The sequence below is a fragment of the Pseudophryne corroboree genome, chromosome 7 (assembly GCF_028390025.1).
Source record: "Pseudophryne corroboree isolate aPseCor3 chromosome 7, aPseCor3.hap2, whole genome shotgun sequence".
Taxonomy (NCBI): domain Eukaryota; kingdom Metazoa; phylum Chordata; class Amphibia; order Anura; family Myobatrachidae; genus Pseudophryne; species Pseudophryne corroboree.
In genome coordinates this window covers 176848284-176920372 of record NC_086450.1, presented here as the reverse complement: position 1 = coordinate 176920372, position 72089 = coordinate 176848284, and the positions used below count along the sequence as shown (strand labels likewise).

At 46.6% G+C, this 72089-nt stretch overlaps 1 protein-coding gene across 2 annotated transcripts; it reads right to left on the bottom strand.

Annotated features, from left to right (window-relative positions):
* Positions 1-27346: 27346 nt before the first annotated feature.
* Positions 27347-40931, bottom strand: LOC134943488 (uncharacterized). 2 transcript variants are annotated; one of them, XM_063932308.1, is made up of 2 exons: positions 39661-40931; positions 27347-28885 (listed from the first exon to the last, which is right to left on the bottom strand). In XM_063932308.1, the coding sequence occupies exons 1-2, from the start codon at positions 40666-40668 to the stop codon at positions 28871-28873; spliced, it is 1023 nt and encodes a 340-aa protein (XP_063788378.1). In that variant the 5' UTR covers positions 40669-40931; the 3' UTR covers positions 27347-28870. The 2 variants fall into 2 exon arrangements, with proteins under 2 accessions (XP_063788378.1, XP_063788377.1); XM_063932307.1 differs by having other exon boundaries at positions 27347-28824.
* Between the last annotated feature and the right edge of the window lie 31158 nt (positions 40932-72089).

Genomic DNA, 72089 nt, shown 5'->3' with positions numbered 1-72089 from the left:
ACACATTACGGCAGACAGCGTCACCTTTTTACACATTACGGCAGTCAGCATCCTCTTTTTACACATTACGGCAGACAGCGTCCCCCTTTTTACACATTACGGCAGACAGCGTCACCCTTTTTACACATTACGGCAGACAGCGTCCCCCTTTTTACACATTACGGCAGACAGCTTCCCCCTTTTTACACATTACGACAGACAGCGTCCCTTTTTACACATTATGGCAGACAGCGTCCCCTTTTTACACATTACGGCAGACAGAATAGATTATACTTTACCATTTCTCCGCTGGCTCAGTCAGTCAGGCTCCTCGGTGCTGGCAGCTCCGGGGGCAGGGGAGAAGGAAGAGAAGGGAGGGGTAGAGCCCCTTTTACACATTACGGCAGACAGCGTCCTCTTTTTACACATTACGGCAGACAGCGTCCCCTTTTTACACATTACGGCAGACAGCATCCCCCTTTTTACACATTACGGCAGACAGTGTCCCCCTTTTTACACATTACGGCCAGCCATTAATGAACGAGAACTAGTTCATATCGTTCAGTATGTAGGCACCAGCGATGAACGATGTGCGTCCCTGATCTCGTTCATCATTGGTGCCGGGTTATGCCGCTTATGCATGCAGGCCAATATGGACAATCTCGTCCATATTAGCATGCACTGCTATGGAGCCGGATGACGTTATACCACACAGTATGAGCCGAAATTCACATTATAGCACACAGAATGAGCCGAAATTCACATTATAGCACACAGAATGAGCCAAAAATCACATTATAGCACACGGTATGAGCCGAAATTCACATTATAGCACACAGAATGAGCCGAAATTCACATTATAGCACACAGAATGAACCAAAATTCACATTATAGCACTCGGTATGAGCAGAAATTCACATTATAGCACTCGGTATGAGCAGAAATTCACATTATAGCACACAGAATGAGCCAAAATTAACATTATAGCACACAGAATGAGCCGAAATTCACATTATAGCACACAGAATGAACCAAAATTCACATTATAGCACTCGGTATGAGCAGAAATTCACATTATAGCACTCGGTATGAGCAGAAATTCACATTATAGCACACAGAATGAGCCAAAATTAACATTATAGCACACAGAATGAGCCGAAATTCACTTTACGCAACATAGATGAAGACAAAATTCATATATGCCACACAGTATGATCCACAATTCAGGGCCAGGGAGATTGACAGCAGGGACAGTGACAGTGAGAGGGACAGGGACATAGGGAAGCAGGGTAAGAGTACCTGAGCAGTGGAAGGGGGTGTAGTCAGCGGCGGTGCGGAGTTGAAGGCCCTGGGCAGCGGAGGACGTGGGCAGCGGCAGTGTGCAGAATGTGGCTGGCGGGGGTGAGGAGAATAGCAAGCCGCAAGAGCATCCTCACACTTCTCCCTCCTAGAGTCCCGGTGGTGTGATGACGTTCAGACCCGGCTGCGGTGGAGTCTTCCTCTTCCAGCAGGGGGGAAGGAGGAGAGGGAGGAGGGAGGGAGGGGATCAAAACTGTGCCGTGGCGGAGTCTTCTTGTTGCAGGCGGGGGTATATGATTTTGAGTTGGCGGGGGTGCGATCGTAAAGCAAATAGAGAACTGCAGTTATGATCGCACCCTCGCCGACTCAAAATCATATACCCCCGCCTGCAACAAGAAGACTCCGCCGCGGCACAGTTTTGATCACATCCCCCCCACCCGAGCAGGTGCGAGTGCGGCTCTTGTTTGGTGTCACCCTATTGATGGGTGACACCCAGGTGCGGGCCGCACCCCCTGCACCCGCCTCATGACGCCACTGCTCTGCAGCAGAGGTTACTCTTGGTCTTCCTTTCCTGGGGCGGTTCTCATGAGAGCCAGTTTCATCATAGCATTTGATGGTTTTTGCAACTGCACTTGAGGATACATTCAAAGTTCTTGAAATTTTCCGTATCGACTGACCTTCATGTCTTAAAGTAATGATGGACTGTCGTTTCTCTTTGCTGAGTTGAGTGGTTCGTGCCATAATATGGATTACAACAGTAGTCAAATAGGGGTGTCCACTGTGTACTAACCCTACCTCTGCACAACACAACTGATGGTCGTTTACAACATAATTCCATATGTGTTCTTTCATAGTTTTGATGTCTTCAGTATTAATATACAATGTTGAAAAATAATGTAGAAAAGTTTTATTCTATTGAAGTAGAATGAGGTAGTAGTGTAACACTTTGGGATAATTCTCAGATCAGTAGTAACATTTTAGTGCCATTTACTTATTTGCCCTAAATCGTAATAATGGATCCACAATACCTGTTGAGGCACCACTACCCTGAAGCACAACGTAACAGCCCCACTGAAACTGACCTACTGTTTAGTGGTAGTCAACACAACATAAACATCACATGGTATGAGTATCACACAATAGAAACATCACAAAATATAAGCATCACACAACACATAAATATCAAGTAAAAAGTAACCTTCAGGTACTCAAGTATTATTATTGTGACACTTAAACAGGTTCTGTAACTCGGGCTGTGCACAGGGTTTTGACTAGAGATGAGCGCCTGAAATTTTTCGGGTTTTGTGTTTTGGTTTTGGGTTCGGTTCCGCGGCCGTGTTTTGGGTTCGAACGCGTTTTGGCAAAACCTCACCGAATTTTTTTTGTCGGATTCGGGTGTGTTTTGGATTCGGGTGTTTTTTTCAAAAAACACTAAAAAACAGCTTAAATCATAGAATTTGGGGGTCATTTTGATCCCAAAGTATTATTAACCTCAAAAACCATAATTTACACTCATTTTCAGTCTATTCTGAATACCTCACACCTCACAATATTATTTTTAGTCCTAAAATTTGCACCGAGGTCGCTGTGTGAGTAAGATAAGCGACCCTAGTGGCCGACACAAACACCGGGCCCATCTAGGAGTGGCACTGCAGTGTCACGCAGGATGTCCCTTCCAAAAAACCCTCCCCAAACAGCACATGACGCAAAGAAAAAAAGAGGCGCAATGAGGTAGCTGTGTGAGTAAGATTAGCGACCCTAGTGGCCGACACAAACACCGGGCCCATCTAGGAGTGGCACTGCAGTGTCACGCAGGATGGCCCTTCCAAAAAACCCTCCCCAAACAGCACATGACGCAAAGAAAAAAAGAGGCGCAATGAGGTAGCTGACTGTGTGAGTAAGATTAGCGACCCTAGTGGCCGACACAAACACCGGGCACATCTAGGAGTGGCACTGCAGTGTCACGCAGGATGTCCCTTCCAAAAAACCCTCCCCAAACAGCACATGACGCAAAGAAAAAAAGAGGCGCAATGAGGTAGCTGTGTGAGTAAGATTAGCGACCCTAGTGGCCGACACAAACACCGGGCCCATCTAGGAGTGGCACTGCAGTGTCACGCAGGGTGTCCCTTCCAAAAAACCCACCCCAATCAGCACATGATGCAAAGAAAAAGAAAAGAAAAAAGAGGTGCAAGATGGAATTATCCTTGGGCCCTCCCACCCACCCTTATGTTGTATAAACAAAACAGGACATGCACACTTTAACCAACCCATCATTTCAGTGACAGGGTCTGCCACACGACTGTGACTGATATGACGGGTTGGTTTGGACCCCCCCCAAAAAAGAAGCAATTAATCTCTCCTTGCACAAACTGGCTCTACAGAGGCAAGATGTCCACCTCATCTTCACCCTCCGATATATCACCGTGTACATCCCCCTCCTCACAGATTATCAATTCGTCCCCACTGGAATCCACCATCTCAGCTCCCTGTGTACTTTGTGGAGGCAATTGCTGCTGGTCAATGTCTCCGCGGAGGAATTGATTATAATTCATTTTAATGAACATCATCTTCTCCACATTTTCTGGATGTAACCTCGTACGCCGATTGCTGACAAGGTGAGCGGCGGCACTAAACACTCTTTCGGAGTACACACTTGTGGGAGGGCAACTTAGGTAGAATAAAGCCAGTTTGTGCAAGGGCCTCCAAATTGCCTCTTTTTCCTGCCAGTATAAGTACGGACTGTGTGACGTGCCTACTTGGATGCGGTCACTCATATAATCCTCCACCATTCTATCAATGTTGAGAGAATCATATGCAGTGACAGTAGACGACATGTCCGTAATCGTTGTCAGGTCCTTCAGTCCGGACCAGATGTCAGCATCAGCAGTCGCTCCAGACTGCCCTGCATCACCGCCAGCGGGTGGGCTCGGAATTCTGAGCCTTTTCCTCGCACCCCCAGTTGCGGGAGAATGTGAAGGAGGAGATGTTGACAGGTCGCGTTCCGCTTGACTTGACAATTTTGTCACCAGCAGGTCTTTCAACCCCAGCAGACCTGTGTCTGCCGGAAAGAGAGATCCAAGGTAGGCTTTAAATCTAGGATCGAGCACGGTGGCCAAAATGTAGTGCTCTGATTTCAACAGATTGACCACCCGTGAATCCTTGTTAAGCGAATTAAGGGCTGCATCCACAAGTCCCACATGCCTAGCGGAATCGCTCCGTGTTAGCTCCTCCTTCAATGCCTCCAGCTTCTTCTGCAAAAGCCTGATGAGGGGAATGACCTGACTCAGGCTGGCAGTGTCTGAACTGACTTCACGTGTGGCAAGTTCAAAGGGCATCAGAACCTTGCACAACGTTGAAATCATTCTCCACTGCACTTGAGACAGGTGCATTCCACCTACTATATCGTGCTCAATTGTATAGGCTTGAATGGCCTTTTGCTGCTCCTCCAACCTCTGAAGCATATAGAGGGTTGAATTCCACCTCGTTACCACTTCTTGCTTCAGATGATGGCAGGGCAGGTTCAGTAGTTTTTGGTGGTGCTCCAGTTTTCTGTACGTGGTGCCTGTACGCCGAAAGTGTCCCGCAATTCTTCTGGCCACCGACAGCATCTCTTGCACGGCCCTGTCGTTTTTAAAAAAATTCTGCACCACCAAATTCAAGGTATGTGCAAAACATGGGACGTGCTGGAATTGGCCCAGATTTAATGCACACACAATATTGCTGGCGTTGTCCGATGCCACAAATCCACAGGAGAGTCCAATTGGGGTAAGCCATTCCGCGATGATCTTCCTCAGTTGCCGTAAGAGGTTTTCAGCTGTGTGCGTATTCTGGAAAGCGGTGATACAAAGCGTAGCCTGCCTAGGAAAGAGTTGGCGTTTGCGAGATGCTGCTACTGGTGCCGCCGCTGCTGTTCTTGCGGCGGGAGTCCATACATCTACCCAGTGGGCTGTCACAGTCATATAGTCCTGACCCTGCCCTGCTCCACTTGTCCACATGTCCGTGGTTAAGTGGACATTGGGTACAGCTGCATTTTTTAGGACACTGGTGACTCTTTTTCTGAGGTCTGTGTACATTTTCGGTATCGCCTGCCTAGAGAAATGGAACCTAGATGGTATTTGGTACCGGGGACACAGTACCTCCAACAAGTCTCTAGTTGGCTCTGCAGTAATGATGGATACCGGAACCACGTTTCTCACCACCCAGGATGCCAAGGCCTCAGTTATCCGCTTTGCAGTAGGATGACTGCTGTGATATTTCATCTTCCTCGCAAAGGACTGTTGAACAGTCAATTGCTTACTGGAAGTAGTACAAGTGGGCTTACGACTTCCCCTCTGGGATGACCATCGACTCCCAGCGGCAACAACAGCAGCGCCAGCAGCAGTAGGCGTTACACGCAAGGATGCATCGGAGGAATCCCAGGCAGGAGAGGACTCGTCAGACTTGCCAGTGACATGGCCTGCAGGACTATTGGCATTCCTGGGGAAGGAGGAAATTGACACTGAGGGAGTTGGTGGGGTGGTTTGCGTGAGCTTGGTTACAAGAGGAAGGGATTTACTGGTCAGTGGACTGCTTCCGCTGTCACCCAAAGTTTTTGAACTTGTCACTGACTTATTATGAATGCGCTGCAGGTGACGTATAAGGGAGGATGTTCCGAGGTGGTTAACGTCCTTACCCCTACTTATTACAGCTTGACAAAGGGAACACACGGCTTGACACCTGTTGTCCGCATTTGTGGTGAAATACCTCCACACCGAAGAGCTGATTTTTTTGGTATTTTCACCTGGCATGTCAACGGCCATATTCCTCCCACGGACAACAGGTGTCTCCCCGGGTGCCTGACTTAAACAAACCACCTCACCATCAGAATCCTCCTGGTCAATTTCCTCCCCAGCGCCAGCAACACCCATATCCTCCTCATCCTGGTGTACTTCAACACTGACATCTTCAATCTGACTATCAGGAACTGGACTGCGGGTGCTCCTTCCAGCACTTGCAGGGGGCATGCAAATAGTGGAAGGCGCATGCTCTTCACGTCCAGTGTTGGGAAGGTCAGGCATCGCAAACGACACAATTGGACTCTCCTTGTGGATTTGGGATTTCAAAGAACGCACAGTTCTTTGCGGTGCTTTTGCCAGCTTGAGTCTTTTCAGTTTTCTAGCGAGAGGCTGAGTGCTTCCATCCTCATGTGAAGCTGAACCACTAGCCATGAACATAGGCCAGGGCCTCAGCCGTTCCTTGCCACTCCGTGTGGTAAATGGCATATTGGCAAGTTTACGCTTCTCCTCCGACAATTTTATTTTAGGTTTTGGAGTCCTTTTTTTTCTGATATTTGGTGTTTTGGATTTGACATGCTCTGTACTATGACATTGGGCATCGGCCTTGGCAGACGACGTTGCTGGCATTTCATCGTCTCGGCCATGACTAGTGGCAGCAGCTTCAGCACGAGGTGGAAGTGGATCTTGATCTTTCCCTAATTTTGGAACCTCAACTTTTTTGTTCTCCATATTTTATAGGCAGAACTAAAAGGCACCTCAGGTAAACAATGGAGATGGATGGATTGGATACTAGTATACAATTATGGACGGACTGCCACGGTTAGGTGGTATAAAAAAACCACGGTTAGGTGGTATATATTATAATAATAATACAATTATGGATGGACGGACTGCCTGCCGACTGCCGACACAGAGGTAGCCACAGCCGTGAACTACCGCACTGTACACTGGTTGATAAAGAGATAGTAGTATACTCGTAACAATTAGGATGACACTATGACGGTATAAAGAATGAAAAAAAAACCACGGTTAGGTGGTAGGTATATAATAATAAATAATACAATTCTGGTCGGACGGACTGCCTGCCGTGTGCCGACACAGAGGTAGCCACAGCCGTGAACTACCGCACTGTACACTGGTTGATAAAGAGATAGTAGTATACTCGTAACAATTAGGATGACACTATGACGGTATAAAGAATGAAAAAAAAAACCACGGTTAGGTGGTAGGTATATAATAATAAATAATACAATTCTGGTCGGACGGACTGCCTGCCGTGTGCCGACACAGAGGTAGCCACAGCCGTGAACTACCGCACTGTACACTGGTTGATAAAGAGATAGTAGTATACTCGTAACAATTAGGATGACACTATGACGGTATAAAGAATGAAAAAAAAAACACGGTTAGGTGGTAGGTATATAATAATAAATAATACAATTCTGGTCGGACGGACTGCCTGCCGTGTGCCGACACAGAGGTAGCCACAGCCGTGAACTACCGCACTGTACACTGGTTGATAAAGAGATAGTAGTATACTCGTAACAATTAGGATGACACTATGACGGTATAAAGAATGAAAAAAAAACCACGGTTAGGTGGTAGGTATATAATAATAAATAATACAATTCTGGTCGGACGGACTGCCTGCCGTGTGCCGACACAGAGGTAGCCACAGCCGTGAACTACCGCACTGTACACTGGTTGATAAAGAGATAGTAGTATACTCGTAACAATTAGGATGACACTATGACGGTATAAAGAATGAAAAAAAAACCACGGTTAGGTGGTAGGTATATAATAATAAATAATACAATTCTGGTCGGACGGACTGCCTGCCGTGTGCCGACACAGAGGTAGCCACAGCCGTGAACTACCGCACTGTACTGTGTCTGCTGCTAATATAGACTGGTTGATATTTAAAGAGATATTAGTAGTATACAACAATACTATACTGGTGGTCAGGCACTGGTCACCACTCCTGCAGCAAAAGTGTGCACTGTTAATTAATATAATTGTACTCCTGGCTCCTGCTAACAACCTGCAGTGCTCCCCAGTCTCCCCCACAATTAATTATAAGCTTTTAATTTATACATTGATGACTGTGCAGCACACTGGGCTGAGCTGAGTGCACACAGACTGAGTCACACTGTGTGACTGACTGTGCTGTGTATCGTTTTTTTTTTCAGGCAGAGAACGGATATAGCAGAGAGAAGTGAACGGATATATTATATTAAATAAAAGTTAACTAGCAACTGCACTGGTCACTGACTGTGGTAAACTAACTCTGTCTGCGACTCTGCACAATCTCTCTCTCTCTATCTAATCTATCTCTATTCTAATGGAGAGGACGCCAGACACGTCCTCTCCCTATCAATCTCAATGCACGAGTGAAAATGGCGGCGACGCGCGGCTCCTTATATAGAATCCGAGTCTCGCGATAGAATCCGAGCCTCGCGAGAATCCGACAGCGTCATGATGACGTTCGGGCGCGCTCGGGTTAACCGAGCAAGGCGGGAAGATCCGAGTCGCTCGGACCCGTGAAAAAAAACATGAAGTTCGGGCGGGTTCGGATTCCGAGGAACCGAACCCGCTCATCTCTAGTTTTGACTTCACTGGAGTGAGCAACTTTTACCTTCAACACTGACTGGTGTCTCCACACACTATAAAGGGCTGTATTCACAGCCCGATTTGGGGAGAGATGTGTGCTGAGCGAACCGGGGAGACGGGGGAGCCTGCATGCAGGCCAATCTAGCACCAGCGATAGCCCCAGCGCACCGCTATCGCTGTGGGGGTACAGACAGAGTGATCACTGCTTAAAATCTAAGCAATCTAGTCAGATTATATACACTGCTCAAAAAAATAAAGGGAACACTAAAATAACACATCCTAGATCTGAATGAATTAAATATTCTTATTAAATACTTTGTTCTTTACATAGTTGAATGTACTGACAACAAAATCACACAAAAATTATCAATGGAAATCAAATTTATTAACCCATGGAGGTCTGGATTTGGAGTCACACTCAAAATTAAAGTGGAAAAACACACTACAGGCTGATCCAACTTTGATATAATGTCCTTAAAACAAGTCAAAATGAGGCTCAGTAGTGTGTGTGGCCTCCACGTGCCAGTATGACCTCCCTACAATGCCTGGGCATGCTCCTGATGAGGTGGCGGATGGTCTCCTGAGCAGAGCCGGCCCTAACCAATATAATGCCCTAGGCAAGATTTTGGCTGGTGCCCCCTAGCACCGCCGCTAGTTCTGCAGGAGATGCCTGGCATGAGTCAACTGGCAGCTCTGCTAATGTCAGGCACCTTTTGTTTATGAAAATGCATCTTATTTGCATTACTATCTGGCTAGGATGCCAAAGCAACTTCTGTTGATTAGAATGATATGCAGCATGCCTATATTCTGTGTGCGACTGTGGCTGTATCTGCATATGAAATGCTACATTACAGTGATTTCCAGGAATACACTGCAACGTAGCATTTTGTATGCAGATACAGCCGCAGTCACACACAGAATATAGGCATGCTGCATATCATTTTAATCATCAGAACCTGCTGGTGCCCCTAAGCATACCAAATGCCCTAGGCAATTGCCTAGTTTGCCTATGCCTAAGGCCGGCTCTGCTCCTGAGGGATCTCCTCCCAGACCTGGACTAAAGCATCCGCTAACTCCTGGACAGTCTTTGGTGCAACGTGGCGTTGGTGGATGGAGCGATACATGATGTCCCAGATGTGCTCAATTGGATTCAGGTCTGGGGAATGGGCGGGCCAGTCCATAGCATCAATGCCTTCGTCTTGCAGGAACTGCTGACACACTCCAGCCACATGAGGTCTAGCATTGTCTTGCATTAGGAGGAACCCAGGGCCAACCACACCAGCATATGGTCTCACAAGGGGTCTGAGGATCTCATCTCGGTACCTAATGGCAGTCAGGCTACCTATGGCGAGCACATGGAGGGCTGTGCGGCCCCCCAAAGAAATGCCACCCCACACCATTACTGACCCACTGTTAAACCGGTCATGCTGGAGGATGTTGCAGGCAGCAGAACGTTCTCCTTGGCGTCTCCAGACTCTGTCACGTCTGTCACATGTGCTCAGTGAGAACCTGCTTTCATCTGTGAAGAGCACAGGTTGCCAGTGGCGAATTTGCCAATCTTGGTGTTCTCTGGCAAATGCCAAACGTCCTGCACGGTGTTGGGCTGTAAGCACAACCCCCACCTATGGACGTCGGGCCCTCATACCTCCCTCATGGAGTCTGTTTCTGATCGTTTGAGTAGACACATGCACATTTGTGGCTTGCAGGAGGTAATTTTGCAGGGCTCTGGCAGTGTTCCTCCTTGCACAAAGGCGGAGGTTGTTGCCCTCCTACGGCCTCCTCCACGTCTCCTGATGTACTGGCCTGTCTCCTGGTAGCGCCTCCATGCTCTGGACACTACGCTGACAGACACAGCAAACCTTCTTGCCACAGCTCGCATTGATGTGCCATCCTGGATGAGCTGCACTACCTGAGCCACTTTTGTGGGTTGTAGACTCCGTCTCATGCTACCACTAGAGTGAAAGCACCGCCAGCTTTCAAAAGTGACCAAAACATCAGCCAGAAAGCATAGGAGCTGAGAAGTGGTCTGTGGTCACCACCTGCAGAACAACTCCTTTATTGGGGGTGTCTTGCTAATTGCCTATAATTTCCACCTGTTGTCTATTCCATTTGCACAACAGCATGTGAAATTGATTGTCAATCAGTGTTGCTTCCTAAGTGGACAGTTTGATTTCACAGAAGTGTGATTGACTTGGAGTTACATTGTGTTGTTTAAGTGTTCCCTTTATTTTTTTTGAGCAGTGTATATATATATATATATATATATATATATATATGTGTGTGTCAGTGTGGCAGCTTCCGAGTTGGTGGGACAGTTCATCGTTGTGCTGGGACTCTTATCCCTGGTGTCAGGGGATCTGCTGCCAGGAAAATAGGGGGTGGCAGTGGTATGGGTATGTCTGCTCAGGTGGGCACAGATAGGTACCTCTGTACAGAGAGCTTTGTAGAGGCATAATTGCATGGCAGTGACAGCTCTCCAGTCCACTTGGACACAAGGAGGTCTATTTACTAAGGTCCCGATTTTTTTCGAATTCATGCGTTTTGTGTTTTTTTTTTCAAAGTGGCACCTCGGTAATTTACTAAACAATAATCTCGGCAGTGTTTTTTGCATTCGTATTTTTTTGCACGGCCGACTCCCCAAATACGCATGAATACACCATCGGTCAAATGCACCTGTAAATTAACACAACACGGTAATTTACCAAGAATTTGTATTGATGAATGCTATTGGAAATACCCTAAAATCGGCCGCAAAATGCCTCGATTCGTATAAATGAGGACATTTCAAATAGAACTGCTTTTGGCTGGTGTGTTTCTCATCTCTCACTACTGCACAATTGCTAAGGTAAGTGTTAGAATATCCCTGTATTTTTTTTTGTGTGATTTTTTGGTGGTGTTTGTTTTTACAACCCAAAAACACTTTTGTCGGGGTGCAGTATACCTTTATAATGATAAAATGTGTAAGCACATTTGTGCAATTCCTTAAAGTACCACACTATTGTATGTTATTTTGTGGTTATTTGGTGCATGTTTGGCCATGCTTTCACATGTCCCTAAGTCAATTGTGGCAAATGTGTTAAACTGTATTTAAGGACACTCTTCTCTATGTAAAGACTTAACCAGTGCAGCATGTATAAGCTATGTTTTTTTAATGTCACCATGCATATTAACTACTTAAACTGTACTATACAGTATTTGTTAGTGAAATAATTGACAGACACCAGTGAGTGTTGTGGCTTGTTTTTAGTTATTTGTCAACAAATAATAACCCATGCCCTTAATTTGGACACAAACATGTAAAAAAAAATTGGCATAAAATTATACTTTAAACAATAAATAACCTGTGCTGTTGTAATTATTGTGCAGGTCTTCCTCTTGATGTGGATGGTCCTTTGGCACTTGTGTGTGGATGGGTTCGTCCTGAATGTCTTGGTTGTGAGGTGACAGGTGACACTAAGGGGGTTGGGGGTTGTGCCTGTTGAGTTGGTACTTGTTTGCTCTGTTTGATGCGTCAGATGCTGGGTTAGTGTAGTTATAGTGACATTTAAGTCTCTAATGGCTGTTGTGTGGCTTTCCATTATTCGGAGCATGCTCTGTTGTGCAGTTTGTGTAGCAGCTAATATTTGCAGGTATGTTTGGTGGAGCCTTTGATTTTCATCCATTATTCTTTGATAGGCGTCTAGCATCCTACTATTGTCTGTCCTCAGTAATTCCGTGGTGTTAGCCATTCTTGTGAGTTCAGTGGTTTGTCGACTTTTGCTTCGACATAATCTTGGTATGTGATGGGCCAGGCTATCAATTCATTGTGTTTGCCGACACAAGCATTCTAGAATATTGCTTTGCTGAGTGGTCCAGTTGTCCCAGAAAGCCTGTTCCTGAGACTGTGGCTGAGTAGGGATTGGGCTTATGTCCGCCTGTGGTGTCATTTGCCAGGGCGGAGTATACAAATGTGTTGGGCTTGGGCCAGGCGGTGGTATTTCTGTGAGGTGTAATATGTATTTTTCTCCAATGTCAGCTTCCGGCACTTGGGCTGGTGGAGTTGGCTGAAGAATGGGATCCCCTGAAATGAGAGACCAGTTGCGTGTAAGTGTAAGTTTATGATGTATTCCAGAATATCCAATGTGTTTTGTTCCCTGGCACTCAAAATATTTTTTCACAAAAATTGATAATTACTGGATGTTTGTATTATCGTTTTTTTTCTTTGTGGTGTGCCTCAATTGGTGTTTGTATTTAATGTATCGTTTTATTTTGCTGACTGGGACTAACATAGGTCTATAAATTCGTTCACATTAAGTTAATAAAGAACATAATGCTAAATTTATGTAGAGCATTATTTGCTTCCCCACTTAGAACGTAAGCTGCTGCCTTAAACTGGGAAAGTAGAAAGGGGAGATTTAACTAAGATGTGTGTTGTTTTTTAACTATGCCTGTTGCACATACAATGCAAACACATTCACAGATGTTTGTCCTATATGGACTAACATAAATGTTGAGTGGAATGTGTTTGGTCAGTATGGACAATAAGCCCATTAGATGTGAAGGCATCTTTGAAGAATTGGCACAATGTTTGGCATATGGTAGAGTGTGTGTGTGGAAGTATGTGGGTTTATTTTGTACTGTTTTTTTAACACTCACCAGGCAGGTATGGAGAATGTGGTGACAAGGGCTGCGGACTGTCCAGGAGTTGCATAGGAGGGGTGGCTGATACGTCAGCGTGGTGGTGTGATGTGTACTGGGCGGGCAGACACACCCAGACTGCGTTTCCGTGATGGCCCTAAACCACAAAAGAAACATTAATTGCCATGGCAAAATTATGTGAAAACAAACCCAAAGCTATTGTTCTTACCAGCATCAGCAGCATCCTCAGCATCAGTAGGAGTGGAGCCTGGGCCTGTGGCTGTGTGTGACTTTTTGGATACTGCAAATTAGTATAATGCAATTAGTTTGTTTTTTAGTATCCCCCATTACAAAAATAATACCCAAAACATGATGTATCTCTGTATGACCTTTAATTTAAAAAACAAACAATACATCACCATAAACGTATACATACTGTGTTTAAAAATAATACACATACAGCTACTAACCCTATATTGGGCTAAACACTTAATATACAACCAATGGACAAAACCAATGCAGAAGAACAAACAGTATGATTGGCTTTGGAAACACACCATAAAAAACACACTCCACCAATTTTTGTAAAATGAGCATGATGCAACCACAATAAGCACAACAGTTTGACAACGCACCAAAAAAATAAAAAAAAAATGCATACACCATGCACAATTGACTAATATCAAACTTGAGCACATATTAAACAACAAAACATTATTTGGACCAAACAACACAAAGGCAAACAATTGACACAACAACAAAAAGACATCATAATACTTCAAAAAACACAATCACAACTTACCAGCCTTCTTGGGGCGATCTGAGTCACGGGCAAAAGTCCCCCTCACGACTTCAGGCGGAATCAGGTTCTGCAGGGGCACCTCATAATCCAAATAAGAGGCCACAAAAGGACGGCCACCTCCTGTTTGGCGTGCAGACTTGGCCTCCTTGGCCATTTTGGCTTTCACACGCCGCTTGATATCATAGAACCTCTTTCTACATGTGTCCTCGGTTCGCCTCAACCACCCCTCACTATTAACAGCATCAACCACCTTCTCCCAGATGGCTGCTTTCTTACGGGAGGATACCTTGGCAGCCTGTGGACCAAAAAGCTGGCGATGGTACCTCATAATAACCCCCACCGGGGCCTCATTTTTACCAAAAATAAACTTGACATTGCACCCTGACTTGGTCCTGGTGCGTGGCTGCGGAGCCACATCACTTACACTAGAAGACTCAGGCGCATCCTCCCCCACCTCACTAACCTCCTCCGCCACACCTACCTCACTAACCTCCTCCACCTCACCTACCTCACTAACCTCCTCCACCTCACTTCCCTCACTAGCCTCCTCCACTTCACCTCCCTCACTAACCTCCTCCACCTCACTAACCACTGCATGAGACATACTGAAGACAAACAACAGAGAACACTTATAAATAAAAACACACAAAACACACTCCTCTACACACCACACACACACACACACACACACACACACACACACACACACTGACAAGAGACTAAAATTAAAAAAACAACGACTTAAAAAAATTACACACTAATAAAGAACAAGACAACAATAAAGACTAGACAGCTTACAAACACACTACAACACTCAGAACTCGCAATACAAAACAACAAATCACTCACCAACTCCTCAGACCACTATCTCTCTCCTCTCCACTAACTAAACCCACGAGGTGTGGACGGTTTGGGGCATATTTATATGGCTGCGCTTTGACACTCCCTCGTATTCTACACAACCAATCAGGCAATACCTTCAAAATCGAAAGAAAATGACAAAATGCGGCCGCACTGACAAGAAAATACTGTCGCACTTGAAAAATACGAATCAGGCATCACTAAAACCCCGGGGGTCATTCCGACCCGATCGCACACTGAACTTCTTCGCAGCCGTGCGATCGGGTCGGAACTGCGCATGCGCCGGTGCCGCAGTGCGCCGGCGCATGGCAGTCATCGTTGCCTAGCGATCGCCTCTGAGACAGAGGCGGTTGCTAGGCGGGAGGGGGCTGAACGGCGGCGTTGAGCCGCCGTTTAGGGGGAGCGATCCGGCCAACACAGGCGTGGCCGGACCACTGGGGTGGCGGGCCGCGGCGGCTGCATGACGTGTCACGCAGCCGCTACGGCCAGCGGAAGCGACGAGTAACTCCCGGCCAGCCGCAGGAGCTCCGCTGGCCGGGAGTTACTCCTCAAATACAAAGGCATCGCCTCTATGCGATGGTTTTGTATTTGTGCGGGGGGGCCGGCACTGACATGCGGGGCGGACTAGCCCTGTGCTGGGCGTCCCCCCGCATGTCTGAGTTAACGATCGTAGCTGTGCTAAACTTGGCACAGCTACGATCAACTCGGAATGACCCCCTTTGTACGGCCGGAAAATAACACATACTACCGAAAAAAACACCCCAGAAATATGAATTACATCAACATCGGAAAATACGAATTAGACACGGTAGTTTAGTAAATACCAGTTAATGATTACAAAAAGTTGCATAAAAATATGACCGATAAAATTCGAGTTCAAACTCCCACTAATTCGCCAGGAACATGAATCTTAGTAAATATACCCCAAGGGGTTAACTCTATTGCAGTGACAGATCTCACACTAATTGGGGGACATCAAGGGTTAACTCTGTATGATAGTGACAACTCTACATGCCACTGGAACACAGGCGGTTAACTCTGTAAGGCTGTGATAGCTCTCCATACCGCTGGGGTACAGAGGTTAAATCTGTATAACAGTGACAGCTCTCCATCCCACTGGGACACAAGGGATTAACTCTGTATGGCAGTGACAGCTCACCAGTCCTCTGGGACACAGGCGGTTAACTCTGTATGGCAGTGACAGCTCTCCAGTCCACTGGGACACAAGGGGTTAACTCTGTATGGCTGTGACAGCCAAGGAGGCAACACGGTTGGTGCCCAGTGGCTGGGCTGCGGTTCAGGGTGGAAACTGGGAGCCAGAACCTGTGGTGATTAGCGATGGCGGCTCTCCGTGTCCCTGCAGCTCCCCATGTCAGGTCACTTCGGCTTCCTCTCTCCTCTCCGCTGCGCCTGTGACAGTGGTGCCAGCGGCATGAAGAGCAGCTCTCCATGTCAGGTAAATTTATAATTTGCAAGACATCACTCTTCCTGTCATACGGATACTGCATTCCCTTTCAGGCCACACCCTTGTTGTGAGGTAATGTCTACTTTTCTGGGAGCGAATACATGAGAAGTAACACCCTCCTCTTCTCATGTCATTGAGGTGAGTGGTGGGGGGGCTTGGCAGTGACGTGCGGTGGGGTGAGGCAAGTGAGGGATAGTCTTTACTGTCATAGCAACGTTTGCGTCAAAGTTTTCTCTGTATAAAGTATATGAATAATACAAATAAAATGTTAGAAATATCTTCTTTGTATTATTCTAATAATTTTTGTAGTCAAAACTCTGGAGTAAAAAATCAATGGCAAGTTCCTATCCTTTCTGCACATCTCTGATCAAACTCACCAAATTTCTCTTGTGGAAAAGTGATGGGTGTTCCTGGATGGAGACTGGGAGGTGGCTATAATGCACACAGAAATGGTCCATTCAGTGGGCATGTCATGGGAGTGTCAGGGGCATGTCAGTAAAAGTGGATGTGTACACAGGTAGCTCCACTGCGCACATAGGAGGCCATACTTGGAGGGAGAAACTGCGCCTGACATAGGACTGGTGCAAGAGGCATACTCTCACTCAGAAACTATTTCCACGGTTGCGCTGAAGTAATGGTTTAGTTTATTGTCTTAAATTTACTCTTAAATTATACTGAGAAAAATTCCTAAAAGGTGCATCAAACTTTTATATCTAATCGCAGTTTTCAATGCACAATGGGCCTAATTCAGACCTGCTCGTAGCAGCAAATTTGTTAGCAGATTGGAAAAACCATGGGGGTCATTCCGACCCGTTCGCATGCAGCGGTTTGTCGCTGTGGTGCGAACGGGTCCGGAATGCGCATGCACGGCGGCCGCACTGCGCACGCGCGTCTTTGCCCGGCGACAGGGGTCGCCGGGTTACGTCGCGGACAACGAAGAAAGCGGTCGCAGAGACGACCGCAAGAAGATTGACAGAAAGAAGGCGTCACCGGACCGTTGCCTGACGTTTTTCGGGGAGTGGTGAAGAAAACGCAGGCGTGTCCAGGAGAACGGAGGGCGGATGTCTGACGTCAAAGCCGGCCCCAGCATCGCTGAGATCGTCGCACAGGTTAAGTATGTCCAGGGCTAGTCATGTTCTGCTTGAATTTTTTTTAGGTTAGCAGGGCTGTACAAGCGATGGCAGCCCTACTAAGCTAAAATACACTCCCCCATAGGCATGGACTAGTTGATTGCAGCAGCAGCAAAAAGTTGTTAGCTGCGATCAACTCGGAATGACCACCCATGGGGGTAATTCAGAGTTGATCGGTGCAGCAAATTTGTTAGCAGTTGGGCAAAACCATGGGGGTCATTCCGAGTTGTTCACTCGTTGCCGATTTTCGCTATACTGCGATTAGTCGCTTACTGCGCATGCGCAAGGTTCGCAGAGCGCATGCGCTTACTTATTTTACACAAAAGTTAGGTATTTTACCCATGGCATAATGAAGCTTTTTCATCGCTGTGCTGATCGGAGTGTGATTTAGAGATGAGCGCCGGAAATTTTTCGGGTTTTGTGTTTTGGTTTTGGGTTCGGTTCCGCGGCCGTGTTTTGGGTTCGACCGCGTTTTGGCAAAACCTCACCGAAAAACAGCTTAAATCATAGAATTTGGGGGTCATTTTGATCCCAAAGTATTATTAACCTCAAAAACCATAATTTACACTCATTTTCAGTCTATTCTGAATACCTCACACCTCACAATATTATTTTTAGTCCTAAAATTTGCACCTAGGTCGCTGGATGACTAAGCTAAGCGACCCTAGTGGCCGACACAAACACCGGGCCCATCTAGGAGTGTCACTGCAGTGTCACGCAGGATGTCCCTTCCAAAAAACCCTCCCCAAACAGCACATGACGCAAAGAAAAAAAGAGGCGCAATGAGGTAGCTGTGTGAGTAAGATAAGCGACCCTAGTGGCCGACACAAACACCGGGCCCATCTAGGAGTGTCACTGCAGTGTCACGCAGGATGTCCCTTCCAAAAAACCCTCCCCAAACAGCACATGACGCAAAGAAAAAAAGAGGCGCAATGAGGTAGCTGTGTGAGTAAGATAAGCGACCCTAGTGGCCGACACAAACACCGGGCCCATCTAGGAGTGTCACTGCAGTGTCACGCAGGATGTCCCTTCCAAAAAACCCTCCCCAAACAGCACATGACGCAAAGAAAAAAAGAGGCGCAATGAGGTAGCTGTGTGAGTAAGATAAGCGACCCTAGTGGCCGACACAAACACCGGGCCCATCTAGGAGTGGCACTGCAGTGTCACGCAGGATGTCCCTTCCAAAAAACCCTCCCCAAACAGCACATGACGCAAAGAAAAAAAGAGGCGCAATGAGGTAGCTGTGTGAGTAAGATAAGCGACCCTAGTGGCCGACACAAACACCGGGCCCATCTAGGAGTGTCACTGCAGTGTCACGCAGGATGTCCCTTCCAAAAAACCCTCCCCAAACAGCACATGACGCAAAGAAAAAAAGAGGCGCAATGAGGTAGCTGTGTGAGTAAGATAAGCGACCCTAGTGGCCGACACAAACACCGGGCCCATCTAGGAGTGTCACTGCAGTGTCACGCAGGATGTCCCTTCCAAAAAACCCTCCCCAAACAGCACATGACGCAAAGAAAAAAAGAGGCGCAATGAGGTAGCTGTGTGAGTAAGATAAGCGACCCTAGTGGCCGACACAAACACCGGGCCCATCTAGGAGTGTCACTGCAGTGTCACGCAGGATGTCCCTTCCAAAAAACCCTCCCCAAACAGCACATGACGCAAAGAAAAAAAGAGGCGCAATGAGGTAGCTGTGTGAGTAAGATAAGCGACCCTAGTGGCCGACACAAACACCGGGCCCATCTAGGAGTGGCACTGCAGTGTCACGCAGGATGTCCCTTCCAAAAAACCCTCCCCAAACAGCACATGACGCAAAGAAAAAAAGAGGCGCAATGAGGTAGCTGTGTGAGTAAGATAAGCGACCCTAGTGGCCGACACAAACACCGGGCCCATCTAGGAGTGTCACTGCAGTGTCACGCAGGATGTCCCTTCCAAAAAACCCTCCCCAAACAGCACATGACGCAAAGAAAAAAAGAGGCGCAATGAGGTAGCTGTGTGAGTAAGATAAGCGACCCTAGTGGCCGACACAAACACCGGGCCCATCTAGGAGTGGCACTGCAGTGTCACGCAGGATGTCCCTTCCAAAAAACCCTCCCCAAACAGCACATGACGCAAAGAAAAATTAAAGAAAAAAGAGGTGCAAGATGGAATTGTCCTTGGGCCCTCCCACCCACCCTTATGTTGTATAAACAGGACATGCACACTTTAACCAACCCATCATTTCAGTGACAGGGTCTGCCACACGACTGTGACTGAAATGACGGGTTGGTTTGGACCCCCACCAAAAAAGAAGCAATTAATCTCTCCTTGCACAAACTGGCTCTACAGAGGCAAGATGTCCACCTCATCATCATCCTCCGATATATCACCGTGTACATCCCCCTCCTCACAGATTATCAATTCGTCCCCACTGGAATCCACCATCTCAGCTCCCTGTGTACTTTGTGGAGGCAATTGCTGCTGGTCAATGTCTCCACGGAGGAATTGATTATAATTCATTTTAATGAACATCATCTTCTCCACATTTTCTGGATGTAACCTCGTACGCCGATTGCTGACAAGGTGAGCGAGGGCACTAAACACTCTTTCGGAGTACACACTTGTGGGAGGGCAACTTAGGTAGAATAAAGCCAGTTTGTGCAAGGGCCTCCAAATTGCCTCTTTTTCCTGCCAGTATAAGTACGGACTGTGTGACGTGCCTACTTGGATGCGGTCACTCATATAATCCTCCACCATTCTTTCAATGGTGAGAGAATCATATGCAGTGACAGTAGACGACATGTCCGTAATCGTTGTCAGGTCCTTCAGTCCGGACCAGATGTCAGCATCAGCAGTCGCTCCAGACTGCCCTGCATCACCGCCAGCGGGTGGGCTCGGAATTCTGAGCCTTTTCCTCGCACCCCCAGTTGCGGGAGAATGTGAAGGAGGAGATGTTGACAGGTCGCGTTCCGCTTGACTTGACAATTTTGTCACCAGCAGGTCTTTGAACCCCAGCAGACTTGTGTCTGCCGGAAAGAGAGATCCAAGGTAGGCTTTAAATCTAGGATCGAGCACGGTGGCCAAAATGTAGTGCTCTGATTTCAACAGATTGACCACCCGTGAATCCTTGTTAAGCGAATTAAGGGCTCCATCCACAAGTCCCACATGCCTAGCTGAATCGCTCCGTGTTAGCTCCTCCTTCAATGTCTCCAACTTCTTCTGCAAAAGCCTGATGAGGGGAATGACCTGACTCAGGCTGGCAGTGTCTGAACTGACTTCACGTGTGGCAAGTTCAAAGGGCATCAGAACCTTGCACAACGTTGAAATCATTCTCCACTGCGCTTGAGACAGGTGCATTCCACCTCCTATATCGTGCTCAATTGTATAGGCTTGAATGGCCTTTTGCTGCTCCTCCAACCTCTGAAGCATATAGAGGGTTGAATTCCACCTCGTTACCACTTCTTGCTTCAGATGATGGCAGGGCAGGTTCAGTAGTTTTTGGTGGTGCTCCAGTCTTCTGTACGTGGTGCCTGTACGCCGAAAGTGTCCCGCAATTCTTCTGGCCACCGACAGCATCTCTTGCACGCCCCTGTCGTTTTTTAAAAAATTCTGCACCACCAAATTCAAGGTATGTGCAAAACATGGGACGTGCTGGAATTTGCCCATATTTAATGCACACACAATATTGCTGGCGTTGTCCGATGCCACAAATCCACAGGAGAGTCCAATTGGGGTAAGCCATTCCGCGATGATCTTCCTCAGTTGCCGTAAGAGGTTTTCAGCTGTGTGCGTATTCTGGAAAGCGGTGATACAAAGCGTAGCCTGCCTAGGAAAGAGTTGGCGTTTGCGAGATGCTGCTACTGGTGCCGCCGCTGCTGTTCTTGCGGCGGGAGTCCATACATTTACCCAGTGGGCTGTCACAGTCATATAGTCCTGACCCTGCCCTGCTCCACTTGTCCGCATGTCCGTGGTTAAGTGGACATTGGGTACAACTGCATTTTTTAGGACACTGGTGAGTCTTTTTCTGACGTCCGTGTACATTCTCGGTATCGCCTGCCTAGAGAAGTGGAACCTAGATGGTATTTGGTAACGGGGGCACACTGCCTCAATAAATTGTCTAGTTCCCTGTGAACTAACGGCGGATACCGGACGCACGTCTAACACCAACATAGTTGTCAAGGCCTCAGTTATCCGCTTTGCAGCAGGATGACTGCTGTGATATTTCATCTTCCTCGCAAAGGACTGTTGGACAGTCAATTGCTTACTGGAAGTAGTACAAGTGGGCTTACGACTTCCCCTCTGGGATGACCATCGACTCCCAGCAGCAACAACAGCAGCGCCAGCAGCAGTAGGCGTTACACGCAAGGATGCATCGGAGGAATCCCAGGCAGGAGAGGACTCGTCAGAATTGCCAGTGACATGGCCTGCAGGACTATTGGCATTCCTGGGGAAGGAGGAAATTGACACTGAGGGAGTTGGTGGGGTGGTTTGCGTGAGCTTGGTTACAAGAGGAAGGGATTTACTGGTCAGTGGACTGCTTCCGCTGTCGCCCAAAGTTTTTGAACTTGTCACTGACTTATTATGAATGCGCTGCAGGTGACGTATAAGGGAGGATGTTCCGAGGTGGTTAACGTCCTTACCCCTACTTATTACAGCTTGACAAAGGCAACACACGGCTTGACACCTGTTGTCCGCTTTTCTGTTGAAATACCTCCACACTGAAGAGCTGATTTTTTTGGTATTTTCACCAGGCATGTCAACGGCCATATTCCTCCCATGGACAACAGGTGTCTCCCCGGGTGCCTGACTTAAACAAACCACCTCACCATCAGAATCCTCCTGGTCAATTTCCTCCCCAGCGCCAGCAACACCCATATCCTCCTCACCCTGGTGTACTTCAACACTGACATCTTCAATCTGACTATCAGGAACTGGACTGCGGGTGCTCCTTCCAGCACTTGCAGGGGGCGTGCAAATGGTGGAAGGCGCATGCTCTTCACGTCCAGTGTTGGGAAGGTCAGGCATCGCAACCGACACAATTGGACTCTCCTTGTGGATTTGGGATTTCGAAGAACGCACAGTTCTTTGCGGTGCTTTTGCCAGCTTGAGTCTTTTCAGTTTTCTAGCGAGAGGCTGAGTGCTTCCATCCTCATGTGAAGCTGAACCACTAGCCATGAACATAGGCCAGGGCCTCAGCCGTTCCTTGCCACTCCGTGTGGTAAATGGCATATTGGCAAGTTTACGCTTCTCCTCCGACAATTTTATTTTAGGTTTTGGAGTCCTTTTTTTACTGATATTTGGTGTTTTGGATTTGACATGCTCTGTACTATGACATTGGGCATCGGCCTTGGCAGACGACGTTGCTGGCATTTCATCGTCTCGGCCATGACTAGTGGCAGCAGCTTCAGCACGAGGTGGAAGTGGATCTTGATCTTTCCCTAATTTTGGAACCTCAACATTTTTGTTCTCCATATTTTAATAGGCACAACTAAAAGGCACCTCAGGTAAACAATGGAGATGGATGGATACTAGTATACTTATGGATGGACTGCCGAGTGCCGACACAGAGGTAGCTACAGCCGTGGACTAACGTACTGTGTCTGCTGCTAATATAGACTGGATGATTGATAATGAGATGAAATCAATATATATATGTATGTATATATAATATAACTAGTACTGCAGCCAGACAGGTAGATAATATATTTATTAGGTAATGATGACTGATGACGGACCTGCTGGACACTGTCAGCTCAGCAGCACCGCAGACTGCTACAGTAAGCTACTATACTATAGTAGTATGTACAAAGAAGAAAGAAAAAAAAAAAACCACGGGTAGGTGGTATACAATTATGGATGGACTGCCGAGTGCCGACACAGAGGTAGCTACAGCCGTGGACTAACGTACTGTGTCTGCTGCTAATATAGACTGGATGATTGATAATGAGATGAAATCAATATATATATGTATGTATATATAATATCACTAGTACTGCAGCCGGACAGGTAGATAATATATTTATTAGGTAATGATGACTGATGACGGACCTGCTGGACACTGTCAGCTCAGCAGCACCGCAGACTGCTACAGTAAGCTACTATACTATAGTAGTATGTACAAAGAAGAAAGAAAAAAAAAACCACGGGTAGGTGGTATACAATTATGGATGGACTGCCGAGTGCCGACACAGAGGTAGCTACAGCCGTGGACTAACGTACTGTGTCTGCTGCTAATATAGACTGGATGATTGATAATGAGATGAAATCAATATATATATGTATGTATATATAATATCACTAGTACTGCAGCCGGACAGGTAGATAATATATTTATTAGGTAATGATGACTGATGACGGACCTGCTGGACACTGTCAGCTCAGCAGCACCGCAGACTGCTACAGTAAGCTACTATACTATAGTAGTATGTACAAAGAAGAAAGAAAAAAAAAAAAACCACGGGTAGGTGGTATACAATTATGGATGGACTGCCGAGTGCCGACACAGAGGTAGCTACAGCCGTGGACTAACGTACTGTGTCTGCTGCTAATATAGACTGGATGATTGATAATGAGATGAAATCAATATATATATGTATGTATATATAATATCACTAGTACTGCAGCCGGACAGGTAGATAATATATTTATTAGGTAATGATGACTGATGACGGACCTGCTGGACACTGTCAGCTCAGCAGCACCGCAGACTGCTACAGTAAGCTACTATACTATAGTAGTATGTACAAAGAAGAAAGAAAAAAAAAAACCACGGGTAGGTGGTATACAATTATGGATGGACTGCCGAGTGCCGACACAGAGGTAGCTACAGCCGTGGACTAACGTACTGTGTCTGCTGCTAATATAGACTGGATGATTGATAATGAGATGAAATCAATATATATATGTATGTATATATAATATCACTAGTACTGCAGCCGAACAGGTAGATAATATATTTATTAGGTAATGATGACTGATGACGGACCTGCTGGACACTGTCAGCTCAGAAGCACCGCAGACTGCTACAGTAAGCTACTATACTATAGTAGTATGTACAAAGAAGAAAGAAAAAAAAAACCACGGGTAGGCGGTATACAATTATGGATGGACTGCCGAGTGCCGACACAGAGGTAGCTACAGCCGTGGACTAACGTACTGTGTCTGCTGCTAATATAGACTGGATGATTGATAATGAGATGAAATCAATATATATATGTATGTATATATAATATCACTAGTACTGCAGCCGGACAGGTAGATAATATATTTATTAGGTAATGATGACTGATGACGGACCTGCTGGACACTGTCAGCTCAGCAGCACCGCAGACTGCTACAGTAAGCTACTATACTATAGTAGTATGTACAAGGAAGAAAGAAAAAAAAAAACCACGGGTAGGTGGTATACAATTATGGATGGACTGCTGAGTGCCGACACAGAGGTAGCTACAGCCGTGGACTAACGTACTGTGTCTGCTGCTAATATAGACTGGATGATTGATAATGAGATGAAATCAATATATATATGTATGTATATATAATATCACTAGTACTGCAGCCGGACAGGTAGATAATATATTTATTAGGTAATGATGACTGATGACGGACCTGCTGGACACTGTCAGCTCAGCAGCACCGCAGACTGCTACAGTAAGCTACTATACTCTATAGTAGTATGTACAAAGAAGAAAGAAAAAAAAAAACCACGGGTAGGTGGTATACAATTATGGATGGACTGCCGAGTGCCGACACAGAGGTAGCTACAGCCGTGGACTAACGTACTGTGTCTGCTGCTAATATAGAGTCTAGACTGGATGATAAATTATTGATAATGAGATGAAATCAATATAATATCACTAGTACTGCAGCCGGACAGGTACTATATATATTTATTATGTAATGACTGATGACGGACCTGCTGGACACTGTCAGGTCAGCACAGCACCGCAGACTGCTACAGTAAGCTACTATAGTAGTATGTATAAGAAGAATGAAAAAAAAAAAAAACCACGGGTAGGTGGTATACAATATTATATATATATATATATTATATACAATTATATATATATATATATATATTAAACTGGTGGTGATTGATTATTAAACTGGTGGTCACTTCAGGACAGGTCACGTTGCAACTTGCAACTAGTACTCCGAGGCCTAAGCAGACAATCACAAAATATATTATTATACTGGTGGTCAGTGTGGTCACAACAATGGCAGTGTGGCACTGACTCTGGCAGCAAAAGTGTGCACTGTACGTTATATGTACTCCTGAGTCCTGCTCTCAGACTCTAACTGCTCCCCACTGTCAGTGTCTCCCCCACAAGTCAGATAATACACTTACAGTCACACTATCTAATCTATAAATATCACTTCAGCAAGTAGTATAGTAGTATACAGTAGTACTCCTCCTAATAATGCTCCCCGAAAATACTGTGTCTCTCTCTTCTCTAAACGGAGAGGACGCCAGCCACGTCCTCTCCCTATGACTCTCAATGCACGTGTGAAAATGGCGGCGACGCGCGGCTCCTTATATAGAATCCGAGTCTCGCGATAGAATCCGAGCCTCGCGAGAATCCGACAGCGTGATGATGACGTTCGGGCGCGCTCGGGTTAGCCGAGCAAGGCGGGAAGATCCGAGCCTGCTCGGACCCGTGTAAAAAACCTGAAGTTCGGGCGGGTTCGGATTCAGAGGAACCGAACCCGCTCATCTCTAGTGTGATTGACAGGAAGTGGGTGTTTCTGGGCGGAAACTGGCCGTTTTATGGGAGTGTGCGGAAAAATGCAGGCGTTCGAGTTGTAAAACGCAGGAGTGGCTGGAGAAACGGGGGAGTGGTTGGGTAAACGCTGGGTGTGTTTGTGACGTCAAACCAGGAACGAAAAGGACTGAGCTGGTCGCAATGGCTGAGTAAGTCTCGAGCTACTCAGAAACTGCTAAGAAATTTCTATTTGCAATTCTGCTAATCTTTTGTTCGCACTTCTGCTAAGCTAAGATACACTCCCAGAGGGCGGCGGCCTAGCGTGTGCAATGCTGCTAAAAGCAGCTAGTGAGCGAACAATTCGGAATCACCCCCAATGTGCGATGCACGTGTGGCAGATATAACATTTGAAGAGAGAGTTAGATTTGGATGGGTCATTTTGTTTCTGTGCAGGGCAGATAGCGGCTGCTTTATTTTTACATTGCAATTTAGATTTCAGTTTTAACACACCCCACCCAAATCTAACTCTCTCTGCACCCCCCCCCCCCACACACACACCTCCTGCAGTGCACATGGTTTTGCCCAACTGCTAACAAATTTGCTGCTATGATCAGGTCTGAATTAGGCCCAATATACAGATGGAGCCATCTTTATCTTGCCCTTTAATAGGATTAATTGAGCCAGGGCTTTCAAACTTAATCCCCTGCTGTAATGACTTAGGGGTACATTTACTAAGCAGTGATAAGAATGGAGAAGTGAGCCAGTGGAGAAATTTCCCCACCAACCAATCAGCAGCTCTGAATCATTTTATAGTATGCAAATGATAGATGTTACTTCAGTGCTGATTGGTTGCCATGGGCAACTTCTCCACTGGCTCACTCCTCCGCTCTTATCACTGCTTAGTAAATGTACCCCTTTTAATCCCCTGATGTATTGTTCTCTCTGTATTGTATTGCAGCTGAGAACAATAGATGAAGGGTTTATGCTAATAAACCATGGTGTGCCCAGGCGCAGCAGAGAAGCCAAGATGATCGTGGCTCCATCTGTACCTGTTACACAAATAGTGTTTGGAACTATATGGTGTGTACCAATAGGGCAATAAAGAATAAGACAGGAATAATGCTGGGGACTGCACAACATTTATTAATGAGCATGAGCACAAATACGTAGATACGTTCACACTATAAAGGTATATAGGCTGTACAATTCGCGGACACCCTGTGTGTAGGAAGTCACATATTTTAAACACTTTTTCTCTATCTTTTCACTTCTATATTTTATCCTATATTTCGCAAATGTTTTTTAATAATATGAATTAAAAGTTAAATTTTATACCACTACAAGGCAATCTTGTTCTTTCTTTATGTATACATAATCCTATCTTGCTTGTGGTAGCACCCCCCAGTAAAGAACATTCACATGAATATAATATAAAAAAATACTCAAGGGCGTTTTGTTCAAAAGAATAGAGGACTTGTGCGACCTCTCTTTTCTACATACAGGTTTTGACAATAATCTACACTCGATTCAACCAGATTTATATTTATTCAACTGGAACTCTGTAGCATTGACTGTTGTACAGTACCTGAAATAACTTCTGATTAAGGGGCTAATTCAGACCTGATTACAGCAGTGATCAGGCCTGATCTGTGCATGCGCCGGCGTCACATGCAGCCGCTGCGACCCGGGCTGCAACGAGTAGCTCCCTGCCAGCACGCAGGAGCTGTGCTGGCTGGGAGCTACTCTTCCAGTAGAAAAGCATCGCCGCTGTGCAGTGCTTTTGTACTTGTGTAGGGAAATCGGCCCTGACATGTGGAGTGGACTAGCCCTGTGCTGGGCGTCTCCCCGCATGTTAGGGAAGCTGATCGTAGATGTGCTAAATTTAGCACATCTCATACCCTCCAACAATTTACACATAAAAAACAGTACAAATTGGAAAAGGGGGCGTGGCCACAGGTAAAGGGGCGTGACCATAAAAAAGGTACTGTACCTATTAAAAAGGTACAGTTGGAGGGTATGACATCTATGATCAGGTCTGAATCACCCCCTAAGTGGCATTAACTATTACACATTATCATTACATTAACTCTTTGTAATGATACTAATTATTTATAGATTATTATGAATTCGATGCAAAATGTAATGAAAGTTTATAGTTTCAGCAATACGGTAAAGAACACAGTGTCATCACATATAAATGACTTTATCCTTGGGGCCACATAAGCAGTTCAGCGTTAAGCCTTTTTCAGCTGCAAGTCACAAAGCGTACAACCATTTTGTACAGGAGGTAAAGGGCACAGAAGTCACTTAAATGTCAGTTGCAGTCTTGATGGGGTACCACATGAGTTTCTGTGTCCATCTCTGAATCTGGTCCATAATGCCAACATACCGTATGTTGTATCTTGGTAATCACATGTCCTCTGTTAGTCTAGGCCCATCAGTGGGGAGAAAATACCTCAGATGAATACGTTGAACTGTGAGAAAAGATGGAGCTATTGTCCCAATCCATTTCGCTGAGCGCTCCTACAGACTCCTGGGGAGACCCATTCTGTGGCTTGTTACTAGGACTCAGTGACGCCTCCAGTTGTGAGCAGCTCTCTCGAACCTGGAGCCACAAGAGACTTATTAGATCACTTACCTCATGTCCTAGTTTATGCTGATATCAGCTAATGGGGAAAAAATAAATCAGTAAATGCTAGCTTGTAACATTGCATGAACTGTATTTCTTATACCTATAGCAAGGCTGCTGCAGTTTATCTCCTCAGCTCATAACTGCATACCTACCAACTTCAGAAAGTATCAATGTGGGACCTGGCACAATCATATCCAGAGAAGGGGCAGGGCCTCAGATGGAGGGGCGGGGCCTTGTTTTATGCCCTATATTATCATAATTTCTCTTACGTCCTAGAGGATACTGGGGTTCATTTAGTACCATGGTATAGACGGGTCCACTAGGAGCCATGGGCATTTTAAGAATTTAATAGTGTGGGCTGGCTCCTCCCTCTATGCCCCTCCTACCAGACTCAGTTTAGTAAATGTGCCTGGAGGAGCCGGTCACGCTTATGGAACCTCCTGAATAGCTTTCTGCATTTATTTTATATATCTGTTATTTTCAGGCAAGGATGGTTGGCACCAGCCTGCCTGCTTTGTGGGACTTAGGGTAGGGGGGGGCGGCCCAACCTCTTGAAGGGTTAATGGTCCCGTTCCCTGCTGACATGACACTGAGCTCCTGAGGGAACTATTCGCAAGCCCCACCACGGCGAGCGTACATTACCGCAGCACGCCGCCACCCCTAACAGAGCCAGAAGAATGAAGAGTGGTGAATACTAAATCGTCGTCCCGGTTAGCAGGGCACTGGCCATTATGGCGGCATGAGGGTATGGAGATGCACGGCTTCTAACCTGGGCGGAATGCATCTCCAGACACAGTACACAGATGCGTCTCAGTACACTGTACACATTACCCACACTGGCAAAAACAGCCTTAAAACGGTTTTCTCTCCATTTTAAGCACCAGATTACCACAGCCAGTATAAAAAAAGCGGGAAGACCGCGCGCCATTGAAGGGGCGGGGCCTTCACTATAAGCAGATCCAGCAGCTCACCAATGCCATTTTCCCTCTGCAGTGAACACAGACGCTGACTGACAGGGACGCGTGGCTACTCCAGAGAGACTCAAGATTACCTCAGCAGTACCAGGGGGTTATAGCATGGGGGAGCGATTCTTAGTGTGCTAAGTCCCCTATCAAGGTACTTAGTCTGTGACTCGGCTAAGCTTGGCATTAGCGATAAGGGCACAGTGGGGGCTGGCTCCAAATAACTCTGTGTCTCCCTGAAGGGCTCTTTGTGGGTTAATTGTGCTTAACCTTTTCCTGTGTGAGTGTGCTGCCACATTTACATTATGTCAGGCAAAGAGTATGTTTCTTGTACAAAGGAGTGTTCCTCTTCACCAGGGGGGTCACTACTGGGTACTTGGGGCAGTGCACCTTCCCAGAATAGCGGGGCTGAACCGGAGTGGGTTAATTCCATTAAGGGAATGGTCTCCAATATTTCTACGAAATTATCCCGCAATGAGAAAGAGACGCAATACTTAAGACAGACTGTGGATGACTTTATGAATAGAGACTCAGTCCCCAAACCAGCGTTTCAATCCCCTCCCATTTGTCCGCAAAAATGATCTCTGGCTCATATCCTGCAGTCTGACTCTGACGCTGACGGGTCAGACATGGAGGAGGGTGAGGTGGATCTGGAGGGGGGAGATACTACTCTGTCACAGGAAATAGAGGCTCTTATAGAGGCTGTCAGAGATGTTCTGCAAATTCCTGATAAGGTGACAGAGGAGTGTGCGGAATCTTATTTTAATGTAAAAATGAAGTCCTCAGTCACTTTTCCTACGTCAAAGGAATTGAATACCCTGTTTGAAGAACCGTGGGTTAATCCTGATAAGAAATGTAAAATCCCTAAAAGGTTGCTCTCATCTTTTTTTTCTTCCTCTGGAGGATACCGATAATGGACGCATCAGTCTCTAGGCTGTCATGCCAAATTGTATTGCCTGTCCCTGGTGCAGCCTCCCTAAAAGACACAGCTGATTGTAAAATTGAGACTACACTCAAATCATTGTACACAGCTGCTGGGGTGGCTCAGAGACCCACTATTGCATGTGCGTGGATCACAAAAGCCATTGCTAAATGGTCAGGTAACCTAATGGAGGGGTTAGATTCCTTGTCTAGGGGGGATGTTGTTTTACTCCTGCAGCATATACAGGACTCTGCGAACTTTATAGTGGAAGCCATAAAAGAGTTAGGTTTGCTTAATGCGCACAGCACCGCTGTGGCAGGCTCAGCACGCAGGTGCTTGTGGCTACGCCAGTGGACTGCTGATGTGGACTCCAGGAAAGGCGTGGAAGGCCTACCATTCACAGGAGAGGCATTGTTTGGAGACGAACTAGACAAATGAATCTCCAAAGCTACTGCGGGTAAGTCTACGTATCTTCCTTCCGCAGCTCCCCCAGCCAGGAAAGCTTATTCAGCTTCAACTTTACAGTCCTTTCGGACTGCCAAGTTTAAGGGCAAATCCAGAGGTGCTTCTACGGCCTCCAGAGGCGCAAGAGGTAAACCACGCAAACCAGCAACTGCAGGTGCTCAGGAAGAGGGCTCAGGCTCTGCTTTCACAAAGCCTTCAGCATGATGGTGGACCGCGATGCCTGGAGGACTGTCAGATGGGAGCCCGACTAAAATTCTTCAGTCACATCTGGTCAAGTTCGTGCCAGGATCCCTTGGTCATAGATCTTATTTCCCAGGTCTACAGACTGGAGTTCCAAGACCTCCCACCTCACAGATTCTTCAAATCAGGCTTACCAGCTTCACAAGAGGCAAGTATAACTTTACAGCATGCCATCCAAAAACTGGTACAGACTCAAGTCATTGTTCCAGTTCCACCTCATCTGCACAACAAGGGGTACTATTGCAACTTGTTTGTAGTACTAAAACCGGACGGTTCGGTACGACTGAATCTGAACCTGAAGTCCTTGAACCCGTTCTTAAGAGTGTTCAAGTTCAAGATGGAGTCTCTGAGAGCGGTGATCTCAGGTCTGGAGGAAGGGGAATTCCTAGTGTCTCTGGATATCAAGGATGCGTACCTTGACATTCCGATCTGGCCGCCTCATCAGGCTTAGCTATGGTTTGCACTGCAGGACTGTCACTACCAGTTCCAGACCCTGCCATTTGGTCTCTCCACGGCACCGAGGGTATTCACCAAAGTGATGGCAGAGATGATGTTTATACTCCGCAAACAGGGAGTGAATATAATTCCGTACCTGGATGATCTTCTGATATAGGTGCCATCCAGGGGGAGGTTGCTGGACAGCATTGGTCTCTGAACCAAACTTCTCCAGGATTACGGGTGGATTCTGAACCTTCCGAAATCTCACTTAGAGACAACACGGATGCTACCATTCCTGGGAATGATACTGGACACGGAGTCGCAGACAGTGTTCCTTCCGTTGGAAAAGGTATTGGTAATCCAGTCGATGGTTCGGGATGTCCTGAAGCCAACCCGGATATCGGTGCATCTATGCATTTGCCTTCTGGTGAAAATGGTGAACTCTTACGAGGCGCTTCAATACGGAAGGTTTCATGCAAGACCATTCCAGCTCGATCTGTTGGACAATGGTCCGGATCGCATCTTCACATGCATCAGAGTGTCACGTCTAGCAAAGTCTGAGGATCCGGCAGCTGAGATTTGCCCGAGGAGGTAGCAGGCTGTGGATGAACAAGATGAGGGGGTTGGATATAGTTCCTTCGCATGGGACACGGAGCAATGAAGAACGTAGGCGGGGTTTGAGAGTCAATAGAAAGTATTTATTATGTACAGGGCTGAGGTAGAGAACTGAGGCTGGAGAACGATTGTTAAGGATAAAGAACTGCGGGTTGTGGCTTGAAAGACGAGGTTGTAATTAATGAACTGCGTAACTGTGGATAGTGGTTAAAGGCGTGGCTGGAGGCGAAGAACTGTGGACTGTGATTTGAAAGACGAGACTGTAAATGATGAACTGTGGAACTGTGGATGGTGGTTGAAGACGTGGCTGGAGACAAGGACTGTGGACTGTGGTTTGGAAAATGAAGCTGAAGATAATAATCTGCAGGCTGTGGTCGGTGGTACAAAGGCGTGGCTGGTGAAGGAGATCTGTGGAGTGTGGCTTGAAAGACGAGGCAGAAGACCCGGGGCCGACTATGTCCAAAGAGTCTTACTGGACCGGGTTTTCCAGGATCAGGAGGAACCAGAATACAGCAGGAATCCTGGGAGCACAGGCTAAAGCACCTACAACAGGGTTGTAACTTGAAGCACTGGCGTCCCTGTCCTAAACCAGCCCCCTTTTATAGGGAGAGCTTCCCCTGGATTGGCTGGAAGAAACAGGAAACAGGAACTATGCTTAAAACTTGGTCTCCAACATGGCGGCGCCCAGTAATGCAGACCTTTTTGCAAAGCCACATTGCTCACTGCCCCATGTCTCCTAGCAACGGCTCAGCAAGAGCGACCCACTGTAGCGGCGTCCCGCCGCCACGAGCGGACCCCCTCACCGCCGCTACTGCTGCCCATGGATCTGGCGCAGCAGCCCACCTTTGCCGCTGCTGCACATCACCAAGGAAGCCAGCCCCGTGGCCCCAGCGTACCGGTAAGACTCCGGACGCTGACACAGAGTATCCGTCTGTCGCCAAAAGCCAGGATCTCCTTTCTGTGGTGGCTACAGATTTCTCACCTCGGAGGTTCGTAATTCAGGACTGGATCCTGTTAACCACAGACGCAAGCCTCAGAGGTTGGGGAGCAGTCACCCAGGGGTGCAGTTTCAAGGAAGATGGTCAAGTCAGGAAGTCATCCTTACAATCAACATTGTGTAACTCTGGGCCATATGCAACTCCTTTCTGCAGGCCTCATATCTTCTTCATGATTGGGCCATTCAGGTTCAGTCGGACAATGTGATGGCAGTGACGTACATAAACCAACAGGGCGGAACGAAAAGCAGAGCAGCAATATCAGAGGTGTCAAGAATTCTCCCCTGGGCAGAAAAAAAACGCTGTGGCATTTTCAGCGGTCTTCATTCCGGGAGTAGACAACTGGGAAGCAGACTTCCTCAGCAGACACAACCTGCACCCGGGGGAGTGGGGCCTTCACCCGGAAGTGTTTAGGTGCTTGACATGTTGATGGGGATATCCACAAATCGACATGATGGCTTCTTGTCTCATTAAGAAGCTCAAGCGGTATTGTTCCAGGTCGGGAGACCCACAGGCAGTGGCAGTAGACACTCTGACGACTCCATGAGTCTATCAGATGGTGTATGTGTTTCCTCCACTTCCTCTGCTCCAAAGAATTCTAAAAAGAATAAAAAGGGAAAAGGTTCAAGCAATACTCATTGCTCCTGACTGACCAAGAAGGGCCTGGTACGCGGACTTTTTGGAGATGCTCCTCGAAGAACCGTGGCCTCTACCTCTTCGCAAGGATCTTCTCCAACAGGACCCATTCGTCTATCAGGACTTACCGTGGCTACGTTTGACGGCATGGAAGTTGAACGGCTGACTCTAGCCAGAAGAGGGATCCCTAACAAAGTTATTCCGACTATGAACCATGCCAGGAAGGGGGTAACGTCTAAACATTACCACCGTATTTGGAAGAAATACGTCTCTTGGTGTGAGAGCAGGAATTATTCTGCGATGGTATTTCATCTGGGACATTTCCTGCTTTTTCTGCAGGCAGGTGTGGATGTGGGCCTATGTCTGGACTCCATAAAAGTCCAGATGTCGGCCTTGTCTATTTACTTTCAAAAACAATCGGCTTCTCTCCCTGAGGTCCAGACGTTCTTGAAAAGTGTTCTGCACTTCTAACCTCCCTTTGTGCCTCCCACGGCACCTTGAGACCTCAATTTGGTGCTGCAGTTCCTCCAAATGGACTGGTTTGAACCCTTACAGGAGGTGGACGTAAAATATCTTACGTGGAAGACCGTCACACTGTTGGCCTTGGCTTCAGCAAGACATTTGTCGGAGCTGGGGGCTTTGTCTCACAAGAGCCCCTAGTTCATTTTCCATGAGGACAGAGCTGAACTCAGAACTCGTCAGCAATTTCTTCCTAAAGTGGTGTCTGCGTTTCACATCAACCAACCTATTGTGGTTCCGGTTATCACCGACACTTCTGCTACTTCAAAGTCTTTGGATGTTGTGAGAGCTTTGAAGGTATACGTAAAGAGGACAGCTCGTCACAGGAAATCCGACTTGCTGTGCGTTCTATATGATCCCTATAAAATTGGGTGTACTGCTTCAAAGCAGACAATTGCACGCTGGATCAGGCTCATTATCCAGCATGGTTATTCCACAGCAGGTTTGCCAGTTCCAAAATCTGTACAGGCCCACTCTACTAGGTCGGTGGGTTCTTCCTGGGTGGCTGCCCGGGGTGTCTTGGCTTTACAGCTCTGCCGAGCGGCTACTTGGTCTGGTTCGAACACGTTTGCTAAGTTCTACAAGTTCGATACTTTGGCCTCTGAGGACCTTCAGTTTGGTCAGTCAGTTCTGCAGGAACCTCAGCACTCTCCCACCTGGTTTGGGAGCTTTGGTACATCCCCATGGTACTAAATGGAACCCCAGTATCCTCTAGGACGTAAGAGAAAATAGGATTTTAATTACCTACCGGTAAATCCTTTTCTCGTAGTCCGTAGAGGATACTGGGCGCCCACCCGGTGTTTCATTCTTCCTGCACTGTTACTTGGTTAAGTATTGTTGGTTCAGCTGTTGCTGTTCCTGTTTCCTAAGTTGGGTTAGCATAGCTTTCCTCTGGTTTGTGTGTGCTGGTTCGGAATCTCACCACTAAACTTTATATCCTTCTCTCAAAGTATGTCCGTCTCCTAGGGCACAGTTTCCTAGACTGAGTCTGGTAGGAGGGACATAGAGGGAGGAGCCAGCCCACACTAACAAATTATTAAAGTGCCCATGGCTCCTAGTGGACCCGTCTATACCCCATGGTCAGGGCCAGTGCAAGGTCTCTCTGCACCCTAAGCAAAGCTTCAGTTTAGCGCCCCCTAACCTTAACCCCCCCCCCCCCTTTCATCATCACTTCTCGGAGAGGAGATGCAGGTGGCCACAAGGTGGGCTGGGGTAAAATGCATCAATATACATATACAGAGAAAAAGGACAACATTCAAGCACTTTAAAGTGAAAAAGTATATTGTAAACAAAGTCACAAAGTCCTTGAGTGATGACCATATTTATATATACACTGTATGGGGTCTGGTGGGGATATTTAATTGTATGTGTAATATGTATATATACATATATATACACACATACATGTATTTGTATGCTCCTTATTGTGTTCCATTCCCCCTATCTGTAAGTTCATTACTGACCCCCCGTCCTCCATATGTACTGTATTGTGCCACAGTGCCTGTGTTTCCCTATTATGCTATTTACAAGTGCAAACCACCTATTAGACTGTAATATCTGTACTGTCTGTGGTCCTGCAGAAACCCCCATGAGTTACTTACCTTAAGCTGATTCCTTGTTTTCCCTAGTAATTGGCATGGTGCTTCTTCCAGGCGGCAGCAGCATTACATTGATGTTGGTGGGTGCAGACATGTAATCAGGTGCAGCTTGCTGCTGGAGACCTGGGATCTAGGGGCCTGGAGGAGGTGCATTAGGGCTTTGAGGAGCGGCCATGGTGGCGCCCCTCGGGAGCCATAGTTACATCCGCCTCCTATGTGCCTTCACATGACTTGATATTACACTTGTCAGCACACAGCTAGCTCTGAGACACTATGTGGTACAGCCTGATAGCAGCGGCCGCATCTGATTAGACCTGCAGCAGCAGGCAGCGCAGTGTAAAAGGAGGAGGCCACATACAGAGACATCCTTCAGTATTTTGCTAGATGAATTCAGTGGCGCCCCCCAGGGACCGGTGTCCATAGGCAGCCGCCTAAAGCTGCCTAATGATAGAGCCGGCCCTGCCCATGGTACTAAATGGAACTCCAGTATCCTCTACCGGCTACGAGAAAGGATTTACCAGTAGGTAATTAAAATCATATTTTTGGGGCGTGCCTAGTGTTCCCTGAGCAGCCCCTGGCTCAGCTTCCCACACTGTTACATGCCGTGCGCATTCAGTGATCACGGGCTCTCCCAACCTGCCCCCCCTCCTGTCCGCGCAAAGTACTGCAGCCCGCAAGTGGGACAGTGTCCAAATATCGGAACTGTCCCACTGGAATCGGGACAGTTAGGAGGTATGTAAATGGGAATGTAGCATAGTGTTACTTAACTTAGGATTCCCTGTAATAGGGCCATCTAACATAACTAATTTCACCAAATAATATTAGCCCAGGCTGATACAAATAAATAAATAAGAGAATTTGGTCAGATCATTGGACAGTAGGTGAAATCTGTTATGCCGTAAGTTATAAATGCATAGGGGAACACTGGTGCACAGATAATGGCAAGATCACTGCCATTTCTAGTCACGTACGGCAATGTTTGGGGTGGCAGTTGGTGTGACCTCCCCTATTTGAATTTTGGACTATGCTGCAGCCTCACCTCTGCAACTACCACTGGCAAAGTCCAGGAACAGAGCATTTTGTACCTGATGGACATGTTGGAGGATATAGTGTCATTCTGTGAAACTCTGCCCCCCCCAGCGGAGTACTACGGAAGAGGGAGGTAGGGGAGCAGGATATCAGTACCCGCTAGAAAATATACACCCTTGGCAACAAGCATTACCCTTGCAAATGAGCATGGATCCCAGAGCATGAAACCCCTGGCAATGAGCATGACATCCAGTCTATGAACTACCTAGCAATGAGCATGACATCCAGTCTATGAAATACCTAGCAATGAGCATGACACCCAGCGCATGAAACCCCTGCCAACAAGCATGACACCCAACGCATGAAACCCCTGTCAATGAGCAGGTATTTTAAAAGTAATTAGAAGCTCTACTTTAGGGCATAATGTATCACGGGCATTGTGTTGCAGGGGGCATAATGTGGTGCAAGGGGCATTTCTGTGTGGGACATAATATAGTGGAATGTTTTTTTTATTCCTGTGGTGGCCGAGGTCTGTTGTTGCAGGGTCAAAAACTGTGGTAAAAGGTATTCTTTTCCTGCAAGGCCACGCCAATTTTAGTGAGGCCACGCACATTTCATGAGCATTTAATGCTCGCACTGGGAGCCAAATTAGCTAGAAACAGTCCTGGGCAGGATATGCTGGGATTTCTCCTGTGTAGAAAATGAAAGCAAATATTTGGTTGCTATAGGTAACAGAAACGCAAAGCTGGCCCTAACCAATATAATGCCCTAGGCAAGATTTTGGTTGGTGCCCCCTAGCACCGCCACTAGTTCTGCAGGAGATGCCTGGCATGAGTCATCTGGCAGCTCTGCTAACGTCTGGCGCCTTTTGTTTCTGAAAATGCATCTTATTTGCATTACTATGTGGCTAGGATGCACAAGCTGCTTCAGGTGATTAAAATAATATGCAGCATACCTATATTCTGTGTGCGACTGCGGCTGTATCTGCATACGAAATGCTACATTACAGTGATTTCAGGGAATACACTGCAATGTAGTATTTCGTATGCAGATACAGCCGCAGTCACACACAGAATATAGGCATGCCACATATCATTTTAATCAGCAGAAGCTGCTGTTGCCCCTAAGCATACCATATGCCCTAGCATTTGCCTAGTTTGCCTATGCCTAAGGCCGGCTGTGCAGAAACGTATTGCACGTCACCTTTGCAGCAACGTTTAAATATATCAAGTGAACCAACTGGTCCAAGATTGATCCTGCTAAGTGTAAGACTGATATATTTCTGTTTTGGATAGCAAGTAAAATATCAATTTCTAAATATCATATTTTTTTGCTAAATGTACAGTATATGAATACATTTTTAATTCTATATTGCCCACAGTGTAATTTACTATAAAAGCAGCAGTATGTTATATACATTTAGTGGATTATAGGGAGCAAATGCCCCATGTACGAAGTACTGTAGTTTGCCTTCACTTTTTCTTTCTTTAAAATTGAAAAAATAAGTCTTTGATTTCTGCAGTTTTACAGTTATCAATATGAATATTTAAGCAACAACGACAACAATTGCAACTAACTCTAAGCAGTTCAGATCCACCCCATATCTTTTTATCAGGGAAGGAACTGACACTCCCCCGCCGTCCCCAAATCCCCCCCCCCCCCCCCCCCGTACCAGTCCGGGTACCTCAAGTCCACCAAAGTAGCTCCAACCTCACCACACTAGCACCTCTCGGATTACAATTTGCTGCCCATTGTCCCACTCCTGTCAGTTGCAAAATAAATTATTACAAAAATAAGTTGTACTGACAAAAAAAAATCACCTGGCCGTTCCCCAGCAAAAGCCACCCCTAGGCACATGCCTCACGTGCCTAGTAGGAAATCCACTACTGGTCTAAGGAGGTAGCAGACTAGCAATACATGCCTAGTGGTTGATGGCAGGGACGGACTGAGGCGCCAAATCGGCCCGTGCATTTGTGAATTGTTTGGGTGGCGCACGGACACAATACACGGGGGTGTGCCGTGAGTCAGGGGTCGTGGACTCATGGCACGCCCCCATTTTCATTGAGATGCATGCTTCGGGTGGGGACGTGCCGCGAGTCAGGAGGGCATGGACTCACAGTACGCCCCTATTTCCATGGAGACGCACGCTTCGGGTGGTGGGGGCGGCTAAATCAGAGAGCCGGGGGCTGCGCGCGGCCTTCTCGGCTCTGTGGGATTGGACCGGCCCACCAACCCATCTGCCCTTCTGGCATATACCAGAGTGTCAGATGGGCAGTCCGGCCCTGGTTGAGGGGCACTGCACTTGGCATCCCAAGAGCTAGCATATGCACTGGTCATGTTTCAAATTGAAAAGCAAACAATAGGATTAACAATAGTTCAATGAAACTTACAGTATTTAACTGTCGAATGAGCAATGGTTTGACTTCAAGCTCTAGTTGCCAGTCACATTGTAATATCCTCTGCTGGAACTGCTCCAGATTCAGCTGCCGCTGCAGTTTCTCCAGCCGCGTTTGGTCCTCCAAGTTGATATTTTTCTGTGCACCAGAGGTTTCCTTTCCATATTTTTGATGTAATTGTTGTAGCTCACAGATGTCTTGTTGTAGACTCCGTACTTTCAGTTTTGAGTCACTCACCTGTTGTTCCAGGGCTTTTGCTCGTCCTGCTCTCCATAGAAGAAACATCATATGTTCTCTCATGTCCTTTAACTGGGTTTGGCTCTCTAGGTCAGCTGAAGATAGGAATGAGCCAAAAAGTCTCTTTGCAGTATGCTCTTCTACCTGACATTCACCACCTGGCTTTGGTTGTTGTTGGAAGATCGTTAAAGGATTCTTGCACCGAGCTTCATGGAGGATGATCCAGTTATGTGCCAAGTTAGCTGTCACTAGGCTTTCTTCAAAAATATCTGGGATACAATGCAGTAATGCCATTGAATGAGGTGTTCCAGAACTATGGTGGTTCTGTACCAGGGTCCCTGAGCTCAGCAGAAGAGCCCACCTACGCCTGTGGTGAAACAACTGCCTGGCAGTGCTTGTAATGTTAGGAGGAGATAACAGGAAGGGCGCTGGTGGGGTTTCTGTCTCATCATTTATATACAGATTATCACACAACGGAAAAACAACATGATCATCAAAGGCATGCTTCATAGCACGCAGATGCTCTAAATATGATAGGAGCCAAGAGAAGTACTTGTGGAGCTGTGCCCTCTGTTCCCCAATATTGGAGGTTGATTGGATATATTGCTCTATGTGCTTCCAGTTGTCAAGCTGTTCTTTGTGTTCTTCTAACAGCAGGGCCAGTGCTCTTTGCAGAGTTTGCAAGTCAAAGTTTACTCGACACTTCTGAACCTGCTCCTCAAAGACTTGTAGCTCTTCCCTCAACGATGCATATAATCTGTCCATGTTGGATTCAGGTCAATCTATTTTGAGACCACATTTAATTGTGAAGCTGAGTGTCTTCTTAAGCAATGATTTGCTGCTGTTTTTCCCCTCAAAGTTGTTCTCATTTTTTAGACAAGTTTTTCTTCTTTTTGCAGTGTCCCTCAGCTCTTCATGCAACAAAGAATTATTTTAACTACCAACTGTTTTCAGATCCTTGTGTGTCGGATCAGTATTTGTGATCCTCATCAGTCTCCAGCCATTGTTAGTCTTTCACCTGCATAATGTGTCTCTTCGCCTTTGCTGAGCTCTACATAACAATTACTATTAAATACCTGGTTTCCCAGCAACACAAGGCAGGTTCAGACCTGCTCCAGCTTACTGATAAGGCTTTTTGTTTAGTTTTTAAATGACAGTTCCAACCAGTGGCAAGTGCTGATTAGCAAGAGTCTGGAAAAAGGTTGCAGACCTGACAGAGACTGATACTATAGGTGTTATATGTTCTAGCATTTACAACTCATTTCTAGACAGTTTGCTGTAGGGCAAGTGGGTGTGCTTGTTGTGCTTTGTGCGGGGCATACGAACATTGAACACTACAACCTAAAATTTCAGATTTGATATTACCACTGTGTTATAAATCAGATATCATATACTGATAATATATTTCAAATATTCACCTTTAATAAAACGTCACTTATATAAAATAAATGATTAGAACTGATAATGAAAATTACTCCCAGCAAACAAAAGAGTGAATGTAGTAAGTAACTGTTAAATTTGCCTGGGAGGAGGAATTCTATAACAACATATAAGAAATCTATATAGCAATATTTATTTTGTTAACATATAAAGATACAAGAATAAAACATACATCATAATTAAAATTGGTATCTTTGCACACACCCATGTAGGATTCTGTCACAGACAGTTCCTAGAATATCCAAGTATAAAATCCCAGATGGTGATATGCCAGGTTTACATGGATGTAAATGTCCATAGCAACAAGAACTTAAGCATGGTGGAGAATAGCACAGTTAATAACAGCCAGCGTTATGCTCAACCTCCTCTTATGAGCTGGTATGTTGTGCTCATTGCTATCGGAGATCCTTTGCAAAGCCCCGGTATGGCAAATCAGTGGTACTGCCCAATGACCACTTGGGTATTTGGAATGTTGCTGTGTTGAACGTGATCTGTGTCTACGCTGTCGGGTAGCTCTAGTGGCAAGGCAGTGCTCACAAGGCAAGAGCCAGGGAGGAAGGGCGCAGCTGTAGTCTCATTGGAAAGCGCTTGTGTGCTCCAAAATATAGTCTGTTCCTCCACGGGAGAGGTTCCTTAATGCGTTTCTCCGCCATCCAAGGTATAGTGGTTTCTTCAGAAGAAGCCTGAAACGCAAGTATAAGTAGAGATATTAAACACTTTACTTTTATGGTTCACCTCGTAAATAATGGCGTTAATAAACACTTTAACACCACTAGCATGCACACTCAGTCCTCTGTATACAAGTTATTATCCCACATTTCTAGATTGCCATCAGAATTGCCCTACAACCACCATTGAAGATACCTTGATAAAGGATAACGATACCCTACCTATGTGAGTACGGTATGACTAACATCACTCCACTGAGGGGCACCCCCACTTCCATAGTTTCTCCTACCAGGGAGTCTATGGGGTAAATTTACTAAGGTGGGAGTTTTTTCGAACTGGTGATGGTGCTCATAGCAACCAATCAGATTCTTCTTAACATTTATCTAGCTGCTTCAAGAAGATAATAGATAGAATCTGATTGGTTGCTATGGGCAACATCACCAGTTCTAAAAAACTCCCACCTTAGTAAATTTACCCCTATATCTCCATTGTGACGTACTACACGATTGGCCCCTTTTCTCTTCTTCTCTCCCTTTATGAGGAACACTGACCCAGAGTCAAATTTCCAATTAATGAATATAGACAGTATGCAGGGAATCGTGACCGGAAAGTAACCTTTATAAGAGGTTCACCGCACGTTTACACATAAGTACAGTACACACATCTTCATATACATCCAACCCCTTCTAGTCCCATCAAATGGTGGGAATCTTCAATAAATTGTGACTTACCACACAATTGGAGTTGGACGTTTGGTTAGGCTTAGGCTTTGGTTAGGGTTGTACCGATCAACTGACTTTACAATCGAAAATGGGTCAGAGCTTGGAATGAATGAGTCACAGATCTTCACATATGTATGTGTATAACAACAGGTATGTGATGCTCTACATAGGTTAAATAACAACAAAGGAGCTCATTCAGACTGGATTGCGGCAGCGGCAGTGATCGCAGGCTGAAGCCCTTTGGTAGGGCCAGACATGCGGGGCGGAGTAACTGAGTAAAGGATCGTAGATGTACTAAATTTAGCACATCTATGATCAGATCTGAATGCCCCCCAGAGTCAGTATACAAATCGTGGATACAGGCTGCAGCAGTGGTTCTCAAACTGTGTGCCGTGGCTCCCTGGGGTGCCTCAGGACACTTGCAGGGGTGCCCTGGGTTGGTGGTCCAGGACCAATTAAAATTATTTATGGTCAATGTAATAGGCAAAACCAGTGCTGGTGGCTGCTAATCATAACATATATGGGCAAACAGAAGCAAATCTTGTCCCTCACCACACAACTGACCCTAAGGATGACATATAAACACAGTTTACTTAACTGAATATTTCTTTCTAAATTTCTCAGTAAGAAACTTTTGGCCTAGGTGTGTCATGAAAAAAATTCTGATACTCTAGGGCAGGGGTGGGGAACCTCAGAGCAACTTGATCCGGCCCGGCCAGGCTCACCTAGCCGGGCGCCTGCTGAGATTTTGTTACTAGTGGGCGCCCGGCTTCTTACCCTCAGCAGCAGCCGGAGGCAGGAGCTTACTCCTGAGCTCCGGCTTCCGGCTCTAGCAGTGTGCGCGTGCTGCTGTGCATTGTTATGGGAGAGATGTCATGACTTCTCTCCCATAGTTCTGAGGAGCGAGCGGCCAGGCAGAGAGCAACGGTCCGGAAGCAGTAGCGGGGCTGGTGAGTATTGTGTTTTTTTTCTTTTCTTTTAATGTGTGTGTGTGTAAGCATCGCTACTAGGGGGCATATCTAATTGGGCATAACAAGTGACTGGGGGCATATCTACTGGGACATAATAACTGACTGGGGGCATAACTACTGGGGGCAGGCTCATGTTTATGTTGATAATTTTTGTATGGCCCTCGAAGGATTTTATAAATATCCAAATGGCCCTTGATACAAAAAAGGTTCTCCACCCCTGCTCTAGGGTGTCATGATTCAAAAAAGTTTGAGAACCACTGGGCTACACTGTATTAAATATTAGTCACTGTTGTCCTGAATAGTGATAAGGACGGTGCTGCAGGCTGCAAGTAGGTTTCAACTTACTCAGGATAAGCGTTAGTTTGTGGTGGCAAAAGCAAATGTCTCTAAGCAGTGCCATTTCTTGTGGCGGACAAGCCATGCAACCGCATGGTGCGTCCGCCGCAGCACTTTGTCCCCCAGTCTGCTCCCCCTCCTCTTCCCTAGTACTCCGCTTGGAGGCAGAGTTTCACGGAATGACACAGTTGGTTTGAGTTCTAGGTAAAAGGAGGGGGAGCGTGATATCAGTGCTGACTATTCTTTATACACCACCTTGGCAATGAGCATTTCCCTTCGCAACAAGCTTGGATCCCAGAGCATGAAACCCCTGGCAACAAGCATGACACCTAGCGCATGATACACCTGGCAATGAGCATGACACCCAGCTCGTGAAACCACTGGCAATGAGCATGACACCTAGCGCATGATACACCTGGCAATGAGCATGACACCCAGCGTGTGAAACCCCTGGCAATGAAAATGACACCCAGCGCGTGAAACCCCTGGCAACGAGAATGACACCTAGTGCGTGAAACTCCTGGCAACGAGCAGGTAATTTAAAAGTAATTAGAAGCTTTAATGTAGTGCATAATGTATCACGGGCATTGCAGTGTGTGACATAATATGGTGCAAGGGGCATTAGTGTGTGGGGTTTAATATGGTGGAATTTTTTTCCCCCAGTGGTGGCTGAGGTCTGTTGTTGCAGGGTTAAAGACTAGGGTGTAAGGTAGTCTTTTCTACCTCCATTTCTAGTGAGGCCACACCCATTTTAAGCCCTACCCGCACATATTTTTTTTTTTTTTATGTCTATGGGGGGACACATTATGAATGTCTATGGGGTGGGGGGCATTTTATTACTGTTCGCACTGGGAGCCAAATTGTCTAGAAACGGCCCTGTGTCTAAGCCGGTATAGTAGGTGGGGATCTTGAGTTCTGGGGGGGTCGGCGTCCCATACCCCCCAGGTCCACAAAATGTAGCCTTCCAGTGCCTTCCGCTCTGTGTGTCCCTCCTTAATTCCTGTTCTCGCTGTGGTCTGATTCTTGCCATTGTACCATCCTACAATAATGTGTTGCGGAGGGTCCTCCAATGTGTATCGGCCTCCTGGACTACTTCAGGGAGTTCAAAATGCACCATCTTGGATACGGTTAGGCTTTGGTTAGAGATAGCCATACTCACCTGCGCTACGAGATTCGCATCATCAATATTCTGGCAATGACGACATTAAGTCAGCATCAACATTGTAAATATTGGCATTTCAAATGTTGCCCTCCCACCCATGTCAATATTCTAAGGGGGGAATTCAAATGTTTGAAAAGTCGGTTGGGTGTATGTTTTTTCCTGTCTATTAGACAGACACCCAACTGACTTTTCAAACATTTGAATTCCCCCACTAAATGTCTACGTATTTTACCCGCACTCCTCTGTGACCGGGCTACATGTTTCTGTATATTTGATTTAAGAGCCTTCATCACTATCAGTGTGTTTGTGCAATACCTTTGTCCCTGGTACAAAAGATCCATCTGAAAACAGACACATTTATGCATTGCACAACTCTGCATAGGCCTGAATTCTGTTGACACACCTCTCTGAGTTTTGCCTCCATGCGAATTCCTAGTTACACCCTTTCAGCAGCAAGAGGAGATGCACATTAGTTGTGAATAACTCTGCCCAACCTGTAATCTGGAGCGTGAGGAGTGTCACAATAGCCATGTCCACAAATCCAACTCTGCATCAGCAGCTTAAAGTGCAAACTAAAAAGGAAATTTATGACAGTTTCCATGACAAATCAGAAAATGAAAAGTATAATTTTCTTCTGTATTTCTTACAGCTGTGCACACTTGATTTAGTGTATTTAGGGCAGTTAGAGTCAGGGCTGTATTAATACTTTGGGGAGAGTACGTGACATTAAAAATAGTACAGAGCGGGGAGGAGGCAGTCACTCACGAGCACTCACACTGATGTGAATATGGGTCAGACCTGGCCGGCTCCTGGCAGCTTCATATCGTATTGCATCATATCTGCTGCCATGAGCTGGTTCCCAGCAGTATGACAGACAAGATGTAATATGCTGCAACACTGACGGTCAGTGCAATGAAGGTAAGGAGCACAGTATTAATGGCGGTGGCAGGCGGGGGAATGGACAGGCAGGGGAGTTGTCAATTTTATTGGCCCTGTCTCCCATGGTTAAAAATTAAGACTATAGGAGCAGATTCTAAATTGGGAGCAAAGCAACAAAGAGCAAGTAACTGTACCTTGGCAAACGCATGCTGCACTGCAGGTAAGGCAGATGTAACATGTGCATAAAGATTTGGCAGGGGCGTGTCCAAACATAAATCTAAACTGCAGTGTAAAAATCAAGCAGCCCAACATTTGTGGGCTACATACAAAAGCAGCCAGTATTTACCCTGCATGCAAATCAAAATAAATGTATTTGTACCCCTTGCAGTGCAACATGGTTTGTCCCAGATACAAAGTTTCTTACTTTTTTATTCAGAATCAGCCCCATACTGTCATCACATCATACATGCCTACCTTGCTGCACCCTCCTCCAGGCCGGCAGCAATGGGGGCAGTCTGGGGGCGTGACCAGTGGAGGAAGTGGGCAGTCTGGGGGCGTGGAAGCACAAACGCGTAATTGTGTCCCCGCCCCTGCTAGACAGTGCCTAGAAAACTGGCACTGAATAGCAGGGGGCAGAGCTATGATGACACGATTCAGCGCGAATCGCATCATCATATCCCCCTCAGAGCGCCCTCTTGTTCTCTGTTGTGGGAAGAGCGGGGGGCTGCCTGGGAATGCGGTAGACTTGCCCACCTTTCCGGAGGGCCTGTAGGCAACGTTGCATCATATGCAGGAGAGTGTTAAAATTTTTAAGATTCAATATTCCATCATAAAGGTACTCACATCTGCAATCACCTGCAATGCTGGTGTAAAGAGGCGGGTGCTTCTAAACATTGTGTGTGAGGTGGGGGTTGAGGTGTTCAGGGGAACACTGCCCAGCATGTTCTTGCTGTGTCAGAGCACAGGGGCTTCGCTGGTGAACTGATTAATTAGTGTCAGCCAGTTCCTACTTTGAACAACCAGCTGCCAGTGCCTGAGCTGCGGTTGCCCAAAAACTCCCTCCTCTCCTTGAGACCCGGCTCCATCACTCCGAGTCCTCCTATTATCCTGTCTGTCTATTCTTCCACTCCCTCATTTGCCTGTCCGAGACCCCACCCTTTCCTCTCCTGTAACCTGTCTCTATATTCACTTCCTGTCACAGACAGGGAGGACCATCGTGGATTATCCACCGGTGATCAACATTGATGGATAACCTCAATGGTGTGAAACCATCTGTCAGGAAACCATCAATGGTTTTACCCAGGGCCGCTTCTAGACAATTTGCTCCCAGTGCGAACAGTAAAAAAAATGCACCCCTCCCCCATTGACATTCTAAAATGTAAATATTAGCGTACCCAATAAAAGGATGTGTGGCCTCTCTATAATGGGCATGGCCTTGCAGGAAAAGACTACCTTACACACCAGTTTTTGACCCTGCACCCCCAGACCTCGGCCACCACAGGAAAAACAAAATCCACCATATTATGCCACACACAGTAATGCCCCTTGCAACATATTATGCTCCACACAGTAATGCCCCTTGCACCATATTATACCCCACACAGTAATACCCCTTGCACCATATCCCACACCAGAGGCGTATCTAGGGTAGGGCGAGTGGGGCACGTGCCCTGGGCGCCTTGGCAGGCCCAGGAGAGGGGGGCGTCGCCGGCGGCCAGGGCATCATGCCCCACTCGCCCCTGTCAACCCGAGATGTGAGGGGAGGAGAGCGCACCGTCTCTCCCTCCCCTCACCGCCGCTGGAAGCCCTAGCAGCGCTGCCAGCAGCGCTGCTGTGTCCACCCGGTATCCGGCGTTAGCCAATCAGAGCTTGCGGACCGGCTCCTGATTGAGCCGGAGACCAGGAGCGGTGAGGGGAAGTAGAGGCGCTGCGCTGCGCTCTCCTCCCCTCACAAAGACACAACAAGCGGCCGGTGAGTGCTCGGGGGGAGGGGGGGGGGGGCGCCGGCAGCACAGTGGGGCATGTAACTGGCACTGAGTGGGGCCTGGTACTGTGGGGCATGTAACTGGCACTGTGGGGCATGTAACTGGCACTGTGGGGCAATGTAACTGGCACTGTGGGGCATGTAACTGGCACTGTGGGGCAATGTAACTGGCACTGTGGGGCAATGTATCTGGCACTGTGGGGCAATGTATCTGGCACTGTGGGGCCTGGCACTGTTGGGCATATAACTGGCACTGTGGGGCATGTATCTGGCACTGTGGGGCATGTATCTGGCACTGTGGGGCAATGTAACTAGCACTGTGGGGCATGTAACTGGCACTGTGGGGCAATGTAACTGGCACTGTGGGGCAATGTAACTGGCACTGTGGGGCAATGTAACTGGCACTGTGGGGCATGTATCCGGCACTGTGGGGCAATGTAACTGGCACTGTGGGGCAATGTAACTGGCACAGTGGGGCATGTAACTGTCACTGAGTGGGGCCTGGCACTGTGGGGCATATAACTGGCACTGTGGAGCATGTATCTGGCACTGTGGGGCATGTATCTGGCACTGTGGGGCATGTAACTGGCACTGTGGGGCATGTATCTGGCACCAAATGGGGCATGTAACTGGCACTGAGTGGGGCCTGGCATTGTGGGGCATATAACTGGCACTGTGGGGCATGTATCTGGCACTGTGGGGCATGTAACTGGCACTGTGGGGCATGTATCTGGCACTGAGTGGGGCAATGTATCTGGCACTGAGTGGGGCAATGTATCTGGCACTGAGTGGGGCAATGTATCTGGCACTGAGTGGGGCAATGTATCTGGCACTGTGGGGCATGTATCCGGCACTGTGGGGCAATGTAACTGGCACTGTGGGGCAATGTATCTGGCACTGTGGGGCAATGTATCTGGCACTGTGGGGCAATGTAACTGGCACTGTGGGGCAATGTATCTGGCACTGTGGGGCATGTATCCGGCACTGTGGGGCAACGTAACTGGCACAGGGGGGCATGTAACTGGCACTGAGTGGGGCCTGGCACTGTGGGGCATATAACTGGCACTGTGGGGCATGTATCTGGCACTGTGGGGCATGTAACTGGCACTGTGGGGCATATATCTGGCACCAAATGGGGCATGTAACTGGCACTAAGTGGGGCCTGGCACTGTGGGGCATATAACTGGCACTGTGGGGCATGTATCTGGCACTGTGGGGCATGTAACTGGCACTGTGGGGCATGTATCTGGCACTGAGTGGGGCAATGTATCTGGCACTGAGTGGGGCAATGTATCTGGCACTGAGTGGGGCAATGTATCTGGCACTGAGTGGGGCAATGTATCTGGCACTGTGGGGCATGTATCCGGCACTGTGGGGCAATGTAACTGGCACTGTGGGGCAATGTATCTGGCACTGTGGGGCAATGTATCTGGCACTGTGGGGCAATGTAACTGGCACTGTGGGGCAATGTAACTGGCACTGTGGGGCAATGTATCTGGCACTGTGGGGCATGTATCCGGCACTGTGGGGCAATGTAACTGGCACTGTGGGGCAACATAACTGGCACAGGGGGGCATGTAACTGGCACTGAGTGGGGCCTGGCACTGTGGGGCATATAACTGGCACTGTGGGGCATGTATCTGGCACTGTGGGGCATGTATATGGCACTGTGGGGCATGTAACTGGCACTGTGGGGCATATATCTGGCACCAAATGGGGCATGTAACTGGTACTGAGTGGGGTCTGGCACTGTGGGGCATATAACTGGCACTGTGGGGCATGTATCTGGCACTGTGGGGCATGTAACTGGCACTGTGGGGCATGTATCTGGCACTGAGTGGGGCAATGTATCTGGCACTGAGTGGGGCAATGTATCTGGCACTGAGTGGGGCAATGTATCTGGCACTGTGGGGCAATGTAACTGGCACTGTGGGGCAATGTATCTGGCACTGTGGGGCAATGTATCTGGCACTGTGGGGCAATGTAACTGGCACTGTGGGGCAATGTAACTGGCACTGTGGGGCAATGTATCTGGCACTGTGGGGCATGTATCCGGTACTGTGGGGCAATGTAACTGGCACTGTGGGGCAATGTAACTGGCACAGGGGGGCATGTAACTGGCACTGAGTGGGGCCTGGCACTGTGGGGCATATAACTGGCACTGTGGGGCAATGTATCTGGCACTGTGGGGCATGTATCCGGCACTGTGGGGCAATGTAACTGGCACTGTGGGGCAACGTAACTGGCACAGGGGGGCATGTAACTGGCACTGAGTGGGGCCTGGCACTGTGGGGCATATAACTGGCACTGTGGGGCATGTATCTGGCACTGTGGGGCATGTATCTGGCACTGTGGGGCATGTAACTGGCACTGTGGGGCATATATCTGGCACCAAATGGGGCATGTAACTGGCACTGAGTGGGGTCTGGCACTGTGGGGCATATAACTGGCACTGTGGGGCATGTATCTGGCACTGTGGGGCATGTAACTGGCACTGTGGGGCATGTATCTGGCACTGAGTGGGGCAATGTATCTGGCACTGAGTGGGGCAATGTATCTGGCACTGAGTGGGGCAATGTATCTGGCACTGTGGGGCAATGTAACTGGCACTGTGGGGCAATGTATCTGGCACTGTGGGGCAATGTATCTGGCACTGTGGGGCAATGTAACTGGCACTGTGGGGCAATGTAACTGGCACTGTGGGGCAATGTATCTGGCACTGTGGGGCATGTATCCGGTACTGTGGGGCAATGTAACTGGCACTGTGGGGCAATGTAACTGGCACAGGGGGGCATGTAACTGGCACTGAGTGGGGCCTGGCACTGTGGGGCATATAACTGGCACTGTGGGGCATGTATCTGGCACTGTGGGGCATGTATCTGGCACTGAGTGGGGCAATGTATCTGGCACTGAGTGGGGCAATGTATCTGGCACTGAGTGGGGCAATGTATCTGGCACTGAGTGGGGCAATGTATCTGGCACTGAGTGGGGCAATGTATCTGGCACTGTGGGGCATGTATCCGGCACTGTGGGGCAATGTAACTGGCACTGTGGGGCAATGTATCTGGCACTGTGGGGCAATGTATCTGGCACTGTGGGGCAATGTAACTGGCACTGTGGGGCATGTATCTGGCACTGTGGGGCAATGTAACTAGCACTGTGGGGCATGTAACTGGCACTGTGGGGCAATGTAACTGGCACTGTGGGGCAATGTAACTGGCACTGTGGGGCAATGTAACTGGCACTGTGGGGCATGTATCCGGCACTGTGGGGCAATGTAACTGGCACTGTGGGGCAATGTAACTGGCACAGTGGGGCATGTAACTGGCACTGAGTGGGGCCTGGCACTGTGGGGCATATAACTGGCACTGTGGGGCATGTATCTGGCACTGTGGGGCATGTAACTGGCACTGTGGGGCATGTATCTGGCACCAAATGGGGCATGTAACTGGCACTGAGTGGGGCCTGGCACTGTGGGGCATATAACTGGCACTGTGGGGCATGTATCTGGCACTGTGGGGCATGTAACTGGCACTGTGGGGCATGTATCTGGCACTGAGTGGGGCAATGTATCTGGCACTGAGTGGGGCAATGTATCTGGCACTGAGTGGGGCAATGTATCTGGCACTGAGTGGGGCAATGTATCTGGCACTGTGGGGCATGTATCCGGCACTGTGGGGCAATGTAACTGGCACTGTGGGGCAATGTATCTGGCACTGTGGGGCAATGTATCTGGCACTGTGGGGCAATGTAACTGGCACTGTGGGGCAATGTAACTGGCACTGTGGGGCAATATATCTGGCACTGTGGGGCATGTATCCGGCACTGTGGGGCAATGTAACTGGCACTGTGGGGCAACGTAACTGGCACAGGGGGGCATGTAACTGGCACTGAGTGGGGCCTGGCACTGTGGGGCATATAACTGGCACTGTGGGGCATGTATCTGGCACTGTGGGGCATGTATCTGGCACTGTGGGGCATGTAACTGGCACTGTGGGGCATATATCTGGCACCAAATGGGGCATGTAACTGGCACTAAGTGGGGCCTGGCACTGTGGGGCATATAACTGGCACTGTGGGGCATGTATCTGGCACTGTGGGGCATGTAACTGGCACTGTGGGGCATGTATCTGGCACTGAGTGGGGCAATGTATCTGGCACTGAGTGGGGCAATGTATCTGGCACTGAGTGGGGCAATGTATCTGGCACTGAGTGGGGCAATGTATCTGGCACTGTGGGGCATGTATCCGGCACTGTGGGGCAATGTAACTGGCACTGTGGGGCAATGTATCTGGCACTGTGGGGCAATGTATCTGGCACTGTGGGGAAATGTAACTGGCACTGTGGGGCAATGTAACTGGCACTGTGGGGCAATGTATCTGGCACTGTGGGGCATGTATCCGGCACTGTGGGGCAATGTAACTGGCACTGTGGGGCAACGTAACTGGCACAGGGGGGCATGTAACTGGCACTGAGTGGGGCCTGGCACTGTGGGGCATATAACTGGCACTGGGGGGCATGTATCTGGCACTGTGGGGCATGTATCTGGCACTGTGGGGCATGTAACTGGCACTGTGGGGCATATATCTGGCACCAAATGGGGCATGTAACTGGCACTGAGTGGGGTCTGGCACTGTGGGGCATATAACTGGCACTGTGGGGCATGTATCTGGCACTGTGGGGCATGTAAAAATTAACCAGGCGCTAATATACCACAACCCAACTAAAATGGTTGTGTTAATACAATGTTTAATATCAATATTTAAACCAATACAATATATGTTCAAGCTGCAAGAAAAAATTGACTTGGGGTAAATCAAGTCAAACAGAGAGAAACCGGCACTTTAAAGTCCCTGGTAACTTGGAAACAACAGACACATAGATTCCTGCGCTAATTAACTCTACAGAATGATATGGCTCAGAGTTTGCTTGACTCAATAAAAACAAAACAAAAAGGATAATTAAATATACTTTATATGATTCTTTTTTATTTTTATCACACATACATACATGTATGTTTAAAAATTAATTTAAGAATAAATTGATTAGACCGGTCTAAATAAAACATAAATCAAAAAAGCAAAAATCAGAACATAGTAATAAGCTAATAATAAGCTAAAGGAGGTGGATCATAAGTAAACTCCTGTGCACAGAAAAATCAATAAAAATACTAAAAATAAGTCCTTTGTATAGGATCGTGCAAATAGTTTGACCAGCTATAAATTGCAACAGTGTCTCGTTATGTTTTGTAGTGTTAGACACTCTTCATCAAATTGCCACTCAGCCAAAAAGTGTAACAGGTAAGTGTGACAAACGCTCCACAACGGAACTTTACATATGGTTCGCACCTGAAGCTGACATGCGGAACAGGAACTAGAGAACTAGACGGAACAGTACAGATCAACAGAACAATACCCCTAACAGTGATTTTTTAGGAGTAGGTTCAAAACTAGGAAAAATCGACACCCACAATCGGTTTGCCCCCTTGACCAGAGACATGTCCAAAAGACCAAGAGATCAAGAGGGAGAAGAGGAGGGAGGAAATTACGTAAGAAAAGCCAGATTGTATTAGATCAAAAGGGCATTTTCAATTTAACAGACAGATCCTTAAACAATGAACAAATAACGCTTCTAAAAAAGGGATTGAATTTTGCTCCCACATGTGGTCCAAATTTGTTTGATCTGTTTGTTGAATTGAATTACTTTACACGAGATCTGTGCCGTAAGAGGTATTTTGCTTCTAAAAAATTAAAAAATGATGAAGTAACCCCAATAATATTAGACAATACAGATATGGGGGCCCTTTTGGAATTAGAAAACCTTTGGGAGGAGAATCATATTGATTCCCAACAGAAAGAACTGGTTCCCCTTTATAATGTTAACGATTCGATAAGAAATAATGAAGGGGCCAGTTCTTTCAAGAGGAAGTCGCAGTTCAATCCTGTATACCATAGATCCAATACTATTTTATATTTCTATAAGAAGACGATGGATGATTTTCAGAAGATTTGTGATAAAAAATCTAGTTGGTCTAATCTCAATCCAAGAGAACGTAGAGCATTGAAGATCTTGGAACAAGACCAGTCTCTGGTCATTAGATGTGCTGATAAGGGGGGGGGGGGTAGTATTGATGACCAGGGATTTTTACTTAGAGGAAGCATATAACCAGTTACACAATATTACGTTTTACAAAAAGCTGGATAAAGACCCAACAGTTGTTTTTCAGGATCGTTTTAGGGGACTATTGAGGGAAGCTCTCCTAGGAGAAGTGATCTCCAAGGATGAATATTATTTTTTGTTTATTGAGCACCCTATCACACCCATTTTTTATCACATTCCTAAAATACACAAATCCCTCACATCACCTCCTGGTCGTCCCATTATTTCGGGTATAGGGTCCCTCACGTCTAATTTGTCACAGTTTATTGATTTTCACTTACAAAAATTTGTGGTCTCTCTGAAATCTTACATAAGGGATACTACCAGTCTGATAAATTCCTTAAGTAAGATAAAATGGGAATCAAATTATGCATTCCTTTCATTAGATGTACAGGCTTTGTACACCCACATTCCTCATGTAAAAGGAGTGGAATCCATTGGAAATTATCTTATGGGGAACTCAGACATTTCAGAGGGACTGGAACTTTTTTTGCTTTCTGCCATTAGATTTATTTTAGAGCACAATTATTTTGTTTTTGAGGGGGACTTCTTTTTACAAGTATTAGGGACGGCCATGGGTACCAGGTTCGCGCCGAGCTTTGCGAATTTATATATGGGAACGTTTGAAGACCAATTTATTTGGAATGGACCCTTCGGCGCGAACCTGATATTCTATGGCCGTTACATAGATGACCTTTTTTTTGTTTGGGATGGGGAGTTGGATTCTGCACTTGATTTTGTCACTTATTTGAACACTAATGATTTTAATTTGAAGTTTACACACACGTATAATAAAACCACGATTAATTATTTGGATCTCACTATTTCTTCTAGTGAAGATATTATAATCACAAAGAATTATAAAAAAGAGGTTGATACTAGTAACTTCCTGCATTATTCCAGTAATCATTATAAACCGTGGTTACGTAATGTCCCCTTTAGTCAATTCGGTAGGTTACGCAGGAACTGCTCCAATATTGAAGATTACACAGAGCAGGCTAATGGAATGACACATGAGTTTATCATGAGAGGTTATCCGAAAGATATGGTAATGGCAGCTAGTGATAAAATATCAAAGAGCGACAGGAGTACACTATTAACTAAGAAAAAAAGTGCTTCACCACATGGGGAAAACAACAGAGAGACTCCAGTTAAGATGAAGTTCATTACTAAATATAACAGTCAATCTATAGAAATAAAAAGAGTTGTGAAGGAAAACTTCAAAATTTTATTACAGGACAACTTGCTACAAACAGCTATCTTACCTGACCCACAAATTATATTCAAAAAGAATCGTAATTTGAAGAATATATTAGCACCTAGTATGTTAAGAAAGTTCTCTAGGGAACCCAACCATTCCACCTCTTTATCATGGCTGGGGAAACCGATTGTGGGTTGCTTCAGGTGTGGAAAAGGCAAATGTTTGACATGCAGTCACATAGTTAATAAATCGAGTGAGATAGAATCATTTATCACAAAAGAGAGATTTAGTATACAGGAATTTATTAACTGCGACACCACTTATTGCATTTACGTACTGCAGTGCCCATGCGGCCTGCAGTACGTAGGTAGGACCACTCGTTCTTTAAAAACGAGGTTTAGGGAACATCGTCTTAATATTATGAAGGGTTTCAACAAGCACAGTGTCTCCCGTCATTTTGGTCTGGTACATCAATCAAATCCAACAGGTCTCAGGGTTGTAGGGGTCCATCATGTGAAGGGAACTATTAGAGGGGGAGACCGTTTTCGGAAACTTTGCAGAAAGGAATCACTGTGGATCTTTCAGTTGAGAACCATATCGCCACAAGGACTCAACGAAAGTATTGAGTTCGAATCATTTGCTTAAAGAATTTTAATTGATTCAAATGGATTTAAAATAATTAATAACTAAACAGTTTTGATCATGTCAAATGTTAGATTTATATGGGGGAAGTTGAACATATCGCATATATAATATCCATATGTAAAATATTAACAATTTGGGATATAGAAGGGTCAGGTAGGGTAGTGGTAGATTAACCGTTTGGGATAGATATGATCATAAGTTCAATACAAGGATTGTTAATTGGAGTCCAATATTGTTTTTTTCTAGACTAATAATATTGGACATTATAGTAATAAATTTAATGCATCATATTATTCTATTCTACTTCTTAAAAATATTTAGTATATGAGATCTAATTTGATAAATATCCATCTATATGGGAATCACATGCTTTGTGCTCAAATTTACTCCTATGAATAATATGGAGTTTTGAATTATCTATACCATTGGAATTAGACATACACATGGAAACTGAGGATAGAGTAATGGTAGAGTATCGGACTATGAGAGATAGGGTATTCGGTTCAATTCACATGTGGGATTGTTAATTTATATTTTATTTATTTTTTATTTTTATTATGATTTTATTTTTTATGTACTTATAAATTAATCTGTTTAATTTGTTATTTTTATTTTGAATTATTGATTAAAGAATGGTTAGAATATATACCATACACAAAAGATATTGGAAGGACAAGCGGGCCTGTGTATATTATATTATATTATATTGGATTTAATGTGCATTAGTGTCTGAAAATTATTTATGAATTCATATAGTATAATCTATTGATACTTATATTTGTCTATATCTATAGCATACTATTTTTATAAACATATTAGTGTTGGTTCTAGGTTAAGTGATGTTTATAAGGAGGTTGGATCAGGAGGTGGAATCAGGTAAACGATACACCAGGTGTTTTTCATTCAATAATTGAAACACCAATAGGAGCTAGGATCTCCCCTTTATAAGGGTCCTGGAGTATTGAGAGTTTATTCTATGAGGAAGCCCCCATAAGAGGAGCGAAACGCGTCAGAGGAGCAGCCTATTTGGACCTTTGTGCACCAGCTATATTGCACTTTTACAGCATATCTTTTCCAGTGACATTATCTGGAGAATTGATGGTGAACGTGTGAGTAACACTAAAACGCAGGTGTCTGCATACGGCACCCGGAGACTCACAGAGCCTGGAAGCCGGGCTCCAGAGGCATTATCAGGAGAATCAACGGTGAAGGTGTGCCTATTAACGGGACGCAGGTGTCTGCATACGGCACCCGAAGACGCGGACTCACAGAGCCTGGAAGTCGGGGTAATTAACAATAACATACCAGGCGCCAGCGAAGCGCCTTCCCGCAGCCCGAGACCGTCTCACATTATTTTCCTGTTCCGCATGTCAGCTTCAGGTGCGAACCATATGTAAAGTTCCGTTGTGGAGCGTTTGTCACACTTACCTGTTACACTTTTTGGCTGAGTGGCAATTTGATGAAGAGTGTCTAACACTACAAAACATAACGAGACACTGTTGCAATTTATAGCTGGTCAAACTATTTGCACGATCCTATACAAAGGACTTATTTTTAGTATTTTTATTGATTTTTCTGTGCACAGGAGTTTACTTATGATCCACCTCCTTTAGCTTATTATTAGCTTATTACTATGTTCTGATTTTTGCTTTTTTGATTTATGTTTTATTTAGACCGGTCTAATCAATTTATTCTTAAATTAATTTTTAAACATACATGTATGTATGTGTGATAAAAATAAAAAAGAATCATATAAAGTATATTTAATTATCCTTTTTGTTTTGTTTTTATTGAGTCAAGCAAACTCTGAGCCATATCATTCTGTAGAGTTAATTAGCGCAGGAATCTATGTGACTGTGGGGCATGTAACTGGCACTGTGGGGCATGTATCTGGCACTGAGTGGGGCAATGTATCTGGCACTGAGTGGGGCAATGTATCTGGCACTGAGTGGGGCAATGTATCTGGCACTGTGGGGCAATGTAACTGGCACTGTGGGGCAATGTATCTGGCACTGTGGGGCAATGTATCTGGCACTGTGGGGCAATGTAACTGGCACTGTGGGGCAATGTAACTGGCACTGTGGGGCAATGTATCTGGCACTGTGGGGCATGTATCCGGTACTGTGGGGCAATGTAACTGGCACTGTGGGGCAATGTAACTGGCACAGGGGGGCATGTAACTGGCACTGAGTGGGGCCTGGCACTGTGGGGCATATAACTGGCACTGTGGGGCATGTATCTGGCACTGTGGGGCATGTATCTGGCACTTAATGGGGCAATGTATCTGGCACTGAGTGGGGCAATGTATCTGGCACTGAGTGGGGCAATGTATCTGGCACTGAGTGGGGCAATGTATCTGGCACTGTGGGGCATGTATCCGGCACTGTGGGGCAATGTAACTGGCACTGTGGGGCAATGTATCTGGCACTGTGGGGCAATGTATCTGGCACTGTGGGGCAATGTAACTGGCACTGTGGGGCAATGTAACTGGCACTGTGGGGCAATGTATCTGGCACTGTGGGGCATGTATCCGGCACTGTGGGGCAATGTAACTGGCACTGTGGGGCAACGTAACTGGCACAGGGGGGCATGTAACTGGCACTGAGTGGGGCCTGGCACTGTGGGGCATATAACTGGCACTGTGGGGCATGTATCTGGCACTGTGGGGCATGTATCTGGCACTGTGGGGCATGTAACTGGCACTGTGGGGCATATATCTGGCACCAAATGGGGCATGTAACTGGCACTGAGTGGGGCCTGGCACTGTGGGGCATATAACTGGCACTGTGGGGCATGTATCTGGCACTGTGGGGCATGTAACTGGCACTGTGGGGCATGTATCTGGCACTGAGTGGGGCAATGTATCTGGCACTGAGTGGGGCAATGTATCTGGCACTGTGGGGCAATGTAACTGGCACTGTGGGGCAATGTATCTGGCACTGTGGGGCAATGTATCTGGCACTGTGGGGCAATGTAACTGGCACTGTGGGGCAATGTAACTGGCACTGTGGGGCAATGTATCTGGCACTGTGGGGCATGTATCTGGCACTGTGGGGCAATGTAACTGGCACTGTGGGGCAATGTAACTGGCACAGGGGGGCATGTAACTGGCACTGAGTGGGGCCTGGCACTGTGGGGCATATAACTGGCACTGTGGGGCATGTATCTGGCACTGTGGGGCATGTATCTGGCACTGTGGGGCATGTAACTGGCACTGTGGGGCATGTATCTGGCACCAAATGGGGCATGTAACTGGCACTGAGTGGGGCTGGCACTGTGGAGCATATAACTGGCACTGTGGGGCATGTATCTGGCACTGTGGGGCATGTAACTGGCACTGTGGGGCATGTGTCTGGCACTGAGTGGGGCAATGTATCTGGCACTGAGTGGGGCAATGTGTCTGGCACTGAGTGGGGCAATGCATCTGGCACTGAGTGGGGCAATGTATCTGGCACTGTGGGGCATGTATCCGGCACTGTGGGGCAATGTAACTGGCACTGTGGGGCAATGTATCTGGCACTGTGGGGCAATGTATCTGGCATTGTGGGGCAATGTATCTGGCACTGTGGGGCATGTATCTATCACTGTGGGGCATTGTATCTGGCACTGTGGGGCAATGTAACTGGCACTGTGGGCCATTTTCAGTGACCACACCCCTTCTGGAGCGTGGCCACACCCCTTCTGGTGTGTGGCCACACCCATTTTTCCCCGGCGCACATGCTTCTTTTTCTTTTTTCATTTTCCAGCTTGCCCTGGGCTCCGGAAACCCTAGCTACACCTCTGTCCCACACACAGTAATGCCCCTTGCACCATATGCCCTACACAGTAATGACCCTTGCCCCATATCATGCTCCACACTGTAATGAGCTTCACACCATATTATGCCCCATACAGTAATGCCCCTTGCCCCATATGCCCCACACAGTAATACCCCTTGCACCATATGCCCCACACAGTGATAACCCTTGCGGCATATTATGCCCCACACTGTAATGAGCTTTGCACCATATTATGCTCCACACTGTAAAGCACCTTGGACAATATTATGCCCCACACAGTAATGCCTCTTACACAATATGCCCCACACAGTAATAACCCTTGCACCATATGCCCAGCGGTGCAAGTAGAAAGCAGAGTGCCAGATATACATTGCCTCACAGTGCCAGATACACAAATGCCCCCACTGTGTCAGATATACATTGCCTCCCAGTGCCAGATACAGAAATGCCCCCACAGTGCCAGATATGCCCCCAGTGCCCAGGGCCGGCCCTAACCAATATGATGCCCTAGGCAAGATTTTGGCTGGTGCCCCCTAGCACCACCACTGGTTGCACCTCTTTCCCAGCACCATCACCCCTCACCCATAGCAGTTCTTATTTTGGTGTTTGTACCCCCTATATTTTAAATAGGAACAGTTCGCACATTTGGCGCACAGCCTAAAAAGGGTGTGTTTTTGCTGGCAAGGGGCATGGCCACACAATAGTACCCCCAATTCCAATTACGCCTCACAGTAGTGCAACTTTATTCACATTTGATCATGCAATAGTGTCCATAATTCATATTACATCCCACAGTAGTATCACTTTACCTTATAAACATTACTCCTCACAGAAGAGCCCCTTATTCACATAACATCACATTGAATTGCTCCTTATTCACATTACACCACACCCTATTGCTCTTTATTCATATTAGATGACAAAGTAGTGCCCTTTCTATACGCAACGCCACATAGTAGAGCACCCTATACACATAATGCCACACATTAGTAATGCATTTATACACATAATTCCACACAGTAATGCCCCTTACACATTATTAATGTCCTTATAAACATAATGCACCTTACACATTATGACAACCTTTATTAATGCCCTTTTACACATAATGTCCCTTACATATATGCCGCACATTATTAATGCCCTTATACACATAATGACACATAGTGCCCCCTACACATTTGCTGCACATTATTAGTGCCCCTATACACATAATGACACTCATACAGTAGTACCCTGTTACACATATGCCACACATTATTAATGCCCTTATACACATAATGACACACATAGTGCCCCTTACACATGTGTTGCACATTATTAATGCATTTTTACATGACACACATAATGCTCCTTACACATATTCTGAACACTACTGCACAACCAACCCACTCACATGCACACAGCACTCACACTTCCACTAACACTGTGACCTCTGCCTCTGCTTGGATACAGATGTGTCCTCATAAATCTTGCCTCAATGCTTACGTCGGGCACCTTTTTTTATGAAAATGCATCTTATTTGCATTGCTATGTGGCTAGGGTGCACAAGCAGATTCTGCTGATTAAAATGATATGCAGCATGTCTATATACTGTGTGAGAGTGTGGCTGTATCTGCATATGAAATGCTATACAGAATATAGGCATGCCGCATATCATTTTAATCAGCAGAAGCTGCAGATGCCCCTAGGCATATTAAATGCCCTAGGCAATTGCCTAGTTTGCCTATAGCTATGGCCGGCTCTGCCAGTGCCAGATATGCCCCCAGTGCCAGATACAGAAATGCCCCCAGTGCCAGATACACATGTCCCCCCCAGTGCCAGATACACATGTCCCCCACAGTGCCAGATATGCTCCCAGTGCCAGATATGCCCTCAGTGCCAGATACACATGTCCCCCCATGCCAGATATGCCCCCAGTGCCAGATACACATGTCCCCCCAGTGCCAGATATGCCCCCAGTGCCAGATACACATGTCCCCCCAGTGCCAGACATGCCCCCAGTGCCAGATACACATGTCCCCCCAGTTCCAGATAAGCCCCCAGTGCCAGATACACATGTCCCCCCAGTGCCAGTTATGCTCCCAGTGCCAGATACACATGTCCCCCCAGTGCCAGATATGCTCCAAGTGCCAGGTACACATGCCCCCCCAGTGCCAGACATGCCCCCAGTGCCAGATACACATGTCCCCCCAGTGCCAGATATGCCCCCAGTGCCAGGTACACATGTCCCCCCAGTGCCAGATATGCTCCAAGTGCCAGGTACACATGCTGCTCACCGCTGCTGCTGTCCTGTGTGTGATGGGAGAAGAGCGCAGCCTGCACCTCTCCTGCCCCTCAGTCTCCGGCGGCGGTGCAGGTGTCTACCTTCAATTCAGCGCCGATCCGTGAGCCAATCAAAGCTTGCGGTCCGGCAGCCAATCAGGAGTCTTGGCTGGCGGTCCGCGAGCTCTGATTGGCTCAAGGGCCGGCGCTGAATTGAAGGGAGACACTGAGGGGCAGGAGAGGCGCACGCTGTGCTCTCCTCCCCTGAAGCAGCAGCGGCGGTGAGCAGCAGCAGCGGAGGTAGGAATGGCGCGGCAGCCCAGCGGCGGTGGGTACGGCGTACCTTTGGCTAAATTCATAAGGGTACGCCGTACCCACCCATACCCGCCCACTTACACCGCTGCATATGCCCCATGCAGTACTACTCCTTGCACCATATTATGCCTAACAGTTATGCCCTTCCCTTTCACCTTAATACATGCCTCACAGCGTGGGCTCACTCACATAATAATGCCCCACTGCTACCCTCTCCTTGTCAGGGGTTTCATGCCACCTCCACCCTCACCTGTGATTCACACACCCTGCTGCGTGTCAACAGTCCCGGAACTTGCGCCTGCCTTTAGTAAATTTCCCTCCCAAAATGGCCACTGCTTCCTCTAGAATCCTTCATAACTGTCTCCTCTATGACGGCGGCCATATTGTGAGGGACATTTTCAACAGTACCATGGAGTGAGAAATAGCCATGGCCCCTGCATCAGAGCCCTTCTTATACAGATTCAAACTCAGTCGCGCACAGATATACAAATGTCGCACCTCAATTGATCAGTGAAAGTCAGCAATGTAGGTTTGTTGCTTCCAGTAGTTTTATTTATGGGAAGATACACATATTGAATGAGAAAGACACAAGTCTTCCAAGACTTTGTGTAGTGAAAGTGGGTAATTGCTGCAACTTGAGCAACAGTGTATGAAGACACATATCTCTACATTTACTGACTGCTCTGTGCATTGTAATAGGATTAGAGGGATCTTAGAATTGGACCGTGATGTTTGAGTCAATTCAAAAGGGCTGATTACAGAAAAAGAGGAAGAATGAAGAGTATGAGGATCAGAGACTGGTTCTAGATTCCTAATGTTGTGTGTTGGAAGTGTCATGCCTGACTTTTTCATAGTTTCCAAAGGGAGAGCATGATATAGTTGAGGGAAGTTATTGTTTATAATAAGGGTTTAAGATAATTTGGTTAGGGGGCGTGGCTTGGCAACAGAACCCAGCAGCTGTGCTGAACTTGAGCTCCTGCTTGGGTCCTATTTAATATGCTCCCTGGCCCTGCTTATAGCTCGTGGAGACCCTTCCTGACCTGCTGAGGCTCTCCTGCACCCGGTGGATAGGTTCGCGGAGCCGGCGGGTGCCTCCAGTACCTGTGCGGGCTGCGGCCTGTCTGCTAGGTTGGAGCCGGTGACTCAATTTTGCTTCTAGCCCGAACCGGAAGTGGAGCTTCCTGTGACCGCGGGCTGCTGCGTCCTCTCCCCCTTCCACATATAACTCTCCCTCCTGCAGCTGCCTCCCACCCAGCTGACCCGAGCGGCGAGGTGCCCCGCTAGCCGCAGCGCCTTGTGAAGATCTCCGCTGACCGGCGGTGAGCGGCGCCTGCTCTTTGCTCTCTGCTGGGCTGGGGTCGGCTCTGCAGCCGCCGGGTTGTTCACCACTGCCACCAACGAATCGGCCCTGCTCTCTGAGGCTCCAGGTATCCGTGCTGCTGGAGCCCAATACTAAGGGCTGGCAGGCGCCATTTTGATAACTGGCAGAGTGCCCATACTGAGAGGCATTGGTTTGGGGGTGACATTGCCCTGCACCTGCTTAGCCATAAACCCTGATTACCCACACCAGTCACTGTCAGGGGGAGGGGCATTGCTCCGGGAGGTCTGCAAATGCCTTTAACCCTTTGCATATACCTGGCTTGTAGATAGAGGGTACTGTGGCCACTCATTAATCACGGTGCGGCCACGTCCATTGCATTGGATTTGCTACCAGCTGCTCCCTGCCTCCTGATTTCTCGCACCCACGCTGAGGATGCTCCCTTCTGCTGGGAACCGCTGCAAGTGCGAATTAAGCTTCTCTAGCCTCATGTCGCTCCTTCTGTTTCATGTAATGTTATAACAAGTTTATCTATAGTGGAGCTGTCCTTTCGTTTATACTTATACTACCGAAGTCGTTTACCATAATTCACGTCTTCTTTGCACTATGCCTCCTAAAAAAGTGAAAGTCGCTAAAACTGCCTGTCAGGTTGCCTTCTTTAAACCGTCACCTAAACCTGCTAAACCGCAAGAATCTAGCGCTCCCTCCTCCAGAGGACTTTCTCCTGCTTTGGCTTCTGGTAGTAGTGCGTCCTCACCGGGTCCAGCGCCTGTCAAGCATACCGCTATGGATGACAACGATCCACTTATGGTTGGTTCTATGAAGGCCCTGTTATCGTCCTTCAAAGATGAAGTAGCTGCGGAATTTAGAGCCTCCCTCCATGTGAGCCAGCAGGCTGTTGACGAGTTAGGTGGCCGGACTGATCACCTCGAGACAAAGATGGAGGAGGTAGTTGGTTCACATAACGCTCTTATTTCTTCTCACGATCAATTGGAAATGGAGGTCTCTCTTCTGAGGGAAAAGGTGACGGAAATGGAAGATAGATCAAGAAGGAATAACCTGAAATTGAGAGGGGTCCCGGAGACTGTTTCTCATAGTTCTCTACACGATTACGCTATTGCGTTGTTCCGGAAATTGGCCCCGTCATTTACTTCTAGTAATCTCCTGATAGATCGTATACATTGCTTACCCAAAGCCAGGTACGCACCTGCGGATGTCCCCAGGGATGTCCTGATGAGGATCCACTTTTTCCACGTGAAGGAGACATTACTAAAGGCAGCCAGGCCATCCTCAGATACTGCAGAGGCGCTGGGCTCCCCTCAGCTGTTCGGTGACTTTTCTAGGGACACTTTACTGAAACGACGTTCCTTTCAACCTATTACCAGCACTCTCAGGAGAGCCAACATTCCCTACCGGTGGGGATTCCACACTAAATTACTGATATTAAGGGACAGCTCCACGATTGTTCTCACTGATGTGCCGGACGGCATGAAAATGTTGGAGAGATGGAACTTAATTTCTCCTTCGTAGCACGGCTCTCCTGTTCGTGGTCTTCACAAGGACTGGTCCAAGGCTGGATCGGACTGATCCCTGTGCCACGGTCTATCCTAGTCTCTCTCAGCTCCTCTACCATTGACCTGCATTTATTGCTTGCTTAGTTTATTGTTTACATGTGCAGAGAGAGGATGATATTTCCTTTGAAGTGACATTCCTCCTCCTACTATGACTTTAAACATTGTTATGACTGTTGTTTAATATGATTGGGCGTTCTAGCTTGGGGACCCTCTGGGCTTCCCTATACCATTTGTTGGCCTGTTGTTGCTCTTCCGTAGTGGGCGACGGATTTTGTCGCTGCTGCGGATAGCGCGGAGGGGCCCCAAGGAATGCCTTCTGTTTTTCATTTTGGGGCGACAGGGGCTCTAGCCGCTAACCCCCATGTTCATTCTCCAGGCAACCATGGTATGGTGCCTGTTTTGGCCCCTGGTGGGGTCAGTTCAGTTGTATTTTTCTCCCCTTTATGTTAGTCTGTATTTTATTTTTTTTACTTTTTTGTCTTCCTATTGCCAGTACTCGTATTCTGTTATAGTACCTAGTATGTTTGTCATCTATCGCACCTCCACCTTTTTTTAACGATGCTCAATATAGTTTCCCTTAACGTTAAGGGCTTGAACTCTCCTCAGAAGAGGAAGCTTGCCCTTAACTACTTCTATAGACTCAAAGCACATGTTGTTGCGGTCCAAGAGACCCACTTCAAAGGGACAGAACCTCCTCTGTTTCGGAACTCTAAATTCCCTCATTGCTACATGGCTAATGGCCCGGAGGAAGAAGCGGGTGTAGCTATCTTGATCTCCCAACAGTGCTCGTTTAGTCTCTCAGCTCAATATCCTGATCCCGAGGGGAGATATCTGATTTTGATCGGGAAGATAGATAATGTAGATGTCACCCTGGTGTCCTGCTATTGGCTTTTTGTAAAAAGTTCTTCTCAGTACTGCAGACACACGCTATTGGCGCGCTCTTGATACTGGGGGATTTCAATATGATTCTTGATCCGATTGTGGATAGGTCCAGGACGACCGTGCCACGTAGTCTCAAACCTCACGATTTCGCTAAAGGTTTTAGTAGATTGATAGCGGATCCTTACGACATCTGGAGGTCTCGTCACCCTACGACGAGTGACTATTCGTTCTACTCACATGTCCATCGATCATATTCTAGGATAGACTTAGCCTTTTCCGACAGATGGACGTTAGCTTCCATCAGCAAAGTTGATATTTTGCCTATGACATGGTCGGACCACTCTCCCTTGTTCTTAGTGTGGGATATAGGGGGTAGAAGGGTCGCCCCTGGGCCATGGAGACTGGGATATGGTGCCCTCTCCTGTCTGGAGGCTAGACAAGTGATTCAGCAGTCTGTGTCCCATTATCTTTGTGAAAATTACCCCAACGACACTTCGTATTTAATCATTGGTGTTCTCTTAAGGCTGTTGTTAGGGGGTCGGCCATACAAGTTGCCACAAAACTGAAGAGGGACTATAAACGGACTTCTGACCAAGCTGAATTGGAGGCTCTTGATTTGGAGAGGGCCCATAAAATGAACCTGACAAAACTCTTTATAGGTGACTCCTCCTAGCTCGGGAAAAAGTCAATTCCTTTTCATTGCGTGAAGTGCAGCATAATATAGCGTGACTTAAACAGATATTCTACGCTTTTGGCGATAAGGCCGGTCGATTATTGGCTAGTAAAATAAGGGGACTTAAAGCGAGGGAGCGTGTGCACCATGTTTTTTATTCTCGCAGCGCTAAAATATCCGACCCGCACCAAATCGCTGACGCGTTTGCAGAATGTTATTCTACCCTCTATAACCTTCGTGATGATTTGGATACCCCCCAGCCCTCTCAAGTAGATATTGACGCTTTTCTACAATCCTTATCCCTTCCCTCCTTAGACTCTGCAGCCTGCCTGTCCCTAAGCTTCCCCTGGACTACGGATGAAATAATGGTGGCCATTGACTCACTTCCATCTGATAAAGCCCCTGGCCCAGATGGATTCCCCGCTAACTTTTATGAATCCTTTAAAATAGAGCTAGCCCCAGTTCTGGTGTCCGTGTTTGGCGAGGCCTTGTTGGTTGGGCGTTTCCCGAAGGAAATGCTCAATGCACGAATTGTAACTATTCCTAAACCCGGGAAGTCTCCATCCTCAGTGCAAAACTACAGACCTATAGCCTTGTTAAACACGGATGTCAAGATATACGCTAAAATGATAGCTAATCGTGTATGCCCCTTACTGTCCCATCTTATTAAACCAGATCAGGTGGGGTTCATTCCGGGCAGGCAGGCTCCGGACAACACTCGTCAGGTCCTAGATGTGATGGATTACTGTGATTCCCTTGGGTCCCCTCTTCTTCCTTTCCTTGGATGCCGAAAAAGCATTCAACAGGCTTCACTGGGGGTTTGTGGAGGCTGCGTTGCGTCGCTTTGAATTTCAGGGAGGTATACTGGACTCTATCCTCACCCTATATTCTTCCCCTTCGGCGACGGTTTCAGTCAATGGATGCCTTTCTGTTAGTTTTGATATCGCCAATGGTACGACGCAGGGCTGTCCATTGTCTCCTCTTATATTTGCCTTAGCAATTGAGCCTTTGGCGGAGACGATCGGGTTGGCAGCGGACGTTCATGGTCCTATTATTGTTGACGTTTCTCACAAAATCAGTCTCTTTGCGGACGATATCCTCTTATGTTTAACGAGACCGGAGGTCTCTCACCCTGCCCTACACCGGGTTCTGAAGCAGTTTTCTGAGGTGTCCTATTATAAATTGAATACCTCTAAAACTGAGGCCCTCCCTTTGCATATTTCCACAGATTCATTACGGGCACTACAGGGTGATTTTAGATATGCGTGGCAGTATAAATCCCTCAAATATTTAGGTATTAACCTAGCCAGAGACCACGACTTGATTGACTGCAACTATAAGCCGTTATTACAGGCCTTTGAGACTCTGACTAAAGATTGGATGCTACATGAAGTGTCCTGGTTGGGCCGTATAGCCGTCGCTAAAATGGTGCTCCTACCAAAGTTAATGTACCTTTACAGAGCTATCCCGAGACTTCTCCCCAAGCCATTTCTCCACAAGTTTAATCAAACTCTAATCAACTACATCTGGAAAGGTTCCAGTACTGGTCAAGCACAAGGCTCCTACCAGATCTGGAGGGTAACCCGCATTGAGATGTGTGAATTATATATGAATCATAAAGTTGGGATGCCTTTCATCATGTCTAGTTTAATCCTATTTTAGGAATTCACATGTATAAATATGAAAGAAAATTTGAAGGCTCACAAAGGTGCTACCAACTGGTTTGAACAAGGATGTGGAGTCAAATCCTCATAGAGAGGAGAAAAGAGAAAGAAACCAGGTAAATTTTAGGTGCACTCATCCAACTGATAAATTTTAATATGATTGTTGTTGTAAAGCGTATATATCCTCAGCAGCAATATCAAATAAAGGCTTAAATGCTTAATAATCTAAATCGGTGTAGAAATTTCTTTTATATTTATATATTTTTATGGGACTAAATTGTCCTTTATTAAGAATGGAGCGAAATATTAAAATTCATAGAGAGAGAAAAAAAGTGTAAAGTATGAGAAATTTAAACAATATGTGAATAAAGATTTAAAAACAAAGCTAATGTGTTATTCCCTTAGTATAATTTCTTGTATTTATTTCAATCGTGCACTCACATACATGTACTTATGCAGCACTGTATCAGTGCTATGTTCATATGAGACCTACAATTTTCGTATTAGCTGGAGCCTATGTACTGTAACAGAGAAAAATATGCTGTCTTTCTTTTGAGTCACAAACGGTTACATCAAATTTTAACCATGTTTCAAAAATATGCAACAAAGTCACCACTCCTGCCCTCAAGGCTATGAATATAGTAAACTGATTCTAATGTTATAAACTCTGTGGTGAAACAATGTTGCTAAGTATGTGACTCAGGCTTGAAATCATAGACTATCATACACAGTAAAGAAGCTTATATAATATGGTGTGAATAGCCTAGATATTAAAGAGAGCTAATGGGGATATGCTTTGATTAAAGTCTCACTGCACTGTGTTCAAAACGATCTGTTTTATAAACCTCAGCAATCTCTGATACCAACCACTGCTATTAATAATACATAAAATAGTGTGCAGAAGAGATGGGTTTAGTATTTCCCATGTGATGTTAATTCACAGAAATAGGTAATTCCATTATACTGTGATGGAATATATCCCTGTGATACAATGCTACAATGATTAGTATCCACTGGCCATACTCATAGTATATTAATCCCAATACATAAAGGTATTTAAAGAATATACAGGGAACGTATATACTCCAAATTTCTGCAATGCATATATGAGTTGGTATTACATATGCGTATTAGCAGCAGTTGTCACTCGTGTTGCACAGTGTTACATTGTGTCCTTGCAGGACATATTGATAGCGCATTCACTGTTAATCGTATTTAACTGAGTTGCAGTTTGTGTCAGTACCAGAGAATCATGCCCGTTTACAGATTAATAGCAGTGTGTATATAGTTGCACTGAATGTCCACTAAACACAAAAACAGTATTGCATATGAGACATTTTAAAAAAGGATTAGTTCATATCATCCCATATCTGGTATAAACCCCACATTGTCTCTTTTGTTAAATATTACTGAGATCTAGCACGCAGCATACAGATAAAGTATCAATAGATATAGTATGCGCTCAAGGATTCCTCTGAGACAAAAGTATATTTGGCTCCTTATCACACTCTATAGGTCTCAAACGTATGTGTTATGCCATTTGCACATTTAGATATTGTTAATACGGGAACACATAGCTACAGCCTATGCACATTTCACTCCTATTGAGCTTCCTCAGGGCACTATAGTACATCTGGAAAGGCTCTAAGCCTAAAATAGCTAGACACACCCTTTCCCTTCTGAGACTTAGGGGAGGTGTTGCCTTCCCGGACCTCGAGGCTTAACAATCAGCTTGTATCCTGAGCCAGGTTAAGGACTGGTTCTTATAAGGGTCCCCTAAACAGTGGGCTACTATTGAGGGCTCCATGGTGTCCCCCTTTAGGCTCCCAGATCTCCTATGGTTACCTGCTACGGTAACTCCTCGCCAGACCCACACCTGTAAGGCGATAGCTACAACGCTTCAGATTTGGCGTAAATTTATTTCCTCTCAAGGGGAGATTACTTTACCTTCTCCAGAATTGTCCCTGTCTGCTATAGCTGCCCTAATACCGTCTTTGAACCTGGACACGTGGGCTGAAAAGGGGGTGGTCTTATTGAAGGATGTGCTCTGAGTGGAGGGCCTAGTTCCTTTTTCTCACCTCCAGAGTACGGACAGTGTTTCACCTCGGGATTTTTATAAGTATCTCCAGTTGAGACACGGGATCCAGAGTCATATCTCATTCCCCTTGACTAATTTAGTTTGCCCTCCCCTACTGTTACCTAAACTTCAATCAACAGCTCGGAGAGGTAATATCTACTGGTGGTATCAGTTCTTATTGACGGGACGGGTCTATGGGAAACTGCCCTCTTTGCTTAAATGGGAGAGGGACCTCTCCCGGGTCCTGGTTGATTTTAACTGGGATGTCATTTTCCGTACACGCTTTAAGGTTTCTAAATGTGTTCACCATTTGGAAATGTTTTTTAAACTGCTCCACAGGGCCTATTTCACTCCCGAGCAGCTGCATAAAATCTGCCCTACAGTTTCCCAGTTTTGCTGGAAAGGCTGCACCTCAATCGGTGATATCTTTCATGTGTTTTGGGCTTGCCCGGTCGTGCGGCCGCTCTGGAGGGAAGTATTTTCTCTGATCAGTGAGGTGTTGGGAACTGATGTCCCTGCAGACCCCTTAACAGCTGTTTCATTTCTACCCAGGGCCACTGTCCCAGGGTGACAGGTACCTTATGGGACATATTTTAATTGCCACTAAGGCCTCCATAGCCCATCTGTGGAAATCTCCCTCAGTTCCCACGTCTACTGTTATTTTAGATAAAGTCCACAGGCACTACCTATTTGAAACGGCGGAGACGACATTTTCCTCCTCTGACTCTTCCAGTTATGTGAAGTGGTTTAAGTGGAGTGAGTTCCGTGAGCGCATGGGTCATTCTGTTATCTACAGTTCACCCACAGACTTTACTGTTCTGGATTCCCCTGCAGAAAATCCCTGTGTTAATGTCAATTCTTCTGAATAGGTATATGACAACTTGTTTTCGTATTCCCAGACTCCGTGATTGTGAGGCGGCTTTGCCCGCCTTTTCTTTTACTGTTGTTGACTGTGTCTGCCAATTTCCCACCCCTCTCTCCCCCTTCCTCCTCTATTTTTTTCCATCTTTGTATTCATGTTTGATTGTATTTGATTTGTTGTATGCTACCGATAATATATTGACAAAATCCAATAAAAATTATTGTTAAAAAAAAATAAAAATGATAATTTGGTTAGATTATGAGGGTCAAGAGGTACATCCTTTTATTGGGGTTAATAAGGGACCCTGACTTTACAAACTATTTGCTATTTTACAGAATAACAGTGGAAATGGCATATAACTATAGTTGCCTACCCTCCTGCGCTCCCGTTTCAGCCATAAATCTCCTGCTGCCCTGCTTTGTAGGTCACATCTCCACGATTCCTCAGATTTTGCCAGGGGTGACACTAAAGAGTTTAATTGCTAGAATACTGATATGCTGTAGCTGCTCAGGAGACATCACTGATGACTCTCATTATCCCTTCTTGTAGGGACCCTGACAGGAGAAGGAGACATCAGCACATGATCATACACAGAGTCTTCTTATCTGT

What these genes read in the sequence shown, in the direction of transcription:
- LOC134943488 (XM_063932307.1), bottom strand. Translation starts at nt 40,668, where the DNA reads ATGGACAGATTATATGCATCGTTGAGGGAAGAGCTACAAGTCTTTGAG. An exon ending in TCATTCGACAGTTAAATACT is followed by an intron (nt 28,825 to 39,660) that starts GTAAGTTTCATT and finishes TTGTGGCTCCAG; the next exon opens with GTTCGAGAGAGCTGCTCACA.